Below are 72,089 nucleotides of genomic sequence, written 5' to 3'. Positions count from 1 at the left end.
AAGTGGTCGAATTGTCGCTCTTCCCACTTTCTCTCACCCGAACAGCGCCTGTAAATTGATATCATCATTAATATTTGATATTAAGACATGATCATACATTTTCGTTCTCACAAAATAAAACAAAATATTCCAATGTCCTTGTCATTCAAATGGAATACAGTTTCAACATACAATATATTAGACTGGTGGAAATTATTGAATGATCGTTCTTAAAATATTACAACTAACTCAAATCACTATTTTACCTTCAAAGGTATTTTCACACAGGAAATTTTGCTAATCGTTTTGAAATTTCCGTTAGTGTACATGCAGAGCAGAATGTGTAGGCTGTAATTTTTAGATAATATCAAATATGTGCTTAAAAATTGACATAGGCCTACTTGCAGCCTGTATACCAAATACGCCAGTTTGTAGGAACAAAAGTTGCAACGTACAGTGTTATATATAAGAGGTATGACCAAACTATTTAATAGCGAACACCTTTGTCAAATAGTTTTTTTTTAATTTTTTCAATTTTTGTAATGTGCAAAAGTCCTGATGAGTTTATACTAGTACTCGACGTAAATTCAATCAATGATTAACGTACTCTCCTGTGGCAAGTGGTATGTGGCATTGGTGACACGGCGGTGGGGCAATCCAGCAGTTTAGCGCATCTTGCACCGTGCCTCTCTTACCGTCATTTGTAGACCTGTACATGTTTTTAAAATATAGTTTTAGTTCTATAATACTTTAGATAAATTGTCAAATTATATTCCAGTATTTATTTTTCCTTTTTGCGTGGTGAAATAATCTACAAATGCAATCAATATGTTAATCGATCCCCCGGAAATGATTTCTTTAACATGAAGGCAGTGTTAAAAAAAAAATCTTCTATTGTTATCATTATTATTTGTTGTTGTTGAGGGGGGTGAAATAATGACGATTTACATTGTAAGTATTCATCACAAAATTCCTAGAATCATTATATAATGTTTTCATACAGTGTTTGTTCTTTCTCTAATGGAGAAATTTTGTGATATCTTTATTATAATGATATTGATAATAGGAGAGTGGTGAGAACCGCTTGTGGTCATTATTTGGCGTGATCAAAATCCCTACCTGTTCATATATCAATTGTGTTACATACCAATCTTGAACTATTGGCTATAACGTTCTATTTATTCCAACTTCAATTTATTTATGCCAGGTACGTTGGTCTTACCCGAGTTCTATGGATATGCTTCTCCTTGTCACGACGGCTTGTCTGCATGTTGGGCTGGAGCACCTCGATGTCTGCGTGTTCGCCTGGAAAACGTCCAGATGTCGTACAAACATGTAGAATTCAGACCCATATGCGTCCCATGTCTGCGGTGTGTACATCTCGAGTTCAAACTGGCAAATTGTATGTAGCCACTCTAGTTTAGCCAGGGTCCACTCTTTCGCGACGCATAGGTCAGCAATATGCAAGATTCTTCTGCTCTTGATGTCAGAACTCTGCATTAGTGTTTCTCGTAGCACGCTTTGCTGCTGGTTAACTTTGGCGAGTATGACCATGATGTTGTCTATTGTACACGTGTTTGCTAGTGTGACATCTTTTCCTTTGTACTGGATTCTCCCTCCCCACCTTGGATAATCTCCGCTCCGCCGCTCTCTTTCTGCTTTACGGCATTTCTTCTCTTTTGCTTTTTTCGCTTTACCTTCCTTTCTGTTAACCTTATTGTCGTCGTGACGCTTCCTTTTGTTCCATTCTTCTTCAGGGTTCGGAATATCTTCTTTTCGTGAAGTTCTAGCACGTTTCGAGGACTTCCTGTTTTTGACGATGGGGATGTCTGCGTTTTCTTTGTGAGGGGGACACTTTTTCTTTTTCTTTGGCTGCAGAATGTCTTCATCACGAGGTGAACGGAAGTACTTTCCCTGCCTTCTAGGAGTGGAAGTATTTCTGCCTTCCGCTTCCACATCGACCTTTCCTTTGCTAGGTCGCAACTGTGTCTCCGCAACTCGACCCCGTACGTTGCAGTACGCAAATCTTATGAACTTTCCAGGAGTCAGCCTGGTCCTTCCCCCGGGAACGGCGTCCTTTTTCACAACACCAAACCAGTTCTCCACAAGAGAGTTTGTATCTCTATTGGGAACGGGTGGGTCGAACAGGATCAACTTTTTTGCTGGAACATATCGGGTCAAGTCGCCGAAAGTGACAGCACTCCACAATGGATACACGTGCATAAACCCATCCAGCAGCATTGCAGTTAACCCAGGTGTGAAGTATTCGTTCCCAACAGCTTCTGATGACTCATGTCGTACTGCATGCTCCTTCTCCTCCTTGAAGGCTCTCCACCAAGGTGAACTCTCGCGTATCGCCTTAAAGCGATTAACGACCGTCTTATCTTTGCATGAAGTTGCCTCTGTACTGGTGCCCTGAAGATCATCGATATCACTAGCGCCCTTGCGTGATATTTTCCTCTTCAGGATAGCCAATGATTCGGCCACTGCCGATGTCGCGAACTTGCTGTCCAGAACTTGACAGAAGTGACGGAATGTCTCCCTTGCCTTGCTGACATCGTGCTCTGTCTGAAGTAGCGCAAACACATGTAGGCAGAACTGCTTTACACCGTGGTCTTTGGTGTGCTCCTTCAGTCGCCTGCTCACATCTTTCAACATGTGGGCCGCACATATATGGGGGTATGTGAAACTTGTTACCTTTCCTTCTGACAGTTCGCCTTGCACAAGCTTCCAGGTTCGGATGAGGTACGTCTTCGTTTCTTCGCTATTGAAGGCATGGAGAACAGATTGAATCAAGGCCCATGAAAAATCAACCTCGACCCTTCTTGGCAAACCAGCCTTCAATTTCTTTCCTTTGGATATTGTATTGACGAACCTGGATAGAAAATGCTTTATTTCAGACGCATGCTGATCGTTGGTAAGCATTTCCGCGACGGGGATGCCAGACCTTCCAGGTATAGGATTTTTCATAACTAGTGCATAGTACAGCACTGCTTTCTTTTGTCCAGGGATCTTTTTTATGATGGACCCTGTAGCATCCAGGTAGAGGACTGGTTGCTGCTTCTTGGCATGTCGGATGTACAAGTCTAGCTGGTCATCGAGATGGAGGTGTACCTTGAATGGGTAGATGCTAAAGTACTGAACGAATCCGCCATCGGTGTATTGACCATTTGGGTGAATATCCTTGTACACCTCCTGCAAGAGTTTTACCTCCTGCAAGATGTCATCGTGGATTTTGTCCTTGTTCCTTCTATCTGCCAATATTCGCCGAAGTACTTCATGGGTAGCGCATGCACTTAAATTACCTGCCTCCTTTTCCTCCTTTGTCATTGATGCTACTGTCCGGTAGTACCACTTCGTGACCCCATCTTTCTCAAGCTCTGTTGCAACTTCCCCTCTTCTCTTTCCTTTGATGTGCCTCTTTTCTCCCGTTTCTTCACCGTGGTCTACGTTGCCCAATCTGTTCACGTCGACCCTTATCTTTTTCTGGCTTGTCGTCGGCTTCTTTCCTATAATGAACTTGTATTTGCAACATGTTTTGAATTTACAAAGACATATTGCCTTCGCATATGGCATATTATGCTTCCGGCTTCTTGGCAGCTTTACATGATTGTATTTGAAGACCGGGACACAACCTCTGTTAACATCTTGAAACTTCCTCGAATACAGTTCCGCCCACTGTCCCTGAAGATTGGACTTTTTCCCCGTGGGCTTGATGCTCTTCCACTCTTCTTGATTTAGACTGAAATGCCATTCATTGTCAGTACTATCGTCATTTTCGTTGTCAGATGTTTGTTTTCGGGGATACGGAAGAGTTGCATCCACACTGGATGCTCCGGGTGAATACTGCAAAGAATCCTCTTCTTGAGTGTCATACAGCTTTTCGCTGTTGGTCATCGAACAGGGTGGTGATGGGATAGGTGAAGGAGGGTGAACGATTTCATGTGCGTCCCTATCGTGTGGTGAATTAGCTCTGAAACATGCATCATTTCTGTCGGATCGTTGACCTTTATTTCCACTTTGTTTGGTATTAGTTGATTGGGTATTTAAGGTTACAGGGCACTCCGTGGTGCGGTCTTGGTTTTCTATACGATGCTCTTCCTGGATGTTTGTAACCTTGTCCCGCAGATTATTGGTGTTGAACCGCCATTGGTTGTAGAGCCACTTTCTGTTTATGAGGGTGTTCTTTATCTTCATTGCTTTTGCAATATGCGACCATATTCCAGTCACTATTCTATACCCTTCTTCGTGAAGACGATGGAAGTTTGGCCACGAAGCTAGAACGTTAGCTAGAAGATCATGGTTGATGCGACCAGGAACTTTCATCTTGAGCTTGGGATAGAACCTTTAAATAGACAAACAAAAGTATATCGAAAATACCGAAAATTGTGGCAATTGTCATTTAAATAATTTGTTATGTTTCATCAATAGATCATTGGGTGTATTAATATGTTTTTAAAGAATATCAGTTCGAAGTAACAAAAAAATACATGATAATAATGTAAATGGTAATGTCATTTAATTGCTCCATTAACTTTATCAGGATCAGCCGAAAGCAATTGAAGCTTTCACATACCCTTTTTATTTTATTTTGGCTTAAGGTAACAGAAGTATAAAACTTTTCATGAATTTGTTCTAATTTCTCCCAAATGATGGAGATATTTGTGATTGTATTGAATGACGCTTCTCAACGCTTTTCGATTAATTAAAACTTAAAGGGCACAAGGAGATATAATTTACAATCAATTTCACTTTCGAAATTAGATAATTCGTGTTTTTTATTATGAAACTTCTTATACATTTAATCTTATAGTGAAAATTGGTATAACAGTTGAAGTTTCAAATGTCACATTGGATAAACCGTATCAATTAAGTGATCACTGTAATAATAATAATAATGATAAATGGAAAACATGACAACGAAAATTGACAACATTTACATTTAAATCATCGTTATGAACTTATGATAACATTACTTCTTTGGAAAAAGGTTGTTGCGATCAAGAAATGGCTGGATTTAACAATTAAGGTAGACATGGTTTAAAAAAAAAAGAATAAAAGATTATTTCCCAATAATTTGGAGGATTCCTCTCCATTACAAGAATCCGCTACGATATTGTTAAGTGACATTTGTTTCTAACCTATCAGTTCAGAATGTTCATATACTATACAGTGCGTCCCAGAAAAAAAACGAAACCGAGAATTATCGATGTTTTATCATAACTTAATCACAATTATAATTAATAAATGACACAAAGTTGTAAAGCTTAGATCCTCCTTTTTCATTTGATGTAACCCATATGCTGCATATTTCACGCATGAGTGATTAAAAACAATCATTTGAAGAGAGGAAACCAAAAAGTCATTTGGCGGGCGGTATCTGAATTTCAAAGAGAAAATCACGTTTCTATAAAGTTCATTTTCTGTCCTTTCATATGACACCTCAATCAGGAAAAATGAGCCAGGAATAACAAATTTCTTTTTGTTTAAAGTAATGATTGCATTTCCATAATATGATTAAACGAGTTCAATTACTGGCTGCCTGCCGTAGCAACAAACAGAGTTGACAAAAGACTTAACTCCGTTTCGCTGACGATCAGCCATGCATCAAGTCTTAAGTCTTCTTAGTGCCGCCCGCCAAATGACTTTTTGGTTTCCTCTCTTCCAATTATTTTTAATCCCTCATGCTTGAAATATGCATCATATGAGTAGCACCAAATGGAAGAAGAGGTTCTAAGCTTTACAAATATGTGCCATTTATTAATTATTATTGTGATTAAGTTATGATAAAACATCGATAATTCTCGGTTTCGTTTTTTCTGGGACGCACTGTATATACGATTGAGTAGACCTAAGATTGAATAATTTTCATTAAAGGGGTAGTACAGTTTGGGTAAAACTGAATTTTAGTAGCCAAAACCTGCACCATAACCTATACAAACTAATATTTATAACTCCACCATGCTTGAAAGGTATAACACATTATTAACGACTAAGTCAAAAGCCTGTAATCATTCAAAACGAGATGTTGAAACGCAAGAGGGCGCTTTGTAAAGACGCATTGGTTTCAACCATTTTTTATTTTAAAAAATGTGCATGAGATGTTCTGTTAAAATAAAGATTAAATAGGATGATTATCGACAGCTATTTAAATGCCACTTTTGAAAAATTGTTAAAAGTGTAAGCATTTTCTAATCATTTTTCAACGGCTGGTTAAAAATTATGTAATTATATTGGGCCCCATTATAATTAAAAATGGTTGTATTTCAGCCGTTTCTGAACCGGTTGTGATCAAACAAAGTTGATTATGTCATTGAAATTATCGTCAATTATTTCATAAATTACTTATTCCCATGGGCCCTAACATACCTACTAAGTTAACCTTTGTTAGAAACTACAATAATATCATATTGCGTACTTAGTGCTATATTAGACTTATAAAGGAACGAACTCAGTTGTTTTTTGATGGACCACGGTTCAGAGGACGCTCTTTAATATTTATTTATAAAAGAAGTAGAGGACAATTAAGTTCAAACTAGCGAAAAAGCACGAGTTGTCTTTCAAATTGCATATGACAATATATCTATTTAATGTACCACCACCCATAAATAATGTTTTTTTTATAAATGAGAGGTAACATTTTTTGTAGTCCATTCCACCAACAAGCTCAGAAAAATATGTTTCTCAAAAAATGATATGAGTGGAAAACGCATCACCATACTAAAGCATGTATGTCAGGGACGGATCCAGCCGGCGGCAGGGGAAGGGGCCAAGAGGGGGGCCCAATTCGTGAGAAAACATTTAACGGCAAAACAGCAAGCCGGTAAATAAACGGGGGGGGGGGGGGGAGCACTAATTTTGTTTTGCCCCCGAAAATTTGAAAATCGCGCCGGCCGATAATTCGTTCGATAATTCGTATCCCTATCTTTTACAGGACTCCACGCCAATGTATGCTCTACTCAATCGTTAATACTCCACTTTGAAAAAACCTTACGCGGGGCTGCAAGTAAAGAGTAGTCGTGATGCAGATCCTGCCCCCCCCCACACACGTTTTTGCTCATTATGCCACTGTCCCTGAAAGGTGAGCCCCCAGGGGGTGTTTCATAAAGATGTTCGTAAAGTTACAAATGACTTTACAAACGACTTGAATATGAAGTGCCAGATAGGATGCCCAAAAATTTTCCTGATGTTTTCACAAAGTGTGACTATATTTCCAATAACCTCAATTAAATTATGGCAAAAAATATACTTTGTATTAAAAACATTTGTTATAATAAGAAGAATGTTAATCTACATCTGCACAGTTCAACTTTAGTTGATGCAGTTAAAAAAAGATTGAGCATCCCATTTGGCTTTTTATATAGGCTATAACTAAGTCATTCGCAAAGTCATGCGTAACTTTACGAACAGCTTTAAATAAGAAACACCCCCTGGAATTAATGTTTGCCCCCAAATCCCAAACTGCTTCCGGCGCGCATGAGAGGTGGTAATCAATAAGTATTGTTTATGAATTACACAACCCTTTGTAAAGTGCTGGTCATCTATTTGATATCACAGAACAGTACCAGAACTTAAGATTGTGTGTTATTATTCTTGCCTGGTGGTTAGAGAAGAAAACCAAGTTAAAATGTTTGGGCCTCGGGGATAAAAACTTTAGGTGTTTTAACAGCGTCCTTCCGCGTTATTGGTTGTTATTTGGATGAAAACAGGATCCCAATTCAGGCATTAAAATCTTTTTATCGTATAATGATAAGTGTTGGTTTCCAAAGATTACATCAAAATTTAGCCACTAAAATTAATTAAACATGACACAAACTTCTACATTTTAACTTGGCACTGCAAAATACATTTTATTGTCATAAATAATTACCTTCTTACAAGAGATGCGTATTGAAATGTCTTTCCCGACGGCTGAAAGCATCACAAGACGATGACCTGTAGAGTGTAAATTTAAGATAAATGTCATATGTACGATATAATCTGCTGATTCACATAGGTTTTGATTGGTTGCAAGGGTGAGACATTATTTTAGCATTCTATTTGATCATTGTTCAACGTGTACCAGTTGCTAAATTGCACTTAATCACAAGTAACGGTTAGGTGTCATTGACCTATCTTTACTTATTTACAAAAGGGTTTTTATTGTTTAAAAAATGTTATCTCATTCCCCAGTAACACTTTCCTGCTAATCATCAAACCATTTCTTAACAATGACTCCTTATTAGGCAGTTGTACTCTTCTTTCATCACGCCGAACATAAACACATAGTGGTTTGTTTATTAGTCACGTGGCCTAGCGTCACATTTCTCGGTTAACGTTACCTGCCGGATATATACAGGGCTTCCTTATGATCTAGCTACTGGACGATATTAGGGTAGGAGTCCCCGGCAAATATTTAATTTAAGTGAATGGGGCTTGGGGCGCAGTACCGGAACCCTACATTAAATATAACGCAGAATCACTTGGATTCGTTTGAATACAAGCACCATTTTGACACGGGGCTTCATCAGGACATACTGAACGACATGAGTGTATATAGGAGCCTCCTGCACAATTTATATAAACATGTACGTGTGTGGCCGTGGGGCGTGGTGAGGTACTAGTTAGAGCCCCCACTTTCAATATAAGGTGAAATCATATTGATCCGTTTTTATAAAAGCAACACTTTGTGCACAGATGTAGCCCCGATAAGTGTTTGTGAGGGGGGGGGGGCAATTACATATGAGGTAAAATCACATTAATCATGTTATTTGTGGTACATAGTTTCCCTGAGACCAACTAAACAACAGCCCCAAGAAAAAATAAAGTATGTGGGGATAAACAAGGTAATATAACATTGATTTGTTGTTAATATAAAGGAGTCACTTTAGGTATACAGGGTTTCCTTGTGACCACCAACTGATCCATAGAAGAATAGGAGCCCCCGTTAAAAAAAAAATCATATCATGTGAAGGGGTGGTGCATGGCGTCGCGCAGGAGCCCCAAATTAGATTGGTCCATTTGGAATTGCTGCCAATTGCAACATTACTCATGACTAACCCGCCATTAGATTGTTTCATGTAAAAACAAAGTCATTTGGGTTGCTAAATTCAGTTTTGTTTTCACTCAAAGGAGACAAGTAGTAAATATTATGTTCAATATTTTGACAAGTTCCTTTACATACAATTACCCTAAAACTAAGAAAAGTTATTAAAACCAAAAGCCATTCGCAAATGACGATGGCAATTACTAATAACATACACAATTCTCAACAAATTTCAAACTTTCTTGACGTACTAGCCTATATAAGCTTAGATATTCGCTCATGATTCCATTTACCCTTATTATTTTGTAGCATTTAATTTATATTAATTATATATAAAGAAAGAATGTATAAAATTAAAACTTACCATATTTCTTGTTAGGGCCAGACCTTCTTCAGTTGTGCTGCATAAACGACAGATCCTTTCTTGTCGAGCTCTTAACTTTATAGCGAATTGGTATGAGAAGCTTAGCTTTTAATAACTGCACTTGCATCAAAGATCAAATTATAACACTCCTCAAATAGTTGAATTCATCACATCAGTGATTCCCAGAATTCTAGGCCATGAGTTATTTTGTTTGGAAAAAATGATGATAAACAGAGGACCGTCTACTTGGAACATTTACTGAGTCTGATTAAAGGGATAGTTGAGGTTTGGAAAGATGGTACAGTTTTGGTCAAACTGAAATTTTGGAACCAAAACCTGCACCATTTACATTACAAACTTATAACTCCACCATGCTCGAAAGGTATAAAATGATGATTAAATAGAGAGATCATCAACAACTATTTAAAAACCTCTTTAGTAAATTTTTGAAAAAGTGTAAGCATTTAAAAAATCTTAAATCAATATAAATATATTCGATCGAATAAACCTTGGGTCCCAAGTTTATTCAGATCGAATATATTTATTGATATTTCAGTTGTTGCTGAACCCATTTTGATCAAATAAAGTTTATTCTGTCATTTAATATGCTCTTTCAAATTTGACACCAATTTTATCATAACGTCGCAAAACAAATATATATTAAAGCGCCCTCTTTACCAATACTCAACTATCCTAGTTCTCTGGTAATCTATACCATACGTTTGTATATTAAGGGATCTATTAAAATTGTACAATTAACGGACGCCCCAGCCCCCATTCACGACACTCAACGAGTGGTCTCGCCCTAAAAATCTATGATATTCTAGACTATCTTGATCTAAAACAGAACCCGATTATCCCTAGACAGTACCCTATTATTCCTAGACACTGACCCCATTATGTTGTAATTATAAACATTGTCCGTGAATGACCACCCGACTTCAAGGAAACACATTCCAAGAACTATAACTCATAGCCCGAACCCCTGTCACGTGCACTGTGCATCACCACACCCCCTTATACCAGAACAATCCTGACAGACAGTTAACTATTGACCAATCAAAGCATGTTTAGATTCGTGCGCGGATCCAGGATTTCTTAGGGAGGGGGGGGGGGGGGGGGGCCAAATTTGAAATTATGCGAGCCAAAATATTGGTACGTAATGATGACCAGCATTGACGTAATGGGGAGTACAGGGAGAGGCGATTTCCCCTCCCTCCCCCGCAAAACGCCGATGTTTTGATGTTTCATTAAATCATTAGAGAAAGAAGACGATTCGTTGTACCGTTCTCGACTCTTAATCCTTGTCTAAATTCAGTTTCCTCACCTCCTGCGCGAAGCGCGGAAAGCTTTGAAATTTAATTTAATCATGAGAGAAACAAGGCGATTCGTTGTACCGTTCTCGAAAATAATCCTCGTCTGAATTCAGTTTATGCCCTCCCGCGTGAAGCGCAGAAGCTTTACGTTTCATTAATTCATTAGAGAAAGAAGCCGATTCGTCGTACCGTTCTCGACTCTTAATCCTTGTCTGAATTCAGCTCCCCCCCCCCTCTTGCGCGAAGCGCGGAAGCTTTGACGTTTCATTTAATTATTAGAGCAAGAAGACGATTCGTAGTACCATTCTCGACTCTTAATCCTTGTCTACATTCTGCCCCCCCCCTCTTACGCGAAGCGCGGAAACTTTGACGTTTCATTAAATTATTAGAGAAAGAAGACGATTCGTATTACCATTCTCAACCCTTAATCCTTGTCTAAATTCAGTTTCCCCACCTCCTGCGCAAAGCGCGGAAGCTTTGACATTTCATTTAATTATGAGAGAAACAAGACGATTCGTTGTACCGTTCTCGAAAATAATCCTCGTCTGAAGAGGAATATCCCGCGCGAAGCGCAGAAGCTTTACGTTTCATTAATTCATTAGAGAAAGAAGACGATTCGTTGTACTGTTTCTCGACTCTTAATCCTCGTCTTAATTCAGTTCCCCCACCTCCTGCGCAAAGCGCGGAAGCTTTGACATTTCATTTAATTATTAGAGAAACAAGACGATTCGTTGTACCGTTCTCGACTCTTAATCCTTGCCTGAATTCAGCCCCCCCCCCCTCCTGCGCGAAGCGCGTAAGCTTTGACGTTTCATTAAATTATAATTAAAGAAAGAAGACGATTCGTTGTACCATTCTCGACTCTTAATCCTTGTTTGAATTCAGTTCCCCCGCCCCCTCCCGCGCGGAGCGCGAAAGCTTCGACGTTTCATTAAAATTATTAAAGAAAGAAGACGATTCGATGTTCCATTCGACTCTTAATCCTTGTCTCAATTCAGTCCCCCCCCCCTCCTGCGCAGGGGCGTCGCTAGACCTTTTTCAGTGGGGGGGGGGGGGTGTAAAGGCCAACGATTACCGACAAAACTAGCCACCAATTACCGACAAAATTAAATGTCCAATATCTACAAATTCAAACCTATAAACCTGGGGCCGAAGGCTAAATTGTTTTTTCCTATGGACTACCTATAGTACTTGCATATGCGCAAAATTGTCATTTTCCTCGACGACATAAATATACGAATTATTTCTTCAGTTTAGTCAGCATCATAGCTATATATTTTAATGCAGGCGCGGAGCTAGGATCTAATTTGAGGGAGGGGCGGTAGTGAGCAAGAGAATCACTTAAAAGCGCGCTCATTAGGGGGTGTGGGTGATGGGCCTCCCGCGCAAAGCGCGGAAGCTTAGACGTTTCCTTAAATTATTAGGACAAGAAGACGATTAAATGTACCGTTTTCGACTGGTAATCCTTGGCTGAATGATGTTTCCCCCCCCCTCCCGCACGAAGCGCGATAGCTTTGACGTTTCATTGAATTATTATAAAAAAGAAGACGATTTGCTGTACCGTTCTCGACTGTTTATCCTTTTCTGAATTCAGTTCCCTCGGTTTCCCCCTCTCGCGCGAAGCGCGGAAGCTTTGACGTTTCCTTAAATTATTAGAGAAAGAACACGATTCGTTGTACCGTTTTCGACTCGAAATAAGCCCTATTAATTTTGTCTGAATTCAGTTTTCCCCTCTCGCGCGAAGCGTGGAAGCTTTGACGTTTCCTTAAATTATTAGAGAAAGAAGACGATTCGTCGTACCGTTTTCGACTCGTCTAAATGAAGTTTTCCCCGTCCGCGCGAAGCGCTGAATTTTTGGCGTTTCATCACAATATAGAGAAAGGAAGACGATTCCTCGTACCGTTTTCGAAACTTATTAAGCCCTTTTTGTCTGAATTCAGTTTCCCACTCTCGCGCGAAAGCTTAGACGTTTCCTTAAATTATTAGAGAAAGAAGACGATTCGTTGTACCTTTCTCGACTCGTCTAAATAAAGTCTCCCCTTCCGCGCAAAGCGCGGAATTTTTGGCGTTTCATTACAATATAAAGAAAGGAAGACGATTCGTCGTACCGTTGTTGACTCTTAAACCTTGTTTGAATTTAGTTTCCCCGAAAATTCTCTGATTTCTTTAGCTGATATTATAGGAAAGTGAAACTTCGAGAAAATACAAGTATTGTAGTTGTAGTCACTCTCGAAGTCGTCAAAGCGGATAAGAAGTCACAGTTCGTAGGGAAATAAACTTGTCGGCCGACCGTCAATATACATCTCACCGACTTCAAACTTCTGCATTGATAAAGTACACGAGGATCGAGCAATAATACCGACACAGCTGACCCGACACAGCAACATATTTACCCGTGTCTTTCTCGACGAGACAACTCCACCCAACAACCCCTTTCTCTCTTTTACTCCCACTCCTCCTCTCTCAGACTCTTACCTCCCCCCTCTCTCTCCTCTTTCACCCCCGTATCTTTTGTTTCCCTTTCACTCTTTTTTCTTCTTTTTTCCTTTTCTTTCTTTTCTTTCTTTTCCTTTCTTTCCTCTCCTCCCTCTTTTTTTTCTCTTTCTTTCTTCTCTTTTCTTTCTTTTCTTTCCCTTTCCCTCTCTTCTTTTCCCTCTCTTTTTTCCCCTCCCCCTTTTCTCTTTTTCCCGACGGCAGCGCAATTTTACCGACAATATCCTAACAGGTGGGGGGGGGGGGGGGTGTCGCACCACCCCACACCCCCCCCCCCTTTGGCGACGCCCCTGCTCCTGCGCTTGTCTTAATTTCAAAAATGTTTTTGTCTGCTCCTTTTTCTTCCTAAGTCCTCTTCCTTTTCTCTTCTCTCTTTTTTTGGGCCAGCGTTTTTTTTTGGGGGGGGGCGCCCCCACCGCCCCCTGGCTACGCGCCTGCGGTCAGATGAACATATTTTGATACTTTGTCCGCCCCCGGAAACTCAGGAGTTAAAGGCAATAAATTACAATCAGATAAGCATTCAGAGGCCCGCCTTAGGGCCCTTGGTGGGGTCGAGGGTGCGGAAACCCCAGAAGCTCAGGGCTTTTAGGCATTAAATTACGGTCAGATGAACATATTTTTATACCTTATTAATGACACTGGCAGGACACTGATTGGCGTGAGGTCCGGCGGGCGGAGCCCCCAGAAGCTCAAGGGTTTTAGGCACTAAATTACGGTCAGATGGGTATCAAGGGGCCCGCCTTAGGGCCCTTGGTTGGTTCCAGGGCGCAGAGCCCCCGGACGCTCAGGGGTTTTAGGCGTTTAATTATGGTCAGATGAGCATTTTTTTATACCTTATTTTGTTGTGACACTGGCAGTTAACTATTTTGTCTTTCTTGCTCTCTTTCTTTCTATTTCTCTTTCATATACTTTTTCATAAAAAGTGTGTGTGTGGGGGGAGGGGGGGGGGGGGACATGGAGGCCCCCGATCCCCGCCGTTGCGCGGACCCTGACATGTAGGCATCTCAAGAAGCATATTTCTTGCCTGGCTGTAAATTTAGGAATTTGTCATCTTACAACAAACTCATTAAAAAGTACAATTTATTAAAAAATGAGGAAAAATCTCAGAAATTAATGTCATTTCAGCATCATTATTATGTAATCCTCCGTTATGGAATTAGAAATAAACCACGTTTGAATTTTATTTCCCCAGAGCCCCCTGCCCGATCAGTAAGCCAGTGCCCCGCCCCCCCCCGATCTACACTTTGTTGGCGGAAAAATCGCAACTGATCTCCACTACCTTTCTTCTTTCTCTTTTTATTCTTTCCCTTTCTCTCCTCTTTCCCTTTCCCTTCCCTTCCTTCTCTCTCTTTTAGGTTTGCTGGGGGGAGGGGGGAGGCAAGGTTCTTTCGGCCTCACCCTTCTCCACACGTTGTTGGCGGGATTAACCGCAAATGATCTATTTCCCCTTCTTTTCACCTTTTTTTTCCTTCTTCTTCCTCTTTTCCGGTCCTTTTTAGCTCTCCTTTTTGTCTTCATTTTCCTTCCTTCTCTCTCTTTTTCTTTTAAAGGGGGCGGGGGAGGCAAGGGCCTTTTGCCCACCCCCACCCCGATCCACAACTTGTTGGCGGGAAAGTTGCAACTGATACCCCCTTCTTTTCTTCTTCCTCATGCAATTTTTTGAGGGGGAGGGGGTGATGGGAGTGTAGCATCGTTACCATCAAGGGGACCGTAAGGCATTATGCGAACGATGGCGTCCCCTGTATAAAGACTTTTTAAAGGTATATTTTACTTTATACCTTTGAGAATTATATATAGAGACATCTTGCCAAAGGACATATAGCCTTAGCCATATCCAGGCACCCAGAAGCTCTTCAATTTCAGCCAATGAAGAGTTTCAATATTTTAATTTTCCATGAATTATCATCCCTCAGGATACTAGTAATCAAAATTAATAAACCTAACTTGATTTATCCACAATCTTGATTTCATGAAACTTTCCTAACACCGAAAACAAACTAATTGCAAACTCAGTCCTTAAATAACTTTGATAATGGGCCTGCTTGGTCTACTTAGTATCTCAGTGGCTTAGACTGGATGAGATCAGTCGTGGACAGGGTGGTGGGGCAAGATTTCCAACAAGGGGGACAAATTACGATGGCATTATGTTTTACTTCCTTTTTTCCGTCACCACAGGAGCGGGGGAAATCTATATATAATTATCAAAGATGAAAGGAAAAATAAACCTACTTAAAAAAGACAAATATTCAGGGCCATGTGTCGCCACCCGCCTCCCCACAGCTATGCCAAAGCCGTGAGGTGTCCTCCATCCAATATTTCCCTTTGTTATGCGACTTATCCCCTTTTGACCGGGATAAAAGTCATATAAAAATGTTTGTTGTATTCATATCTATCAGACAACAAATGATGTTCCCGGTCAATAGGGGATGGGTACCTTAAAAAGGGCCCCTATATCCGATATATGCATGTGTATGGAATAATTATATATTAAAGAGAGACATGTATCTTTTTTGATAAGATGTGACTTATCCCCTTTTGACCGGGATAAAAGTCATATAAAAAGTTTTGTTGTTTTCATATCTATCAGAAAACAGATGATGGTCCCGGTCAATAGGGGATGGGTATCTAAAAAAAGGCCCATATATCTGATATATGCATGTGTATAGAATTATTATATTTTAAAGAGAGACCGGTATCTTAATTGGATAATGTGACTTATCTCCTTTTGACCGGGATAAAAGTCATATAAAAATGTTTGTTGCACTCATATCTATCAGAAAACAGATGATGGTCCCGGTCAATAGGGGATGGGTACCTAAAAAAAGGCCCATATATCCGATATATGCATGTTAATGGAATATTTAAAGAGAGTCATGTATCTTTTTTGATAAGATATGTGACTTATCCCCTTTTGACCGGGATAAAAGTCATATCAAAATGTTTGTTTATTCATATCTATCAGACAACAGATGCTGGTCCCGGTCAATAGGAGATGGGTATCTAAAACAAGGCCTCTATATGCATGTGTATGGAATAATTATATTTGACAGATAGACATGTATCTTTTTTGCCAAGATATGTAACTTATCCCCTTTTGACCGGGATAAAAGTCATATCAAAATGTATGTTGTATTCATATCTATCAGGAAACAAATGATGGTTCCGGTCAATTGGGGATGGGTACCTAAAAAAGGCCCATATACCGATTTATGCATGTGTATGGAATACTTATATTTTAAAAACAGACCGGTATATTTTTTGATAAGATGTGACTTATCCCCTTTTGACCGGGATAAAAGTCATATAAATATGTTTGTTGTATTCATATCTATCAGAAAACAAATGATGTTACCAGTCAATAGGGGATGGGTACCTTAAAAAGGGTCCCTATATCCGATATATGCATGTGTATGGAATACTTATATTTTAAAAGGGAGACATGTATCTTAATTGGATAAGATATGTGACTTATCCCCTTTTGACCGGGATAAGTTCATATCAAAATGTTTGTTGCATTCATATCTATCAGACAACAGATGATGGTCCCGGTCAATAGGGGATGGGTATCTAAAAAAGGCCCATATATCCGATATATGCATCTGTATGGAATAATTATATTTTAAAAGAGAGACATGTACCTTTATAAATAAGATATGTGACTTATCCCCTTTTGACCGGGATGAAAGTCATATCAAAATGTTTGTCCATTCATATCTATCAGACAACAGATGATGGTCCCGGTCAATAGGGGATGGGTATCTAAAAAAGGCCCATATATCCGATATATGCATGTGACTGTATGAAATTATGATGTGCTACAGATACCTGTATCTTAATTGGATAAGATATGTGACTTATCCCCTTTTGACCGGGATAAGATCATATCAAAATGTTTGTTGCATTCATATCTATCAGACAACAGATGATGGTCCCGGTCAATAGGGGATGGGTATCTAAAAAAGGCCCATATATCCGATATATGCATGTGTATAGAATTATGATGTGCTACAGATACCTGTATCTTAATTGAAAAAGATATGTAACTTATCCCCTTTTGACCGGGATAAAAGTTATATAACAATGTTTGTTGTATTCATATCTATCAAAAAACAAATGATGGTCCCGGTCAATAGGGGATGGGTACCTAAAAAAGGCCCATATATCCGATATATGCATGTGTATGGAATATTTAAAGAGAGTCATGTATCTTTTTTTGATAATATATGTGATTTATCCCCTTTTGACCGGGATAAAAGTCATATCAAAATGTTTGTTGCATTCATATCTATCAGACAACAGATGATGGTCCCGGTCAATAGGGGATGGGTATCTAAAAAAGGCCCATATATCCGATATATGCATGTGACTGTATGGAATTATGATGTGCTACAGATACCTGTATCTTAATTGGATAAGATATGTAACTTATCCCCTTTTGACCGGGATAAGATCATATCAAAATGTTTGTTGCATTCATATCTATCAGACAACAGATGGTGGTCCCGGTCAATAGGGGATGGGTATCTAAAAAAGGCCCATATATCCGATATATGCATGTGACTGTATGGAATTATGATGTGCTACAGATACCTGTATCTTAATTGAAAAGGATATGTGACTTATCCCCTTTTGACCGGGATAAAAGTAATATAAAAATGTTTGTTGTATTCATATCTATCAAAAAACAAATGATGGTCCCGGTCAATAGGGGATGGTTATCTAAAAAAGGCCCATATATCCGATATATGCATCTGTATGGAATAATTATATTTTAAAAGAGAGACATGTATCTTTTTAGATAAGATATGTGACTTATCCCCTTTTGACCGGGATAAAAGTCATATCAAAATGTTTGTTGCATTCATATCTATCAGACAACAGATGATGGTCCCGGTCAATAGGGGATGGGTATCTAAAAAAAGGCCCATATATCCGATATATGCATGTGTATAGAATTATGATGTGCTACAGATACCTGTATCTTAATTGAATAAGATATGTGACTTATCCCCTTTTGACCGGGATAAAAGTTATATAAAAATGTTTGTTGTATTCATATCTATCAGAAAACTAATGATGGTCCCGGTCAATAGGGGATGGGTACCTAAAAAAGGCCCATATATCCGATATATGCATGTGTATGGAATATTTAAAGAGAGTCATGTATCTTTTTTGATAAGATATGTGACTTATCCCCTTTTGACCGGGATAAAAGTCATATCAAAATGTTTGTTGCATTCATATCTATCAGACAACAGATGATGGTCCCGGTCAATAGGGGATGGGTATCTAAAAAGGCCCATATATCCGATATATGCATATGTATGGAATTATGATGTGCTACAGATACCTGTATCTTAATTGAATAAGATATGTGACTTAACCCCTTTTGACCGGGATAAAAGTCATATAAAAATGTTTGTTGTATTCATATCTATCAGAAAACAAATGATGGTCCCGGTCAATAGGGGATGGGTATCTAAAAAAGGCCCATATATCCGATATATGCATGTGTATGGAATTATGATGTGCTACAGATACCTGTATCTTAATTGGATAAGATATGTGACTTATCCCCTTTTGACCGGGATAAAAGTCATATCAAAATGTTTGTTGCATTGATATCTATCAGACAACAGATGATGGTCCCGGTCAATAGGGGATGGGTATCTAAAAAAGGCCCATATATCCGATATATGCATCTGTATGGAATAAATATATTTTAAAAGAGAGACATGTACCTTTATAAATAAGATATGTGACTTATCCCCTTTTGACCGGGATAAAAGTCATATCAAAATGTTTGTTGCATTCATATCTATCAGACAACAGATGATGGTCCCGGTCAATAGGGGATGGGTATCTAAAAAAGGCCCATATATCCGATATATGCATGTGTATGGAATTATGATGTGCTACAGATACCTGTATCTTAATTGGATAAGATATGTGACTTATCTCCTTTTGACCGGGATAAAAGTCATATCAAAATGTTTGTTGCATGCATATCTATCAGACAACAGATGATGGTCCCGGTCAATAGGGGATGGGTATCTAAAAAAGGCCCATATATCCGATATATGCATGTGTATGGAATTATGATGTGCTACAGATACCTGTATCTTTAATTGGATAAGATATGTGACTTATCCCCTTTTGACCGGGATGAAAGTCATATCAAAATGTTTGTTGCATTCATATCTATCAGACAACAGATGATGGTCCCGGTCAATAGGGGATGGGTACCTAAAATAGGCCCATATATCCGATATATGCATCTGTATGGAACAATTATATTTTAAAAGAGAGACATGTATCTTTTTAGATAAGATATGTGACTTATCCCCTTTTGACCGGGATAAAAGTTATATCAAAATGTTTGTTGCATTCATATCTATCAGACAACAGATGATGGTCCCGGTCAATAGGGGATGGGTACCTAAAAAAGGCCCATATATCCGATATATGCATGTGTATGGAATATTTAAAGAGAGTCATGTATCTTTTTTGATAAGATATGTGACTTATCCCCTTTTGACCGGGATAAAAGTCATATCAAAATGTTTGTTGCATTCATATCTATCAGACAACAGATGATGGTCCCGGTCAATAGGGGATGGGTATCTAAAAAAGGCCCATATATCCGATATATGCATATGTATGGAATTATGATGTGCTACAGATACCTGTATCTTAATTGAATAAGATATGTGACTTAACCCCTTTTGACCGGGATAAAAGTCATATAAAAATGTTTGTTGTATTCATATCTATCAGAAAACAAATGATGGTCCCGGTCAATAGGGGATGGGTATCTAAAAAAGGCCCATATATCCGATATATGCATGTGTATGGAATTATGATGTGCTACAGATACCTGTATCTTAATTGGATAAGATATGTGACTTATCCCCTTTTGACCGGGATAAAAGTCATATCAAAATGTTTGTTGCATTGATATCTATCAGACAGCAGATGATGGTCCCGGTCAATAGGGGATGGGTATCTAAAAAAAGGCCCATATATCCGATATATGCATCTGTATGGAATAAATATATTTTAAAAGAGAGACATGTACCTTTATAAATAAGATATGTGACTTATCCCCTTTTGACCGGGATAAAAGTCATATCAAAATGTTTGTTGCATTCATATCTATCAGACAACAGATGATGGTCCCGGTCAATAGGGGATGGGTATCTAAAAAAGGCCCATATATCCGATATATGCATGTGTATGGAATTATGATGTGCTACAGATACCTGTATCTTAATTGGATAAGATATGTGACTTATCTCCTTTTGACCGGGATAAAAGTCATATCAAAATGTTTGTTGCATTCATATCTATCAGACAACAGATGATGGTCCCGGTCAATAGGGGATGGGTATCTAAAAAAGGCCCATATATCCGATATATGCATGTGTATGGAATTATGATGTGCTACAGATACCTGTATCTTTAATTGGATAAGATATGTGACTTATCCCCTTTTGACCGGGATGAAAGTCATATCAAAATGTTTGTTGCATTCATATCTATCAGACAACAGATGATGGTCCCGGTCAATAGGGGATGGGTACCTAAAATAGGCCCATATATCCGATATATGCATCTGTATGGAATAATTATATTTTAAAAGAGAGACATGTATCTTTTTAGATAAGATATGTGACTTATCCCCTTTTGACCGGGATAAAAGTTATATCAAAATGTTTGTTGCATTCATATCTATCAGACAACAGATGATGGTCCCGGTCAATAGGGGATGGGTATCTAAAAAAAAGGCCCATATATCCGATATATGCATGTGTATAGAATTATGATGTGCTACAGATACCTGTATCTTAATTGAATAAGATATGTGACTTATCCCCTTTTGACCGGGATAAAAGTTATATAAAAATGTTTGTTGTATTCATATCTATCAGAAAACTAATGATGGTCCCGGTCAATAGGGGATGGGTACCTAAAAAAGGCCCATATATCCGATATATGCATGTGTATGGAATATTTAAAGAGAGTCATGTATCTTTTTTGATAAGATATGTGACTTATCCCCTTTTGACCGGGATAAAAGTCATATCAAAATGTTTGTTGCATTCATATCTATCAGACAACAGATGATGGTCCCGGTCAATAGGGGATGGGTATCTAAAAAAGGCCCATATATCCGATATATGCATGTGTATGGAATATTTAAAGAGAGTCATGTATCTTTTTTTGATAATATATGTGATTTATCCCCTTTTGACCGGGATAAAAGTCATATCAAAATGTTTGTTGCATTCATATCTATCAGACAACAGATGATGGTCCCGGTCAATAGGGGATGGGTATCTAAAAAAGGCCCATATATCCGATATATGCATATGTATGGAATTATGATGTGCTACAGATACCTGTATCTTAATTGAATAAGATATGTGACTTAACCCCTTTTGACCGGGATAAAAGTCATATAAAAATGTTTGTTGTATTCATATCTATCAGAAAACAAATGATGGTCCCGGTCAATAGGGGATGGGTATCTAAAAAAGGCCCATATATCCGATATATGCATGTGTATGGAATTATGATGTGCTACAGATACCTGTATCTTAATTGGATAAGATATGTGACTTATCCCCTTTTGACCGGGATAAAAGTCATATCAAAATGTTTGTTGCATTGATATCTATCAGACAGCAGATGATGGTCCCGGTCAATAGGGGATGGGTATCTAAAAAAGGCCCATATATCCGATATATGCATATGTATGGAATTATGATGTGCTACAGATACCTGTATCTTAATTGAATAAGATATGTGACTTAACCCGTTTTGACCGGGATAAAAGTCATATAAAAATGTTTGTTGTATTCATATCTATCAGAAAACAAATGATGGTCCCGGTCAATAGGGGATGGGTATCTAAAAAAGGCCCATATATCCGATATATGCATGTGTATGGAATTATGATGTGCTACAGATACCTGTATCTTAATTGGATAAGATATGTGACTTATCCCCTTTTGACCGGGATAAAAGTCATATCAAAATGTTTGTTGCATTAATATCTATCAGACAGCAGATGATGGTCCCGGTCAATAGGGGATGGGTATCTACAAAAGGCCCATATATCCGATATATGCATGTGTATGGAATTATGATGTGCTACAGATACCTGTATCTTAATTGGATAAGATATGTGACTTATCTCCTTTTGACCGGGATAAAAGTCATATCAAGATGTTTGTTGCATTCATATCTATCAGACAACAGATGATGGTCCCGGTCAATAGGGGATGGGTATCTAAAAAAGGCCCATATATCCGATATATGCATGAGTATGGAATTATGATGTGCTACAGATACCTGTATCTTAATTGGATAAGATATGTGACTTATCCCCTTTTGACCGGGATAAAAATCATATCAAAATGTTTGTTGCATTCATATCTATCAGACAACAGATGATGGTCCCGGTCAATAGGGAATGGGTATCTAAAAAAGGCCCATATATCCGATATATGCATCTGTATGGAATAATTATATTTTAAAAGAGAGACATGTATCTTTTTAAATAAGATATGTGACTTATCCCCTTTTGACCGGGATAAAAGTCATATCAAAATGTTTGTTTATTCATATCTATCAGACAACAGATGCTGGTCCCGGTCAATAGGGGATGGGTATCTAAAACAAGGCCTCGATATATCCGATATAATTATGCATGTGTATGGAATAATAATATTTTACGTAAGACATGTATCTTTTTTGCCAAGATATGTGACTTATCCCCTTTTGACCGGGATAAAACTCATATAAAAATGTATGTTGTTTTCATATCTATCAGACAACAGATGATGGTCCCGGTCAATAGGGGTTGGGTACCTAAAACAAGCTTATATCAGATATGTTTATGTGCATTGAAATGTTATTTTTTGAATATCCGAAAATCCGAATATCAAACTGGCTTGATATTCGCACTTTGAATATCGAATATCGAATATCGAATATCTTTCTAACTTCACAAATAGGATTTTGTCTTAAGTGGCCGAAAACCGGGTACTTTACTCTAGGAGAAAATGTAAATTATTGTTCAATTGAATATTGAATATGAATCGTTATGATGCTTCAAAATCATACTGCAGTTTAAATAACCTTAAACAATCAGTTCTCTTATTTAATTTCATCTGATTCACACTCACAGCTCAAAATCGCGTTGAAAACCTGAAGAAACTGCCCCTTGAAAGCTTGATTTTATTCCATTGCACTTTGTTTCACTAGCGTTTGCGCATCGATAGACTTTATGATAGACTCTGTCTAGATCAACAGAAAATTCAACGAAATTTTGGGCAAACCTTGATGATACTGCGGCTATTTGTGCTGCTCACTATCCTCATTTGGCATGTTTGGCGCTATATAGCCAATGTACTATGTAGGTATTTCATTTAAAATAATTATTTTAAAGTCAAGATGACTATATTGTCTACAAATTCGTGGCATGCTTGTGAAATATTCCAACACTCATTCAAGGACTCTGCACAGTATAGCCTAACGGTTCATTGTGCGCAATGCTTGCACGTGTCTGTAGATTATATAGGCCTACACGATAAAAAACAACAACAATGGTTTATTCATAAAATCAGTAGGGGTGCTAGTACGAGAATGAGCAACGTCCGCATATATAAACGACAATACCCTCGTAAACGCAGACCATTCGCATCCAGAAAAATAAGGATCATCCGCATTTTCGTGAAGGATCCGGATTCCCGATCCCTTGCGTTGGTGATGCGAAAAACGAATTCCGCGATGATGCTCCATAATGCATTTTACACTTATGCAGAGACTTTCACGTTATGAACAATAAATCCTAGGGAAGACGGACTACCCATAGAAAGTAGACGGTGAACTGGGGGTATTTTATTACGCGGAATCCGTTTTTCGCATTAATTGCCAGCACGCGGATCAGGAACCCTGTACCCGCAGAGCAACGAAGAAGAAAAAATGTCTGTGAAAATTGCAGACTATCCTTATTTTTTTAGGTCGAGACTTGTCCGCGTTTACCAGGATATTCTCGTTTATGCGGACAATCTTCATTCTCAGACCAGTGCCCCTACTGAAAATGGCAATATTCCTCACATCAATTCCACTCTTAGAGAAATAACTTGGCACAAAGTACCCTGCAGGAAGTCAAGCTAGGGCCATGCAAGGACAAGTAAAAGAGCCACATCCATTGTAATTTGCAATTTTTTTTTTCTTCATAAAGATAGAGAATATAGGAAAAATTCATTGTTAGAAATACACATCACATATGATTTGAAAAAAAAAAAAAAACATTATCTATTTTTCTATTTGGGACCATTAAATGGCAAAATGGAATGATGATGCATTTTGGAGCAGGCAGCATGTTCTTGGCCATTAACACATAATAACCGGGATTTTCCACTCAATATCTTTTAGATGGAATATATTAATTGTTCTTTATGTTATAATTTCATTATATTTTAATCAATCAGATTTTATATGTTTTCATTGAAATGAGTTATCAATGTAATTTTTTTTGGGTAAAATTGTTTCTTACATGTAGGATCATACACTGGCCCAACTTCATTTTTGAAGAAAAAAATGTTATTGTTTTGGTAATTACTGTTGTAATCTAACAATACGAACAAGCAAAGGGCATATACAGTAGTACACAATAAGCACTGACTTGAACAATTCAGGGAAAGCTATTTATAGTCGGAGGGAGGGGGGGGGGGGGTAATGATCCTATGCACCTAATTCTGCTTGGGTGGGGGGTAAGTTTTCAGAGGGGGGGGGGGGTGGGTAAAATGTCCTTTTGTTAACAATTGTTATAGGGTTCTATAGACTATTACCCCCCCGGACAATCACCCCTGACAATTACCGCAAAAGGACATATTACCCCCCCCCCCCCTGAAAACTTAGCCCCCCCCAAGCCTCAATTGAAGCTGTTATTCAACCCTTACACTGATACAAGCCTCTCACTGGCAGCAGTGATCAAGGTTGACCTCTCAGTCATGAATATAATCCATAAGGGGGGGGGGGGGGGGTTATACTTTGCACCATACAAGTAGGGTGATCCTATACATCCAATTCTGCATCCAGTGGTTCCCATCATTTGTGATTTTTCCAAACATTATTTAAGTCAATTTTATAAATTCGCTTGCATCTTCAAATTGGAGTGATCGAATGCCGTTTTAGCAATATTTTAATTTTATTTTCATATTGCATCTATTTAATACAAACAGAAAACCAAACATGCTTGAAGATGTAGAAGATCCTCGCTATCCATCCACCTTCATGGCTGATTTTGCCTCACAATTACATCTGTCACAAGTCCTAAAACCATGCCTGATTTTGGTGTAGATGACAGCACTGCATGGGGACACTTCGCCTCAATTGAAGCTGTTATTCAACCCTTATAGACACAAGCGATTTGCCTGCTAATTACCTGCTATGAAAGAAATTACATATTGTGGTAAGTTCATTGAAGCAGTGCAATGGGAAAGTGGGGCTGTCACTGACAGCAGTGATCAAGGTACCTCTCCTAATGATAAGTGCCCCCATTGAAAAAATAAGAGCGCCTTCCCCTTCTCATAAGTGCCCCTTTTCACCTATGAAAAGTGCCCTTTTCTTTTATGGTAAATAACCCTGTTCAGGTTTGAGAAGTTTCTTCTTTTAACTTCAGATTAGTGCCCCCTTCATCTCCGATAATATCTCTTTTCATCTCTGATGAGTGATGAGTGCCCCTTTTCACCTTTAATAACTGCCCCTTTTATTTTGACACGTGCCCCTTTTCCTTTTTAATAAATACCCCTTTTCATCTCTGATAAGTGTCCCGTTTATTTTGACATGTGACTATTTTTCTTTTTAATATAAGCTACTTCCCCCTTCTCATAAAAGCGCCCTTACACGATAAATACCTTTATTAAAATCTAATCGAGGTCCCTTTTCGTTACAAAAGAGTGCCCTTTTTCATATCTGGTCAGTGCCCCTATCAAAATCTGATGGGTGCGCCATTTCCCATTCTCATAAATGGCCCCTTTCATCCATGGTGAGTACCTCTTTCCAAGCGTAAGAAGTGCCTCATTTTTACCTTTGATAATTAGCCTTTGTACTTTGACACGTGCTCCTTTTCTTTTCTAATAAGTGTTCGATAAATGTCCCCTTCTCCTCGCATCATTAATAGTGCCCCTAATTTAAAGCGACTAAGAGGCACTTTCCCCCAAAGCTAGCTCGCTACGCTCGCTCGCATTTACTAATGATATAATTATGTTACTTATCATGGTCATTTCAGTTTTCCGGTATGAGAATGTGCTTATAACCCCGCCAGGATTGTGTTTTTTCCTCTTTATAAGATATAATTTTTCGCACTGCGACCTCACAAATCTTAATTTTTTTCCTCACTCACCTCGCTCGCTCGCAAATGAATTTTCAGACATCACACCCAACTGCAAAGTACAATGCTTAAGCAATTTATTGTATGATGTATAAAGAGAAACAGACATTGAAATCATCCCTAATAATGTTATCACAATGTAGGGGTATATACCAATGTCTACCAAATTGGATAATTTCGCTTTCTTCCAGAAAGCAGGCACGGATCTACGGGGGGGGGGGGGGGGGGGGGGGGGGGTTTTAACCCCCCCCCAATGGTCTCCATTGTGTTAATAGATGCCAGGAAAACATCACTTACGGGGTTCAAATAAACACCCCAAAAAAAATCGGCTCGCCGCTTCGCGGCTCGTGGACGATGCTCCGCATCGTCATTATTTTGGTAAACCCCCCCCTTAGCAAAAAGCTAGATCCGCCCCTGGAAAGTGCCCCTTTTTGTTGGTGCCCCCCCCCCACTTTGGAAGTCGCTCGGCCGCCCCTGGGGCGATGTGTTATGTTATGTTATGTAACGACATGGATCATAAGGTTTTCCAGAGTCTTTATTCTCTGTGGCCCGAATTCACAAAGGAGGTTTGTCGACAAACCGAGGTTTATGTGCGTCATATGACGCGTTTCGACGCGTTTTTACAAACCTTGGTTTGTAAATAACAAAAGGAGGTTTGTCGACAAACCTAGGTTTGTTTACAAATCTCCTTTGTGAATTCGGGCCATTGAGTTTTCCCTCTGGTATGTTGGCTAGTGATATGTTGGCTAGTGATATATTTTATACGTCATCCTGGGAGGTGTATCGATTCAACGAACAACAAACTCGCATTTTGTTTATATTTTTTATTTTAATGTATAACTTTAATAGTGGTATTTTGTTTTTGTTCCTTTGAATGTATGGCTTTTTAAGCTAGATTTGAAGCAGGATTGTAATGTTAAGAAAGTTTCCATGTGGGTTGTGTAGAAAGTCTGTAAAATCAAACCAAAGGGGCCTTTTATGTACACAATGTAAAAGTTGGATCCATATATCATGTGCTAGGATACCTGTACAATTATATAATGATGACACGGAAGTGTTCTTGGATTGGGAATGTCCACAGTGTATGATGCAGCATTTACCTTTTTATGGAGAAAGTGTCAATTTGATCAATGTGCAATATAATTCAAAGAAAAAATTAGATGAACATATAGTTAATCAGCCCGGGTTGAAATACAATCAATTATCACTGAATGGATTAAAATGTCTACAGCTTAACGTTGTGAGTCTTTTAAAGCATTTTGATGAAATAAAATCAATTTTGTGCAGTAATGACATACATCTATTCGCACTAAATGAAACCAGATTAGACGATAGTGTGTATGACACAGAAATCTCCATACCCCAATACTCTGTTATTCGAAATGACCGCAATAGAAAAGGTGAAGGAGTAGCTATATATGTGCATAATAGTTTGAATTTTCATCAATTGACATTTGATTCCACCCTACATTTAGAAGCTGTATCATTACTGATTGATTTGAAAAAAGATAAACCTTTCATATTTGTTACATGGTATCGACCTCCAAGCTCCAAATGTGATATTCTCAATTATTATGAAACTATGTTAACATTTCTTGAGGGATTTAACAAAACCAATCATTCTTATGGGAGACATCAATTTTGATATTTTAAAACGACCTCAAACAAGTGGATGTAAACGATATAACCAATTAAATGCTATTTATGGTTTGAAACATGTAAATAAGTCAGAATATACAAGAATTACTAAGGAATCTTCAACACTTGTTGATCATATTATTACAAACTGTAATGAGAATGTTAATTCTTTTGGTGTTATTCATAATGGTCTCAGTGATCACTCCATGACCTTTTTGATCTGGAACACTCGTCAATATGATAAGTGTTCTGATCCAAATTTCGTCACATTTCGTAAATCAAAAGGTGTAGATTTGAATGCTTTTAAAAGAGAAATCAATGAGCTTGATTGGTCTGATGTTAAAGAAATGAAGAGTATAGATGACGCCGTAGATGGATGGCAAGAGCTTTTGTTGGGTGTAGTTAATAGGTACATGCCACTCAAAACTAAAAATATACAAAGATGTATATTGGAAAGAATATAGACAATTAAAAATTAAAGTTAAATTTGAAAATAGAAAACTTAAAAGGAAATACTTTATCGAAAAATTAACTGAAACTATAGACAGAAATCAAACATGGTCGACTCTTAAATCTCTCCTACCCAACAAGAGCTCTAAATCACCTATTCCTGTGTCACATGATACTTTCGAAACTGCAAATTATTTCAATAATCATTTTGCCAATGTTGCTAATGTCTTACATTAGGTATCACAGCTAAAGTTTGAAAGTATCTACATTTCATTTCCCCTGCCAATTTCATTTTAGAGCACATGGAAAGAGGAGTTTTGATACCTCATTTGTCAAATTTGAATAAGTACTTTTGAAAATACGGCCACTTACATAAGAGACGAAATGGTCAAATTTTGCGTAATTAGGCTATAACTGACAATTAGCCATTTTCAAGGTGACATAATTTTGTAATTAATTGATGAATCACCTTTCTTTTCAAGAAATCTGTTCTCTGTATGGATTTCTACATGCCTTTTTTTTTTCAGGTTCTTTAGACAAATATTTTTTTTTGTGGAATTTTTCAAATAATTATATGAAGCCCATTTTGATGTGTGTGACAAAATGGCTATTTTTGCGTCGCCGGAACAAGTTTTCATGGGTTTTGAAATATGGCTAGATTTAAGAGTGTCTATCAAGAGGGGCTGAATTTCGGCATATCTGGGGTATATATATAGCTTAATTATTTCAGCAAGGTTGGACCATCAAATCCATTTAAATTAATTTTAAATGGAATTTGAAAATGGCTCTAAACTCTTAAAACTTCATATTTTAAAGCACCCTTAAAGTTGATACTCTAAGCAAATAAATGTCCCTTAATTTGTTACCTACGGCAAGTATATGTTATTTTTAAGTTTTTCAATTACTTAGTATATCACAAAAAAATTCTGTCTACTCGAAATCCTCAATTGAAATGTCTAAAATATCCGCCTCTCTTTGCATAGAAAATCAGTCACGGCGCTGGTCTACTATTTATGACCTCACGTCCGGGAGAGAGTATATTCACGTACCCGGATGTTCCATAGCAAACATGTGCAGAGTGATACGATTTTCTGCATATTTTTGTTTCAAAGGCTGAAAAGTCTAATAAATCATAATTCTATGTACAATTCTTTACCTTCCCCTAGTACTTCATAGTATTAATATCAATTCCCCTTTTAAAAATTATGACATATACATGCCAACGATGTGCTATTAGTCGATATTTTCACCATGTAATTTTTGTTTTGGTGTTGAAATCGGCCCAGGCACGGAGTGAACAGTAGCTGTCTACCCATGCACAGTTCATTACCATACACTATACAGCGATCTCCCGATGGTTTCTTCTTCCTTTTTCCCATGTCTTTCGCCTTCCTTGGCCCTGAACATCCTTCATCTACCAATTCTGACACCGGTAGTCAGGAGCAAGTCTTTGTTAGTTGTTTTTCTTAGCTGGCAACGTCGCTTTCATTCTCTTGCAATTGCCGATAAACATATAACTAGCGCACGTACGTTCCATCACAAGCAAGCAGCGCCTAGAGCAGCGGCTTGGTCTTACCTCCCGATTCTGCTCGCTTCACGAACGTTCATGCAAGATCGAGCCGCATCACTCGCCAAAATATTATAGAGGAAGCGCGCTTGCATGATCTCGTTCAAGTTTGATATTTTACAACATAAAATGCTTAACTGGTACTGTATCCTTTTTTGAGGCAGTCACACACATCTATGATAAGTACTATCATAGTTCTAGACCTATTCGTTTTACAAAACTGCTCATGTACATCTGATGACAATATAATGCATCCGCCTATTCATAAGTGCACGATTTAACTTTAATTCCTAAGCAGTAAACTCGTCTTAAATCTCTACCAAATAGGTGAATATGAGGATATAAAAAGAAATCAGCGACTGGAAAATGTTGCTTCGTTATAATTCATTCAAATGAAAACAGAAAATCCATCAAATATACTCCTTAACAACAACAAATCTAAGCTCTGACAGGATAGCATTTACGTAGGGATATCACTGCCATTCACTCTCACTGAGCCCATGACTCCCGTTCGTGACGTCACGGATAGAGGCCCGACTCTACGTGCACTTCCGGGTTTCAGACTTAGATATTTTGGTAGAGTTTACTCGAATAAATTCATTATTCTAAACTTGTTTTGTCGGGTGGACACCATTTGGTGTTATTATGGGGGTTAAAAGCTTTCTATTTATGTAATTATCTCAGTATTTGGGATTGTCTTAGAGTATCAACTTTAAGCTTTTTTTTGTGTTTTCAAGTCTGCCTAAATTGAAAACCGTTAATGGTAGGGGAATGAATTTTGGCACATCAATACAAAGTATGGCAGTGGCGGATCCAGGGGGGGGGGGGTACAGGGGGCACGTGCCCCCCCCCCCCGGCCAAAAAAAAAATAAAAAATATGGCAATGGCTGACCTCAAAAGGTGACCTTACCCCCCCCCCAACGTAGCAAATCTAAAAATTTAAAAATTTCTTGACCCCCCCCCCCCCAAAAAAAAGTGCCCTCTTAACCCCCCCCCCTCCCGGTTATTCAGCGGTGGGCTGAGTCGTTACGATTTTTTTTAGACCAACCTAACTTATTTACTATATAAACAAAAATAATAACAAATCCCTTTTAATTGAAATTCATTATTGAATCCACGATCTTAAATTTAAAAACCGAGCTATCACCGAGTGTGTGTGTGTGTCATTGGGTTTTCATACAGACGTGCATCAATCCGATATGATTACTGAAAAGACACTGCCTGAATTTAATTGGAATTTAATAATTATTTTCCAAAGATCAGAAAAGCCGTCATTACAGTTATTTGATTTAGATTGAAACACACAAAATATTTTTTTTCTGACGAAATTTGATTAAATTTTCACTCTATAAATTGACAAAGATTACACAAGTTTGTTCTTGAATTTCTTAAAAAGTCACTTTGAAATTCAAAGTTCACTCGCATGACGTGCGAGAAAAATTACGAGTGGAAAAACACAAACATGTATTATTGGTCTTGTGATCGCTTTAAAATCTGTTTAGGTTACGTTAGCATAATAATTCCGTCGAAATATATATGTATTTACTAATTTGTTCGCCAAATGCTGCAAATCCTGCCTCAGTTTCGATATTTAAAGCCTCAGATTCATGCTCCGTTTCGGATCTTGATGGGACGGCAAGCGGCAGGTGCGGTGAGGCGACACGTGGCGCCACGTGGGCCGTCGCGTCGGTTCCCCGTGCGAAGTTGGGGGCCTGCTCGCTGTATTCGCTCCCGCTCAGTGCGTATTACTCAGGGTACAAGCTGTACTCATCGGATTCGCGCTCTAGCGCCATTTCGCGGTCATTCTTAATATTTACATGATCGTATTCTCCAGTAAATTCTCTTTCTTCTCGTATCAAAATTGAATTAAAAGTATGTTTTTCTGATATAGAAAAATTGTTTCAAACTTTTCACTCTGATTTTTCACGATCTTTTTTAAACATACCCCCATCAGTTTTCATATGAAAATAAAGCTCAAGATGTGCTCTTCCCAACCAATGGATTTTTAAAACTCAAAGACAAATGGCGTTCAAGCGAATTGAGCTAAAACTAGGGATACAAATCGGCCGTCAAAAAAAAATGGCGACAAACGAAGTGAGACGGTACAAATTAGAGGGTAAATCTCAAGCAACTGTGTCGTAAGTAATTGATGGATTTTGATGAAAATGACATGACATGAAAGACAGAATCCTGAGCTTTCGAGAGACATATAATTTTATAATATTTTTTTTCTTCCATGATATGAAAATCTTCCTTCACAAAGAGAGAATTTGCGTGGTTGAGTTCTGTGTGTCCCCACTCAACGCAGCTCTTCTGTGATACCTACTTACATGCATGTAATGGTGTTAATGTCTCGCATGTATGTAACGAGGCAGGTCTGGATAATAATATGCAAACCCCACTATTTGAGCTTTCTTTAGTTTCTGAAGCAGATGTGTTAAAAGAAATATACAGCCTAAAGAATAAGAAATCGGTTGGTTTGGATGGGATCAGTTCTTACATATTGAATACTTGTGCAACAGAAATCTTTAGAATTATAGCATACCTTATTAATAAGTCAATAACTGATGGGGTAGTTCCTTGCCAGTGGAAGATTGCAAAAATTATACCATTGCACAAAAAAGGTGACAAATGTCAGCCAGATAATTACAGGCCAATATAATTACTGCCCTGTGTTTCGAAACTTTTAGAGAGGGTTGTTCAAAAACAATTACTTAAAGATAAACTTGAGTTCTGGTAAAAAAAGAAAATGAATTCTCACAGAATCTAACGAAACCTACACTGAATGTTCAAGATTACAAATAAATGTCATGTGCCAAACAATTTTGGAAGAAAATGTATACTGGCTGAGTAATGAGCATAAAAAGATAAGGAAATCAGGGTAGTAATAGCCCCAACACCATGTGTGTTGTCCCATATACATCTTTCTGTGTAAGTGATTGTTACTTTACCAAGACTCTGCCAAATTTATGATGATTTTGATGACTCCAGAACCTTGCATTACACACCATTACTTACATGCTATATGATCAACTTTTCTGATCCATTCCACACCTTTTCTTTCACTATGCAATCGCATTACCAGAACTCAAGTTTATCTTTAATTACTTGAATGACTTAGAGGCTGTTCACACCGCAATGAGATAGCGCGGTCTATCGTAGCACCCCCTTTTTTTCAGCGCGCGCTAGACCGCGCTATCTCTCGTGGACCACCCTCAAGAGGTGCTCCAGTGGCACGCCGTTTTGGCTCGCCGTGGCTCGCTGTTGGGCGGACCAAAACGACGTTGTACCTCCCACACCGCAGAGATAGCGCGGTCTAGCGAGCGCTCTCTCTGGCGGTGTGAACAGCCTCTTAGAGGCTGTTCACACCGGCAGAGATAGCGCGCGCTAGACCGCGCTATCTCTGCGGTTTGGAAGGTACAACGTCGTTTCGGTCCGCCCAACAGCGAGCCACGGCGAGCCAAAACGGCGTGCCACTGGAGCACCTCTTGAGGGTGGTCCACGAGAGATAGCGCGGTCTAGCGCGCGCTGAAAAAAAGGGGTGCTACGATAGACCGCGCTATCTCATTGCGGTGTGAACAGCCTCTTAGAGGCTGTTGCGGTGTGAACAGCCTCTTAGAGGCTGTTCACACCGCAATGAGATAGCGCGGTCTATCGGCACCCCCTTTTTTCTAGCGCGCGCTAGAAAAAAGGGGTGCTACGATAGACCGCGCTATCTCATTGCGGTGTGAACAGCCTCAATGATGTATTAGTGAAGGAGCAATCGGGCTTTAGATCGAAACATTCCACAACTACTGCAGTTATTAAAGTAACTGATGAATGGCTTGAAGCAGTTGATCAAGGGAAATATATTGGGTGTGTCTTTGTCGATTTACATAAGGCATTCGATACTGTCAATCACCAAATTCTAATTAAAAAACTTTCTGATATTGGAGTACAAGGTACCTCATTAATATGGTTTCAGAATTATCTAATGAAAAGACGTATTAGACTACTTCCATAGGACAAACATTGTCGGTAACCCGACACATGCTCCGCCGACGATTGCTCCGCCGACATTTACTCCGCAAAACGCGACAATTGCTCCGCGACATTTGCTCCGCGACATTTGCTCCGACGTCAAATGCTCCGCCGACAGTTGCTCCGCCGACAGTTGCTCCGCCGACAATTGCTCCGCCGACAGATGCTCCGCCGACAATTGCTCCGCCGACAATTGCTCCGCCGACATTTGCTCCGCCGACATTTGCTCCGCCGACAATTGCTCCGCCGACAATTGCTCCGCCTGAAGCGACAATTGCTCCGCCGACATTTGCTCCGCCGACAATTGCTCCGCCTGAAGCGACAATTGCTCCGGTGACATTTGCTCCGACGACATTTGCTCCGCCCAAAAAGTGTTCCAAACTACAAATGCTACTAGTACTACGACAAATGCTTCGCCGACAATATTTTTTTTACACGGGTTATTTTCCTTTTTTTTTTCTTCTTCATTTTCTGAATGCATTTCATGAAATAATGTAGATGAAATGAAATGAATGAATGTGGGAGGAAAAAGCAGTTACCTAAAAGTTATTTCGAATATACTGAAATAACTTTCCATCTATCACTGTACGTCCGATATAATGTACACTAAACACTCATTACATGTCGTGGGAAGTTTTAAAAAAAAAGTAGAGCAGCAAGCCACATTCCTCAATACGCGCATACCTCCTAGTTAATTTCAAACAGCTCATCAATATGTAAGAGCTGAAATAACCTCAATGCAAGCAAGCACATGCATCTTACTAGGTAAACCATCTGCAAGTAAAGCATTATACAATGTACTAGTTCATCATGGAAGTTCTAGAAAACAACAGGGGAGGGATAAAAATCAGCTTTGAAGGACACAAATTAGATGGCAGTGCGAGAGACAACGATCCGAAGCATGCAGTGGGGCAATAACAACGAATGGCCCCCCTCAATATGGGGGAGTTATGGCGGCGACGCCCCATAACCACGAACCTGATCAGGATAGAACAAGGGTCATAGCAGCGCGGGCAGGCCTAAAGAGAACCGCGAGGGATGTCAACAGTGGCCCGACAACCGAAACAGTTGCTAACGCCCTCATGGTAGCGCACCCGGAGATTCGAGGGCAGTTGGGACAGCTGTCAGCCCTTAGGAGGGACGTCCAAAGACAGAGGTATGAATAAAATAATTTTATCTGCTGCATCTAAACTCCCCACCCCTACCATTTGGGGCGATGGATAACCACACACCGTCCTTTAAAAACTCTTTAAAATCTCCTTCAATGAAAAGTTGTTTTTAATATTATTAAAGCAATCACAAATGTTGACACTTTATGGAGAATTATCATTATTTACAATACAAAATCACATTATAAGCCGAATTAATATGTTAGTTTTATATATCAATTTAATTTGACGGATTCATCTTGGGAGGGATACCCCACCCACCCCGTTCAGGTCCCACCAGCAGGACTATTTATCAGGGATCCTACGTATAATGTAGTTTCGTGCCTGTTCTGTTTTGGCAAACATCATGAGTGTCAGGGGCGGGGCTACAGAGGTGTTTAGATACTTAATATACTGTACTAGGTTATGATATTTGAATTGAACTTTTTTATATAGCCGCGCTATGATGGATGTCCTTTCTCTCAAAACAATGTTAATCTCCCCTTCTCTCATTTTGATATACAGCTAGACTTAGAAACACCAAGCGAAATGACAGAAATTTTGATTGTTTATCTGTTGATCTTTTACTTTTTTTCCAGACGAGCTGCATACCCGGCAGAACCCGAATCAAAAGAAACCTTGGAGATTCCTGACGAATGGACACTGACCGGTGACGTAGAAGGACAGCGTTTTCTCCTCTACGATTCCGGGCCGGGGCAAGACAGGCTGATATTGTTTGCCACTGATTCCCAACTACGACGTCTCGCCGTTGCTAGCACGTGGTACATGGATGGCACCTTTTCCAGAGCACCCGCTATTTTCACACAGGTATGCATGCATGTAGTAAAGAAGCAAAGACATGACTCTTTCTATACCCCCCCCTCAAAAAAATTGTCGGTGCCCTATCCTCTCTAACCAGGGGCGTCGCTAAAAGGAGAGGGGTATGAGGGGGTGTGACACCCCCCCCCTGTCAGGACATTGTCGGTGAAATTGCGCTGCTGTCGGGGAAAATGAGAAAAGGGGAGGGGGAAATGAGAGGGAAAGGGAAAGAAAAGAAAGGAAAGAGAAGAGAAGAAAGAAAGGAAAGAGAAATGAAGAAAGAAAGAGAAAAAAAGAAAAAGAGGAACGAAAGGAAAGAAAGGAAAAGAAAGAAAAGAAAGAAGAAAAAAAAGAGAAAAGGGAAACAAAGGAAACAAAAGAAACGGGGGTGGGAGTAAGAAAGAGAGGGGATGTTGGGTGAAGTCGCCGCGTCGGCGTAGGGAGCAAGAAAGATACGCATAGAAAATTATGTTGCTGTGTCAGTATTGTTGCTCGATCCTCGTGTACTATACAAATGCAGAAAATTGAAGTCGGTGATATGTAATATACCGGTCGGCCGGCTTTTCTTTCCCTAAGAACTGTGACTTTTTGTCGGACAACGAAACATTTTTGAAAATTCAGACAATGATTAAGAGTCGGTACAACGAATCGTCTTCTTTCTTTTAACAATTTAATGAAACGTCAAAGCTTCCGCTCCGCGCGGGAGGGGGAAACTGAATTCAGACAAGGAATAAGATTCGAAAACAGTACAACGAATTGTCTTCTTTCTCTAATGATTTAATGAAACGTCAAAACTTCCGCGCTACGCGTAGGAGGGGGGGGGGGGGGGGACTGAATTCAGACAAGGATTAAAAGTCGAGAACGGTACAATGAATCGTCTTCTTTCTCTAATAATTTTAATGAAATGTCAAAGTTTCGGCGCGAAAAATAGAGAAACTATTGTGACTAGACCGAAAGGGTCTACCTCGGCTGGGTGCAACTATTATTCTACAGTTTCTTTTTACTGATTCTAGTCGTATTTTGACTAGATCCCAGTCATTTCTGATTATAATTACGACTATTCACATTACTTGTATCCAGCTGACTCTTGGATCATCTTCTTTCATGTTGATGCCTCTCATTTGATACACTTCACACGAGAGTGAATAAAGACCAAATGAAGCAGGCTACTTAAAAGTCGTTCGGCCAACGATATCTCAATTTCATAGAGATCATCACGTTTCTCATGTTTCTAGAGAATTCATTTTCTGCCCTGTCATCAGTATTCGCATGACACCCTATTCGGAAAAAAATGAGCTAGGGATATTAAAAGTTCTGTTGGTGTAATGTGATGCTTGCATTTCCATGATTTATTAAACGAATCTGTCTATACTGGCATCCTGTCCGAGCAACAAACAAGACCAGGGGCGGCAGAGCGTCTGTGTAGGGGCACCAAAATAGGGGCACTTTTTAACATGGGCACTTCCAAAGGGTGAAAACAAGGCGGAAAATACCACTTTGAGACATCATATCGCCGCATCTGATTAATCGGGGATCATTTTCGTCATCTCCACATGGTTCCAAATAAATATCTGCATGGTAATGATCTGATATTAATTTGCGAGCCAACCGAGCAAGCTTATTTTTTAAAGGTTTTCTAACACTGAAGGCTATGGTGTTATACAAAGATTTGCCTTATATATGATAAGATAATAGTATCTAGTAAATGCGAGCGAGCTTTGGAAAAACGTACCTATTTTTTTCTCCACACTCCTTTGATGATTTAGGGGCACTGTTAAATATGGTATAGCAGGGGCGGCGATCCCGGGGGACGGGGGGAGGGGAGTTACGACCCCCTCAATTTTTTTTAAATTTGAAAAAGTGCACACAAACAAATGTATAGCAAATACTGACTAGACTGCAACACACTTTTAGGCTCTGGAGGGCCCAAGAGTGCAGCGTTTAGACAAATAAAAATGCACAAATCTTCTTACTCGGTAGCTACGCTCCCTTGCATAATATCCTTCAAAATGTACAAGTAAATACAGAGAAAATTGAACTGTGAAAAAAGTTTATTGCTTGTTTTTATACTATAGTTTTGCTAAGGAATGTAATTTTTTAATACAACAAAACTTCAAAAACCTGTGAGGGGGTAGTCACTTCCGTCACCTTCACACCTCTCATTCACTATGCTCCCTCGCACTTGTCGCAGTTGTCCCCGAAATTAAATTATAACGTAGTTTATTTTTAATTCGATACCAGTGATTTACAAATGTTGTTGAAATGGCATGATTTTTCCCTGAGCTTTCGGGAGCTCTGCCCCCTGGACCCCACTAAGGGCCCTAAGGCGGCCCTGATCATAATTTAATGCCTAAAACCCCTGAGCTTCTGGGGGCTCCGCCCCATGGACCACACTCCAATAAGTGACCTCCATGCCAGTGTCACAAATAAGCTATTAAAATATGCTCATCTGACCTTAACAAATGCCTAAATCCGCTGAGCTTCTTGAGGTTCTGCCCCTTGACACCCAATGTACGCTCCACTTTGCTTTGTTTTGCTCTACCTGATCGTAAATACTTTAGCACCCCTCACCCCTCCCACTTGGAAAAACGTTCCCAGGGCCTGCGTAAAATGTAAGGGTGAAGGTGGTGCGGATTTTGTTCTTCTCACCCCAAACGTTTTTGCTCATTACGCCACTGTTCCCTCGTCCCTCGCATTTCGTTCTCCTGGTCATGAAAAGAAATTGCCGCCCCTGTGGTATAGTCTAGGGTATTGTGTCCTTTCTACTCAGGACTGCGCCCTGCTCCACTGCTGCACTTTGTGCTGATTCTAGTAGGGGAATCTGTTATCAAGCCTATCTAGTCATCTGGAGGTGGTCGCCTCCTTTGTTTACTCTAGAGCACAATTTGACATCGGGATATATAGGGAAAAAGGGGAAATTATCAAAAGGGAAAATAATATCAGAAAGGAAAAGGGTTCACAGATCATATTAGGGGGCACTTCGAAAGATGAACTATTCGGTGGTGAAAAGTGGCACTGTAAGAACGGAAAGTAATCAGACGAAATAGGGCTTTTATCTCAGCTTAAAAGGGGCACTTATCAGAAGGTGAAGAGGGCATTTGTGAGAAAGAGGAAGATGCACTATACGAAGAAAATATTAACACAAGATTAATACAGATTAATTACCACATGTCATTCAAAAGTTGATATTCCATGACGGACACACAAGTGGGGAGACGGGCGGGGGGGGGGGAGGGTTCAAAGACAGAAGGGGAGAATGGGGGAAATGAAAAAAGGGAGAAAAACTCTTCAAATGTTTTTCTTTATTCCTTGCTATATTCATACCCCTCCTACGTTTTAGTATTGTAATCTGTTATGTGGAGTGTTAATAGGTCTACTTTGCCTCGTGAAGCTACTTTCCTTTTTTGTATTTATTTAAAGAAAATTCTAGACCTTGCACTTATAACATATAAAGATGGGAAAAAATATGCTTGTTCGGAGGGGGCTAGGGCTGTATGCTGGTAGTAATAATTTGTTGAGGTCCCCAGGAATGTTTGCCCCCCCCCCTACCCTCCAGCTATGACCATATTAACACGGCGCCTGTACACGTGTACATTATGAACACCAGTATAAATTCTTACAATCTGTGTCATGCTCACTAGTTTTCTCATAATTATTCCTCGACTCCATTTTCATGTATTGTTTATAAAATGAAGTCCATTTTCATTAAAATTGCAGGTATACTGCATCAGAGCAGAAGTTGACGAAGGCGCAGTATCTTGTGTTTATGCACTGATGTCAGGAAAGACTCGGGCTCTTTATATCAGGCTCTTCAATGCTCTGATGGAAGCCCTCATTGATAGAGGGCATGATGCACACGCACCTAGGACAATCGTGACCGATTTTGAAGAGGCCGCTAGGAGTGCGGTCCAGTTTTGTTTGGGAAATGCAGTTCAGCTACACGGATGTTTTTTCCATCTCACCCAACGAACTTGGAAGAGGGTAGCTGACAATGGCCTCAGAGGGTTATATTTGCAAGGTAAACATTCACGTTCACAGCAGACACGTTCACAAAGTTGCGATATTGTAATAGGGCAGCTTTTGGGAGGTGAAGCTTGACGTTTCTTGTCATGTTTCGGTTTGTTAATGTTCCTTGGCTGCTCCTTCTCTTCCAATGTGCTCTCACGTTTTTTTTTTTTTTTTTTTTTTTTGGGGGGGGGGGGGGGGGGGGGGCGCATGCATATAAAAACTTAACACAAAGTTCCCTCTTCGAAATTATGGGGAAAAGTAGGTCCTAGGCCTGTCAGTTACAATGTGTTATCAATGATGAAGTTTTAGTTCTGACTCTTGGGAAAAGAATCTTAAGATAAAGAATATATGTTTAGTGTACATGTATAACAACTGGGATCTGGCCATACTTTACATATCACAATTAAGAAACTAAATTGAGAGACCATTGTATATTATCATATTTTTGTTAAATGTCTGAACCTTTCAAGTATTACAACCTTTACCATTCCCTCCTCTCTTTTTCAACTTGAAGACAAATCAACTAGATGAGTAACAAAATATTGGATTGTCTTCTAAGTTCAAGTCACAAAGCAGTACTGTAATTTGCTTATAAATGAGAAATGTTTGTTCATATCTTGTCAACAGATGAGGGAGTCCGCACCTACCTTGGGATGATGGACGGTTTGGCCTTCCTACCTCCTCAAGACGTGGTGAGAGGAATGGAATTCCTAAGGCGCATCATGCCCACCCCTGCCCTTCAGCCTGTGGTAGATTACTTCGACAGGACATATGTCACCGGGACGTTAAGAGCGGACGGACACTTAACACCGCCACGATTCCCCCCCCCCCCCAAGACTGGAACGTCCACCAAATCACTATCCATGATGGGGATAGGACTAACAATGTGTGCGAAGGGTGGAACAATGCCTTCCGTAATCTCATCGGTATGTAGCTTTTATTTCCCTAAATTAAAATTCTATGCAATGCACATTATAACGTGTCAATTAGATAAATATTCATGCACAAGGTATATCTCAAAACCTAGAAATTATTTCAAAACCAAATAGCACCAATGGATAGAGGAACGCAGAATTACCTCAGGACGCACGCAGAATTACCTCAGGACGCAATTTTATTTGAAAATGGGAAAGACATGAGCATGACCATGAGCATGAACATAAGCATGAAAGAAGATGTCATGAAACTTGTAATCAAAATCAAAGTATCAAATAATAAGGGAGTTTACAGATATCACATGGTACAAATGACCCCAAATATCCACAGATCGTTTACACATGGAGAAGTTCCACTTTGAGCATCTTAGAATAATAACTGCAAAGTCCTAGATGTGCTTCATGAATACCTTTTGTTTGACCTCTTGAAAAGAATACTTCCACCTGCGTATCATAGAATGTACCGTTGTTGCATAAATGAATAATATTACATAACTTTCTTGAGCGCATTTCCAGTATTCATCTCTGTGGGTTTTACCATTTTGGTACAAATGACCTTTATCTACCCATGCGCAGATTGTTTCTGTAAACTCCCTTATTCTATGGTATTTTGCCTTGATATTCATGCAGTTGCCCTCAGGGGCGTCGCTAGACCTTTTTCAGTGGGGGGGGGGGGGGGGTGTGTAGAGGCCAACGATTACCGACAAAACTAGCCACCAATTACCGACAAAATTAAATGTCCCAATATCTACAAATTTAGCGCTATAGACCCGGGGCCGAAGGCTAAATTGTTTTTCCTATGGATTATCTATAGTACTTGCATATGCGCAAATGGTCATTTTCCTCGACGACATAAATATACGAATGATTTTGTCAACTTAGTCAGCATCATAGCTATATATTTTAATGCAGGCGCGGAGCTAGGATCTTATTTTAGGGAGGGGCGCTGGTGAGTAAGCGAATCACCTTTGCGCGCTCATTAGGGGGTGTGGGTGGTAGGCCTCCCGCGCAAAGCGCGGAAGCTTAGACGTTACCTTAAATTATTAGGAAAAGAAGACGATTCGGTGTACTGTTCTCGACTCTTAATCCTTATCTGAATTCAGTTCTCCCGCGAAGCGCGGAAGTTTTGACGTTTCATTAAATTATTAGAGAAAGAAGACGATTCGTTGCACCGTTTTCGACTCTTTGTCAGGAAAGAAATTTATTTGTTTCGCTCTTTGGTCTGGAGTGTTCTTTGTTAAGGTCAGGTGAAGATGTTAAGGTCAGATGTTTTCTTTTCAGGCCAAGATGTATTGTTCCCTATGAATAGGCCTGGGGGAAGTCATTAATTCAGTGTACATGTTTTATCTGTTGTTTAGCACACATTTAGGAAGCCTCTTTTCAATACAAGTATTTTCCTTTGTAAGATCATTTCCTCTCCAAATATTTGTAGTCATGTTTTTAGAATTTACTTAGTAACCGTAGGGTATATCACTATGAACATGACAGACAATGAAAGCGGACAAATATACAGTTCCTCAGGTAGACAAAGGAACATCCCTTCACTGCTATTATGTAAAATGTGTAGAACAGGTGAATATGCATGTGACACCTGTTCTACACATTTTTACATAATAGCAGTGAAGGGATGTCCCTTTGTTTACCTGAGGAACTGTATATTTTGTCCGCTTTCATTGTCTGTCATGTTCATAGTGTATTAAGAGGTGGATTTTCTGCAATCGAGGAGAACCACCTAAGCTATAATAGACTTAACGTCATGTTAGAAGTCGGCAATTAAAGTCAATATCTGAGGGTAATTCCACGTCGGGACGAGAGGCTAGCTCAACTGCCACCCGGTTCTCCATAGCTTTCGTCGGGGGCTAGCTCTTGTCTGGGATCAGGACGCACACCATCGTATCTCAGTCTGCGGAGGTCAAGAATCCGGAGCGACTACCGGGGCCAAGTGGAGCAAAGACGCCGTCTGCGGAGGCCAGGGCCAAGTGGACGACACGAGCTGTGACCGGCGTCGATGTCAGACGGGAAACTACCCATCCAGAATTATTTTGTTAAAGATAAGTTTAATTACATACTGTATTATTATTGAAGCCAAAACAAAGTGTGTGAAACAGGAGAAATGATTAGAAATTAAACGTTACAATTTAACTTTAATTAACAAGCTCTATTTCCCTTTATTCTGAGTGTCCGTAGCAATAATAAAAAACAAAAAAAAGTCTCTCACGTGACACTCTTAATAAGCCCTATTTATCTGAATGAAGTTTCTCCCTCTTGCGCGAAGCGCGGAAGCTTTGACGTTTCCTTAAATTATCAGAGAAAGCAGATGATTCGTTGTACCGTTTTCGATTCGTCTAAATGAAGTTCCCCCCCCCCACCCCCGATCGAAGCGCGGAATTTTTGGCGTTTCATCAAAATATAGAGAAAGGAAGACGATTCTTCGTACCGTTGTTGACTCTTAATCCTTGTTTGAAATTAGTTTCCCCGAAAATTTTAAACCTCTGATTTCTTTAGCTGATATTATAGGAAAGTGAAACTTCGAGAAAATACAAGTATTGTAGTTGTAGTCCCTCTCGAAGTCGACACAGCGGATAAACAGTCAGAGTTCGAAGGGGAAAAAACTTGTCGGCCGACCGACAATATACATCTCACCGACTTCAAACTTCTGCATTGATATAGTAGGCCTACACGAGGATTGAGCAAGAATACCGACACAGCTGACCCGACACAGCAACATATTTACCCGTGTCTTTCTTGCTCCCTCGACGAGACGACTCAGACAACCCAACAACCCCCTCTCTCTTTTACACCCACTCCTCCTCTCTCAGGCTCTTACCTCCCTTCTCTCTCTTCTCTTTCACCCCCCGTTTCTTTTGTTTCCCTTTTCTCTCTTTTTTTTTTTTTTTTTTCGTTTTCTTTCTTTTCTTTCTTTCCTCTCCTCCCTCTTTTTCTTTTTCTTTTTCTTTTTCTTTCTTCTCTTTTCTTTCCTTTCTTTTCCTTTCTTTCCTTTCTTTCTTTTCTTTTCCTTTTCTTTTTTCTTTTCTTTCCCTTCCCTCTCTTTTTTTCCCTCTTACCTTTATTGGATCTCTATATTGAGATAAATTATTTGTAATTATAAGCTGATGTGCGCGAAGTTCGAACTCGTTCTAGAATACATTTGTTTTAGTTGTAGCGCGGTGCGTTACGACATCGAACTTTCCGATCGCAATATTGTCAATATGCTTTCTTTTTGCGCCCATTCATAGAAAAAGAAAAATTGTTTTCCTTTTGTTATCTATTAATCAGAATAATTTGTTGGTAGATATCATTTAGAAATAATGGATTAAACATTGCATTCGTTAGAAACTTAAATATGCGCAAAATATAATCACTACATCATGCAGGTATTGATCGGGATCAATAAGCATTCATAATATTATTTATTTACAAAGTGAGATCAGATGACACCAAGGGCATGACGAGTGCAGGCGCGTACGCAGGGGGGGGGGGGGGGGGGGGGGGGGGGTTGGGGGGTTTAACCCCCCCTTTGGTATTTTTATGTGTGTAAACCCCCCTAAACCCCCCCCAGAGGTTTAAAAAAAAATTACTCCCATGGCTGACCTAAAAAAGGTGACCTTACCCTCCCCCCCCCCAACGGAGCAAAATGTCAAATTTCGAGACCCAAAAAACCGATTTATTAATGTTAAACTCCCCACCCCCCCCCCCCCCTTGAAAAAATCCTGGGTACGCGCCTGGACGAGTGTAAAAGGTCGAGAGTGATTTCAGTACCCATGATATTGCCTATGGAAATGATCTCCAGATCAAGTTATATCATTTTAGTTTGCACATTTCAAAAGGTAGCTCAAAAATGCTGGTTTAAACCAAGTCTTCACGATCTTTTAATCAACTTTTATTTTTGTTCGGGTGTCCGTGAACTTTACGTTTTGCTTTGTTTATTCAGACTATATAATGCTTGGTATTTTTTCCTTTTTAAGGGCGTGTTCATCCTCCCTTTTGGTCCTTCCTCTCGGCCCTGCGAAAGGATTGGGCATTGACAGATACTCAACTACAACAATCTGCGCTGGGAATTCCAGTAAAAAGAAGGAAGAGGAGAAGCTATGTGGCACACCAGCACAGGCTGAAGGTTCTGTGCCAGCGATACGATGCGGATGGAGATATGGAAGTGTTCCTTAGAGCTATTGGGCCATCCATTAGGATAAATAAAGCTTGGCATCATGATGGGCAGGCACCATAGTTTGTACCCAACCAATGAATGTGACCTGCAAAAAAAAATCGCTCTTCATCTATACTGGAATTTCTTGTGGATGAAAGTGGAGTATATGGTCATGTTACTTTTCTGTTGTTGTTGTTGTTGTTTTGATATGCTCTGATGTGGCTCCAGAGCTACTTGATTTCAAAATTAATGCTTATTTTGCATCGTAAACATCCAGGTTGTTCATAATTTGGTAGTAAACAGTGGGGGAAGAGCTCGGTAAACAAGGATTCTGATGTTGAGTTTACATCCCGTGTATGTCCACTGGATATTTCTACTCTGAACATTCCTATACTCTCTTTGGATTAATTTTGTAAGAGAATATATGATATATTGTTTGCCGAAGTGTGCCGGATATTATTTAAGTTTTCTTAAGGTGCCTGAAAATGTCTGTTCTGGAGATGCCGTTCAGTAATGTTCTCCGGCTTACCAGTTGTTTAATACCTCCATAATATATAGCCATTTGCAATATCAGTATAATTGTACTTAGTAGTGTGGAGCTGTATAATCCCTTGATGTAGGTATGTTATACGCCAAGAATATGAAGAGTTTTCTTGCAAAAGGACCTAAATCCACTTTAGCTATTTGGGAGTAAATCGAGGTTTTTATTTTAGACATTTTCTTTGTTCTTTCACCATAAGTTTTTCTTATATCTTGAAGAGTTACCATAAGATGTAATCATATGACAGTTTGAATAATCTTGCGGTTATTCCCCCCCCCCCCCAAAAAGAAGATTATTTAAAGGGAAAACAAATTATAACCCTTTCAAAATGCAATCATTTTCTTCCTCAGGAATGTTATGAAACACCATACTTGTGAGGTCTTCATGTAAATCAGATCATTATCTAGAAGGTCAAGAGAAAGAAATTGTAGACATATCTCAGAACATTAAAGCAATGTACATATTCCCTCCGAGAGGATATATTACTTGAATGATGATTCACAGCATGATAGTCATAGCCAGGAAGCTGGAAATATGTGGGTAATAATCAAGAAAACAAATTACCCAAAACATGTTTTCATTTGTTTTTCTCATCCACCCCGTTTAACGGTGCCTATTAAATTTAAAAGCTTATTTTGCAATCTTTCTATTTTAGAGCAGTTCGACGAATGTACGTTTCCTGTTTGAGCTGTAATTTGTTAGATTGTTATTAAGGATATTTACCATCCAACAATTGATATGTAGGATTGTTTTTATGTTATAATGCTGCCTGTTGCATACCATTTGAGAGTGTTTTGGCAATTGTTCGGTTAACAGGAGTAAGAGAAATGTTTCTTATCCTTTTTGAACATATTTGCAATATCAGCATAGATTCTTTGATATGTTAATTGTATTAATTGTATGGTGCTCAATCCTCTTGTTTTCGAGTTTGGTTTTTAAAAGATTCTTTGATCAATATCTCGGATGTCTGTTCTTTTTGCGTGTTGCCTAGTTTTGGAGACAATTCGGAATGACGCATAAATAGGCCTACTTTGTACTTGCATAATAATGCATATCCAAAAAAAAACTGGTTAAAAACAACCTTAAGTTTTGGGAAAAGGATTTTTTTGTGTGTTTTCGCATTTTCCCCCCTTCTGAGTTAGGAAGAATGTCATAACTTTTTTTAAAGGTTCCCTGAAAGGGGGTTGCTCGTCAAAGGCCTTTATCATGTATATTTAGTAATGTCAAGAAATGGCTGGATTCGGGCTGAACATTCATGCCAGAACAAATTGAGTTTGGTCCCTTGTAGTACTACTCGTTTATGCATGCAGCGCAAGCGCCTGAGGCGGACTTTCGTGTGCAAAATTATCGATTCGATAATCCCTAAATATTGTTTATGTACACCTAATCTACTTTCATAATGCTTTGAAACGGTTTATTTCGAAATGTAATTGGATGACCAGAACTCCAATAAAAAATTGATTGGAATTGAGATAAGAAGAAGATAAACCGAGTAGAAAATGATGTGACGGTCATGAAAATTAGGCCTATACAGTTTGTAGAAGAATTAGGTTGAAACAATATGAAGATAATTTTGAAAAAAGTTCTTTCAGGAAATGATAGTAACTTATGATATAACATATCTGCATCATGAAATTGTTTGGTTGAATATGTGATGTAAGTTTTTGTAATTATTATTTGAAACGATAAGAATAAAGAAAATGAATAACACTGTTATTATCTTTATGGTTTAGTTCTTAGCCTTTCTGCTTATTCCCATTTATACAAATCATTCTATTGCAGTTTGATGTTAGTTCTTCATAATAAGCCAATTGCTCTTCTTCCGGTGGCTCCGTGAGTCCCTTAAAGTCAGTGAAAACAAAGTACTCGAATGAGACGGGGTGTTTTACACACTAATATATATATATATATATATATATATATATAATTATAGTAAAGCTACATACACTTAACTGAAGGAAAGAAACCTATAGAAAACGGACTGGATATTATTGAAAATACTATTCTAAACAAGAATGTACTACATTACGTTACAATTTCACGAGAGAAATAGAACTCGAGAGGGGGAGAAGAGAAGAAGTGATGAAATTTAAAAAAGACTAATAGCATGAGAGGAAAGAAAAGAGCCAAGAAGACAAGAAAAGGGTGTAAAAAGGAAAAGGAGGAGCAAGAGAGAAAGAGAGAGAGATAGCCTTGAGCTTTGGATCAGCTAATGAGTAATACATGAAACAGATTTTGGGCGGAGTAATTATCTTTCGCCGGAGAACTTGCATAATTTTTATAAAGGAGCTATAACTTGATTTTCTCTTTTTAATCAAACATGGGGAATAGCAAAAAACGGCTGAGCATTTATTGCACTAATTACCAGAGGAGCATTCATATCTTCCAAGAGGCCGCACTTTTGGATCGGAGAGCAATTTTATTGTTGGCGGAGCATTGTCTTTTAAGGGGTACTTTTGGGGAGGAGCAACAATTGTCGTAGTAGCCTTTGTATTTTACCGGGCAATTTTTGAGCGGAGCAAATGTCGGCGGAGCAATTGTCGGCGGAGCAATTATCGGCGGAGCAAATGTCACCGGAGCAATTGTCGATTCAGGCGAAGCAATTGTCGGCGGAGCAATTGTCGGCGGAGCAATTATCGGCGGAGCAAATGTCACCGGAGCAATTGTCGATTCAGGCGAAGCAATTGTCGGCGGAGCAAATGTCGGCGGAGCAAGTGTCGCTTCAGGCGGAGCAAATGTCGGCGGAGCAAATGTCACCGGAGCAATTGTCGCTTCAGGCGGAGCAATTGTCGGCGGAGCATTGTCGGCGGAGCAAATGTCGGCGGAGCAAATGTCGGCGGAGCAAGTGTCGCTTCAGGCGGAGCAAATGTCGGCGGAGCAAATGTCGGCGGAGCAATTGTCGCGTTTTGCGGAGCAAGTGACGGCGGAGCAATTGTCGGCGGAGCAATTGTCGGCGGAGCAATTGTCGGCGGAGCATCTGTCGGCGGAGCACCTGTCGGCGGAGCATTTGACGTCGGAGCAAATGTCGCGGAGCAAATGTCGCGGAGCAATTGTCGCGTTTTGCGGAGTAAATGTCGGCGGAGCAATCGTCGGCGGAGCATGTGTCATGGAACCACATTGTCAGAAGAATTATCCCTTGATTACGGCGTACCTCAGGGCTCAATACTGGGGCCACTGCTATTTTTAGTTTTTATAAACGATCTGCCTAGGTCTTTCACGAAATGCAATTTGCACTTTTATGCCGACGACACGGTTATGTATTATTCCCACAAAGATGTAGATGTGTAAACAAAGGTAGTTCTTGACAACATCAAATCTTGTCCAAGGCTTGCCCGACATAGCAACACGCAATGTATGCGACTGGATTCCAAGTAATTCAGTTCATTCATTAATAACAGGTTAATGAAATAACTCGTCACTAGGTCCACAGGAAAGAAACACCATGAATATGAATATGTTTGTAAAACCAAGGAGTTTTAAGAGCTGGAGTCATACATGTATCTAGCTCATTCCCTTTGTACCATCTTCGATGCCGCCAGGAGAAAATATGTCAGGAGTGTGCTTAACTGGATTTTCCTTGCAGATACGTAGGCAAAATTCCTGCCTAAATAGCTGCAAACTAACGGGCCACTTTCAAAGGTAAATATGCTTTTGTAATGATAATTACTTTTCGCTACTACTCGTCTGATAATACGAGCAGTACACAGTGCCCACACATAAAAAGTAAAACGTAAATTTCATTTAATTTGTACATGCACTTCAGGGAATCTAAGTAGGGTGAAATTGCATTACATTATTGATTTATGTCCTGTCATGTCATTACTCTCCTGAGATTCATATCTTTTTTCATTTCAAACCAAAATATCACATATACCAACTGAAGGAGAAATTGAGGCGGGCCGAAAAAAGGAAGGGCGGGCGAGAAACCACGTCTATGGAGAAACTAGGAAGTAGTTTTAATTGACCTCATCTTCAATAAGTCACTGCAAAATTAGGCTGGCAGAAGAAAACAAAAAGATTTTTGTGATTTTCGATACGCCATTGGAATGCAGAAGACAAAGCCTTTAAGAGCCTGAGGTAGACATAGCTGGAACGTGTGGGTGTTGTTTGACACCCCCTCAAAAAAAAATCCTGAAATCTTGTCAACTATTAGGGACTTTTAGATTTACACGACGAGAGCGTGGACTACCGCGTGTGACATTGTGTTAAGGATGTCACACGTGGCGGTCCACGTTCTCGTCGTGTAAATCTAAAAGTCCCTATTAATGTTCCTGCTACTACCGCTCTCATTCTCTCTCTCTCTATCTCTATCTCCCTCTGTATGTATCTCTCTCTCTCTCTCTCTGCATGTCTCTCTCATTCTCGCTCTCATTCTCTCTCTCTCTCTCCCTCTGTATGTATGTCTCTCTCTGTCTGTCTATGCATGTCTCTCTTATTCTCGCTCTCATTCTCTCTCTCTCTCTCTCTCCCTCTGTATGTATGTCTCGCTTTGTCTCTCTATGCATGTCTTTCTCATTCTCTCTCTCATTCTCTTTTTTTTTTCTCTCTCTCTCCCTCTGTATGTATGTCTGTCTCTGTCTCTGGCTCTCTCCCTCTTTGTCCCCCTCTCTCTCTTTCTCTCCAAATTGTCACCCCTATGTTATGGCCCATGTTACTTATTACCTTTTTTCCTTTTCTCCCTCTGTCTCGGTCAATAATCTTTCAACCCCTCTCTCTCTCTCTAATACCCATTTCTTACCCCTCCCCCTCAAATTTGCCTCATCAACAAGTGGGAAGCTCTAGAGTCTAGAGGGAACTAACTTGAAAGATTCTTTGGGGTCTGCGTCACAGGCACGTAGCCAAGGAGGGGGGGGGGGGGGGGGGGGGATTGGTTGAACTTTTTTAGACGCCTCCCCAGGACGTCGATCGATTACATGTATATGCCCCCCAAAACATCAAACTTTGGCTACGACCCTGCTGCGTCATGCGACAGAGAGAGAGAGCAAAAGAAAAGTTCCCTGCTAGTATCACTGTTGTAGTCTTATCACATACCCTGTTTCAGGTATACAAATAATCCATTTTTCATAATGTAATCAAATTAAATGCATACTTCATACCTAACCACAATTAATGTATGCAATTCGCATTATGACTATTGAAATACAATTATCTGTAACAGGTTAATAAAATAATATCGAATAATATGTAACGTGCATTAAATTTGATTACATTACGAAAATGGTCTATTTAAGCAGGGAGTTGTGAGTTTAAACTCACAACTCGATCCTGATTTATTGAAGCCCTTTGGTGCATCAAGACATCTTTACTTCTCATCTCATTCGCTCTAATCAGGGACCTACCAAGCATGCTCTATGGTGACAGGGCCTTATCTCAGTCTGTGCCCCCACTCTTTGGAACACTCTCCCCGCCCATATCCGGGAGTTACCCACCATTGACATTTTCAAAAAGAATCTAAAAACTCATCTATTCCAAAAACAACCCAAATAACTATACAATAAGTTCGAATTATATTACAATGCCTTCATTATGTCTTTTTTAATTATTGCTTTTATTGATATAATGATATAATATGTTAATTTCCAAGGAATTTACATGTTTTGTGAACTTCGTTAGTTATGTTAATAATATTTGATCTTCTTGGTAATTTAAGTAATGTTAATTTGTAAAGTAATATTAGTGATCTTCTTGGTAATTTAAAGATACTATGTCCCTTATGCAGCCAACATCGAATTATGTAGAACTTTGTAGGAATTATGAATGTGTCATGTTTGTCCTAGCAATAATGCAATACCTACCGATATACCTACCGATATAAAAATGTGCCCATCTGTTGCCTCATTTAAACGTAAATACAAGAACTATTTAATGAAGGAAGTCCTATCGTTTAATTTAATTAGCCTGTACTCATTTGTTTATTTATTTACTACCCATTGTTTCTTTTCTCTGTACTTTGTATTATTATCTGAGGACACTGGAGCCCAGCCTTTGAAAGGCCAATGGCCTCTGCTGGCTCCTCCATATTCTTTGTATTATTTATATTTATATATTTGCTTATATGTATAATGTATTGTTAAATGTATTTTTATACGAGAAATGGAAATAAAATGAACTTGTGAAATTTAAACGTTAGCAGTGTCCTACTATTCAAATTATGCAAGAAAACCCGTTTACTTGCTAGACATAACTGTCAGACACAATTTAGTGACTGGCCTGCTTTTTTCTTCTTTGGTAATAACATACATAAAATGAGGTACATGAGCATTTGTCTACATCAATAACCCACTTCTTGTAATGGCCAAAATTAATCTGATTGAAACTTTGCGCAGCATAAAACGTACAAAGGTCTGAAAATCAGACTATTACTTACTGGCTCTATAGCTCTTAAGTCGAAATCAACAACTAATAGTCGTTATTTTCCCACTCAAAGACATTTTCAAGCGCCCTTTTTTAGGGAAGTTCTAAATTAGTATTATCTTTCAAATGCTGTCGGAATTTAACCTTTGTTAAGTTGTGTTAGTAATATTTTGTTTTCATGGTAATTTGAGTAATGTTAATTCTATTAGAAATATTGATTTTCTCGAAGTAATTTTGATTTGTGTACAGCGCTTTGAAACGTTTATGTCACAAGCGCTAGATACATTTTTCCTGTTATTATTATTATTATTATTATGCTCTAATAAACCATTGGACAGTAATAAGGGAGTTTACAGATAGCACATGGTACAAATGACCCAAAATATCCACCGATCTTTTACACATGGAGAAGTTCCACTTTGAGCATCTTAGAATAACTGCCAAAGTCCTAGATGTGCTTCATGAATACCTTTTGTTTGCCCTCTTGAAAAGAATACTTCCACCTGCGTATCTTAGAATGTACCGTTGGTGCATAAATGAATAATGTTACATAAATTTCATGAGCACATATCCAGTATTCATCTCTGGTGGGTTTTACTTTTTTAGTACAAATGACCTTTATCTGCCCATGCGCAGATTGTATCTGTAAACTCCCTTATATCATGGACCTGGTATTTAGCCAATCCTTGAAGGTAGAGACTGCATGCATGAGCTACCTCTGTGCGGGCCTTCTCTTGTATGCCGCTGGATTCCGTACAAAATACAATAAGAAAGAGGTCCGGCAATCTCCAAACTCCACACACATAAATCGTCTGACAAGGTCTTCGCTCAGGCGGAGAGGTAAAGCTCTTCAACACACTGTGCACATCGACTTCGAATTTCATTCAGGAAGTACGGAGCTGAACAAACTGAGTCCACCTTTTTCTGACTGTGCGGGTAAGTGTGTTGTAACATTTCACATTCTCTGTAAGTCGCCCGTGTACTGGTGTCTATTTTGTGAACAGATATTTAAACTAGTTGAGTAACCATTTCATGATTTCTTATATTTCATGCGTTCTTTGTAGCTGTAGATGTTATTTTCAGGCAGTTACATTTTGTTTTGTCGGAGACCATGTAGCCAACGCCCAAATCGTTCTCGCCCGCGCCCGTTTATTATTGATCTGGATCTGGATGTGTACGATGCAGGGCCCTACTGGGCACAAACGCATCGGTAGAGAGAGAGAGGGCGCGGGGGTACATAGAAGGCTCTGTCAATGGCCTTCCTGAGTGTGCTGGTTGATGTGGAGTTTATGGTGGTTTCGTCTAAATGGTTCCATTCAATGATGGTAGATGGGAAGAATGATGCTTTATTCGTGTTATTTGCAGGGATTGAATGTCTCTGGTATTTGTGTATAAACGTGCAACTTGTTAGCCCTAAAAAAAACCCGGGCTATTTGAGGTCTTGGTACGGCCGGACCGGGGGGGGGGGGGCATTATGGCCCCCTTTAGATCTCGGCTGTGAAACGGCCGATCTCCGCGAAAATTTGCACGCATGTCAAGTGAAGTGTATAGAATACTATGATTATTTCAATTTTTTTGAAAAAATCACTGATTTGCATATTTATGGTAATTTATGCAAATAAGGTCATACAATTTTTACATTCTTACCCATAAATCATATATTATTCATATTTAAGCATTCTTTTTCACTACATATATTCATTAGACCATTTGGAATAATAATAGGACAAAACATTTGGAAGAGCCAGCTTATTTCTCATGTTATCTCTTGTTTTGATAATTTCTTATGTATTTCACTGTTTTTTTAACTTTATGTATTTTTTTGTTTTTATTGTTTTTGTTGTTTTATTTCATTTCTAACTACAAATCAACTATTTTGACTCTCAAAACAACCACCTAAACTTTAAACAAGACCCGATAACCAATGTTTGATCTATTTTTTTATAGGAAATATGACATTTCAATATGTTTTGTACACAAATCAAGAAAATTATCAATTTTCGGGCTGACATGCAAAGACAACAGGTCACGTGACCTTGTAACTCTAGGTCCGATTTTCAAAACAATTATTTTAAAAGATGCGCAAGACTCTAAAGAAAAAAGTCAGCGGGCGGCGGGGCGCCATCCATATGCGAACAATCAGAAAAATCGTGGAGTAGGGGGGCCATAATGGCCCCCGGCCTTATTAGGGTTAAGAGACCCTTTCATTATAATGATAGGTTTTCACGGAGGATAGATAATGCTAAATTGCTTAGCTGAAATCTTAACAAGCTTGACGAGCTGAAAATTATTAACACTGAACAGAACTTGTTATCAGTGCAGATTAGTAATAATCTCGGAGCAATCTCGGTTTGATTTGTGTAATATTCTGAGCGTCAACCCGTCCGTAGTGAAAAAAAGGAGAAAAAGAAATGCAACACTGTGCGTCAGGCTGGAGAAGCTTGGGCGTGACACACCCACTGTATTCCTGCCAGTGACACAAATGCGGCATCAAAATATTTGTGCTTCTCTGACCGTAATTAAATGCCTAAAACCCCTGAGCTTCCTTTGGCTCCGCCCCCTGAATCCCCACACCAATTTACGCTCGCTACCCTCTACATGATCATAAATACTTTAGCCCCCCCCCCCCGCACTTTGATAAACGTTCCGCGGGGCCTGTGTATATACGCATACAACACTGATCTTTATGATGTCTTTAACTTGACAAATCTTCTTCTCCCTTGCAAACGAGAAAGAAAACAAGGTCATTAAAAAGGATTAAGCGACAAATAATCATTGTGATTCAAATTGATGCGAATATTTGTTTGAATAAGCACTGCTATTCACCAGAATCTTCTTTGTAAAAACAACTTTTACAAATCTCAGCCATGCTTACTGAGTTGAGACGTTCCATTTAATTTAAATACTCATCAAAGAATATACTTCTCCTAATCTGAAAGTGATCTTACAACACAGTGGCAGAATTGCATGGCTGAGATTAGTAAAAGTCGTTTTTACAAAGAAGAGTCTGGTGAAAAGCATTGCTTATTCAACAAAATCCTTGCATTAATTTGAATCACAATTATCATTTTGTCGCATGATCCTTTTAATAAATAACCTTGTCTTCTTTTTGTATTTGCAGGGGGAGAAGGAGCTGTGTCACGTTAAGAAATCATAAAGATCAGTTGTATATAAATTCGTATATATATATGATAACAGGACAAAATGTTGATTATCAGAATGTCATTTTGGAACACTTCTATACAAATACCCGATCTTACTGTGCCGATACCACATTGTCTTTAGCCCGTATCAGTATAAGTATGAGCCAATATAAAGTTATTATTCTTTATTCAGTTCAGTATAATGCTTTTCTTCCAAAATAGTTTCGCTATTTTTTAAGGGTTGAGACGCTAAGAAATGGTTTCAAATGTACATTACAAAAACCCTGAACCATTGCATAATGATGGTGGTTCTCTCTCTCTCTCTCTCTATTTATTTTAATCATGCATTATCAACTACATATAAAGCAGCAACAAAAAACTTAGGGTTATCTGGGATAGGTAAAAGTGAGAGTTAAAAAGAAAGTCATGCTAAAACGGCGCTTCACCCCCCCCCCCCCTCGAAAAAAGAAGAAGAAATTAGTGGTCCTCCTCTCCAGCATCCCCCGCTTTAATATTCACCGGCCGGCTAAGTCGGCACAAAAAAAGTTCCCAAAAAACTGCTCCTATCCACCCCTCCCCACCCCCGCTCATTCGACGATCGCCGGCTGGCTGATTCGCCGCTTAATATTTTCTCAAGATTTGCGCCCCCCCCCCCTCTTGCCGCCGGCTGGATCCGCCCCTGCCACACACTGTATGCAAAATCGAGTAATTTTTGATATTTCAGGAAATTTTGCCCCATTTCCTTTCGCTTGCCTCCTGTAAAGGTATGCACTGTGTCCTGCTCGTATTATCAGACGAGTGGTAGCGAAAAGTAAACACATTACAAAAGCATATTTCCCTTTGAAAGTGGCCCGTTCGTTTGCAGCTAGGCAGGAATCTTTTTTCTACGCATCTGCAAGGAAAATCCAATTAAGCACATGCCCGACATATTTTCTCATGGCGGCATCGAAGATGGTACAAAGGGAATGAGGTCGATATGACTCCCATTTCTTAAAACTCCTTGACTGTACTAAATTGAAGAATCCTAGTAGGGATTGCTTTTCGAATGCCCTTTAATTCGAATAAGGGAGTTTAAAGATACAATCTGCGCATGGGCAGATAAAGGTCATTTGTATCAAAAAGGTAAAACCCACCAGAGATGAATACTGGATATGCGCTCATGAAAGTAAATGTAACATTATTCATTTATGCACTAATGGTACATTCTAAGATACGCAGGTGGAAGTATTCTTTTCAAGAGGGCAAACAAAAGGTATTCATGAAGCACATCTAGGAATTTGGCAGTTATTATTCTTAGATGCTCAAAGTGGAACTTCTCCATGTGTAAAAGATCTGTGGATATTTGGGGTCATTTGTACCATGTGCTATCTGTAAACTCCCTTATTGTGACGAGATATAGGTGAATAAGTTTAATTGAACCAAACTCTTTGGTAAGTAGCTTATGTTCATTTATGTGTGCAATGCAAGTGATATTCAACAAGAGTGCACGAGTCAATTTCTTTTTCCTCTTGATCACGCCAAAACCTCACGTTATCATCAATTCCTATGAACTACCATGAGAACATGATCAACCTTTCCAAATCCATTGCTTCCAGAGTTTCCTTGGAATGTATTTGCATGACCTGAACCAAGTTTTATCTTTAAATGTGACGTCATTACTAAAGTACATAATGAGTTAATCATTGTTGACAAAAAGTCTTCTTTGTAGTCCAGTGTCGTGTGTGTGTGTGTGTGTATGTGTGTATGTGCATATATATTTCCCGTATCAGTGTATTGCCGATGTATTACTATGAACCGTATATGGACGTCATTTTGCAAATTAATAATAAAAACATTACTTCCTCCTTTCTGCTTCTATGCTATTATTGGGTATGCCGATTTATGAGAGTGGCTCTCGTCACTACATACCCGTATACATTTGATATCTTCTATTCGATATGGCCAACCTTAAAGATAAAGTTGGATTCTGATCATGCGATTGCATCGTGAAATCTGGAAACTAATTGGAAAATGTTGACAAATAAATGGCGCATAATAATTTACGCTGTGAAGTTTTGGAAAAAATGAAAAAATGATAAAGAAATGGACGTAGTATTGTTGAAAGTCAGATGAACTTACTGTACACAAAAAATGTACAAATAAGACTACACAAACAAACACGCAGCATTTACATACAAGTTTGGCCCAAACGCCAATTCTTGTCATAATGCGAATACAATAGCATTTGAATAGCAATCATTTCAGTAGATTTCTTTTCTAGGATATGACTCCCACACTAACGTAAAGAATAAAAAAGCTCACAAATTATTTCCGCTCTCACACACCTCACTTACTCTTTAAAGGTACTATGTCCCTTTTGCAGCCAACCTCAAATTCTGTAGAACTTTGCAGAAATTATGAATATGTCATGTATATCCTATCTGTGAAATTTAAACGTTAGCAGTGTCCTAATATTTAAATTATGCAAGGAAACCCGTTTACTTGCTACACTTCACTGTCAGACACTATTGAGTGACTGACTGGCTTTTTCTTTTTCTTTGGTAATAACATACATAAAATGAGCTGTAAAAGGGTACATGAGCATTTGTCTAAATCAATAACCCACTTCTTGTGATGGCCAAAATTAAAATGATAGAAACTTTGCGCAGCATAAAACGTATGACCATACGGTACAATGGTCTGAAAATCAAGACTATTAATTATTGGCTCTATAGCTCTTAAGTCGATTTGACAACTAATAGTCGTTAATTTCCCACTTGAAGACATTTTCATGCCCCACCTTTTTTGGGAAGTTCTAAATTAGTTTTATCTTTCAAATGTCGTTGGAATTTAACCTTTTCATTTTTTTGGCCTGCAAATGGGACATAGTACCTTTAAGGCTTATCTTGAGCTCTAGTATGGGAATTGTATGTTGAGAGAACATGGCGTGAAGTCATTCTGGATTTTTTTCTTCTTCCTGCAGTAGATTGATTATTTGAACCAGAAAAATAAAAACAAACTCACAAAAACTTGCTGGAAATCTTTTTTCAATAAAAACAACAACTCTCATTTGCTCACAAGTGGGACGTCGATCCTAGCTTGAGCACAGCCGGTGAATAAGCAGATGGGTAGTGTGAGCGCTAGGTAAACAAAATAAATAAATAAAAACAATATGGGTGGTCCCCTTCTTTTCTGTCAAAACAAGACATTTTATGATCCCCCCCCTAGGAAAAATCATTGGGGTTCGTCTCCCCCCTCCCCGATTGACGCCCTTGCAAGTGACCTGTGTTAAAGATAAACATGAGTTCTGGTAAAAAAAAAAGAAAATGAATTCTCACAGAATCTAACGAAACTTACACTGAATGTACAAGATTGCAAATAAATGTCATGTGCCAAACAATTTTGGAAGAAAATGTATACTGGCTGAGTAATGAGCATATACAGATAAGGAAATCAAGGTAGTACTAGCCCCGACACCATTTGTTTTGTCCCATATACATCTTTCTGTGTACAGTGATTGTTACTTTACCAAGACTTGGCCAAATTTAGGATGATTTTGATGACTCCAGAAACTTGCAGTACACACCAATACTTACATGCTATATGATCAACTTTTTCTGATCCAATCCACACCTTTTCTTTCACAATTCTCTATTCTTTTACAGCATTACGAACATTCGGAATTAATAATGAGTCCTATACTACTTTCGGAATTATGAAGCTTATTGGGATTTATTTCATTCAATATAAAAGAAATACAAATAATTCTTCAAAATAATGCTTTTTCATCATCATAACATAATTACATCAATTCGATATACACGTGCAATTCATTAATTACGATTGAAGAAAAACTGATTGATATCAGCTATGAATAATATAAAACAAATTATAACCCCTTCCCATACTAACCAAACCCCAAACAAAACCAACTACAATATGCAACTCACTCATCCTCACACGCACACACACACACACGCACACACACGCACATACTCACGTACAGGCACTTTCTTTTCTTCAACCCTTTCTCTTTTTCCTCTGTTCATCTAATTTTCCTTCCTCCTAATAGGTTTCCACTTATATAAAGACCCAATGTGTGGTGATTAAAAAAAAAAAGTCTTGTGTCAATGTAAACTTAAGTTGAGTTTAAGGCAGGCGCGTACGCAGGGGGGGGGGGGGTGTTTTGGGGGTTAACCCCCCCCCCCTTTGGCATTTTTTATGTGTGTATTTTAAAGAAAAACCCCCTAAAACCCCCCTTTGTTTTGTTTAAACCCCCCCTTAAAAAAATCCTGCGTACGCCCCTGGTTTAAGGTATCATTTAACAATGTTAACTCTGAGATGCACGGCGCTACGTGTTATCAGTGTCTGTGATGTGGTGTAATATTGAGGCCCTAATAAAGAAATTGCGCTCCAAAATGATCAAGAAGTGCCTCATAAAAGTAAACAACGTTGAGTGACCGGTTTTTCCATACTCGTTTCCCCCAATGGACTGTAGTGTTATGAAAACCGTTAGGAAAACGCAAAATTTGATTTCGATTTCCAATCATAAATATCTTGCTAATGTAACAGCAGGCACAAATGACACACGACAAAGTCATTCAGAGTTTCATGTGGTATTATTTTGAGGATGGATCAACCCCCTCTTGAGCTCTCGAGGAGAAACTGAGACACCGAGACTAGAATTAGACCCAACTAGCTAGAACCATCTCCAACCAAATGCCATCTCCAACCAAATGATGAAGTAAGACCTCATAGATGCTGCAGAAATACTTTTAAGTATGAAGTTCTACTCAGAGTTAGCTTCTCTGGCAAATCAAACCGCCTAAGTCATGAGTAGATGCATATTGCATGGTCTATGCTCATCCCACTCAACCTGTGATGTGGCAAAAAATCCTTTCTCTCTATATTACCCTATAGCCTCTCTGACTCAAGGTCAAAGTGGACTTCTCCTTTTAGGGATCCCCTCAGAAGTACACTAAAGGGATCTCCTTATTCAGAGACATAGATCCCAACATTCAGAGACCTCCTCAAAAAATAGAATTAAGAAACATTTCGACTTGTCACACTAATCAGATGGGCGATCGGCTTGTAAAAGTCACGGGGTTCCTGACTGACCTAAAGGTTTATAATTATCATTGCAGCATGAGCTAAATCCAGGATTTTGTTTCAGAATCTGAGACAAAGTTACACTATCCAATATTATATTAGTACCTAAAACTCAAATATAATGAGTCAGGATGGTTGCGTTTGTCTTTTCTTCAATAAACCAAACTGAGAATAAAAATCAATCTTCTTTGTGGTACAGATAACTTCTAAAACAACTAGCAAACATGCAGACGGCGAAGAAGTATGACTGGCAGGATTCGAACCTCGCACTCTTTGGTTCGGATACTGAGAAGAAAATGAAGAAGGATAGTGCACAATCTGAACCAGCCTGGGAGGGGGCAGGACAGGAAGTCGGCCTCCAGATTTGGCGGATCGTCAAGTTCAAGGTACTAGGTCCAGACTAAATTTTGAAAATAGTATTTACTTTATTATTAATCATTAAGATACTACTCTACTTCAAACACCACCTCAACAACTACGACCATTGTTACTAGGCCTAATATAATACTACTACAACTACTACAAGCACATCCAGGACTTAAACTACTCAATCAAAAGTACTCAAAACATACTACAACTACACCAACAAAATACTATACTACTAACTATCCTGACTACTATATACTACGACTACTATAACTACCACTACTACTATACTACTACTACTACTACTACTACTACTACTACTACTACTACTACTACTACAACTTTTACTACTAATACTACTTCTACTACTTATACTAATACAAAATAATTAAAACAAATAATGAGGAGGATGATGTCCATGTGCCTACTTATGATGACGATGATTATGTTGATGAAAGTAGTCTACATGTATTTGATGATAATAATAGTCATGATATGAATAGAAGTCTAAGAGGTCAGATAAAGGGCCAATATGAATAACATGAAAGAAATAATAATCTTTAATTCTCTTGGCTATCACTATGAACAGGTTACCAATTGGGAGAAGGACCAATATGGAGAGTTCTTCAATGGCGATTCTTACATCATCCTCAATACCTATGTAAGTTTACAATTAAGGCCCATTCACACCTGACGTGCATGTTTAACCCCTTTTTTATTGTGTAAATGACCCCTCAGTCTACTTATAATGTCACTTATATTTTGATCTGTTCGAATCAAGACATCATTTTATTTTAATTAAGACCAACCTGTTTATTTCTGGAGTGTAAGAGTTTACAAGTTTCCCTCATCGTTCTGCTTTTTATTTAAACCAACTTGATATCAGGGTGCATGGACTTCCTCTTTAAAGAAAAACAGAGATTATTAAGCAGTCCAATTAAAGCACACACAGCGCCGGCAGTCATGAATTTGACTGTCTGTCATATCACACTAAGGAAATGATAATCTTAATTTTGAAACGTAGTCATTTTGTCGTTAAAGCGTGCTCATTAAAGCATGACTTGATAGATACCTCTGATTTTCAAACAATTGTAAATCACAGGTACAGTCCCTTCTATTAAAGTAACTTTGTACAAAACTTTGTGGTTATGAAAATTGGGAACAGTTGCTCTGGAAGAACTTACGTTTTAGTTTTGTTTTAGTGAACAGATTTGGGAATCATTCAAGTCAAGAAACAAACAAAATGAATGATAGTTTCAAAATATGTCATTCATTAAAGGTGATCCCTCCAACCTGATAATGCAAACTAAGGTCCTGAAAAAGTGAATTGTTTTATACTAGATCTAGAAGTATATGCATCACAGTAACTTGTGAGGTTTTTTCCCTCCTGAGATAAATGTCTAGATAAGCCACTGGAGATTATGGGAATAGGATTGATGAGACATAATGTTGTGTGAAAGGGATGGATAAAGCTGACCTTAACGATGAATAACTATGAGTTCCAATTATCCATCGCTTTTTTTTTTTCACTTTTCTTTTTATAGAAAGATCCAGAGGGTGATGCGCTGAAGTATGACGTCCACTTCTGGATTGGAAAATATTCCACGCAGGTTGGTTAAATCTGTAAAATGGCAGTTTCTTTTGTCCTAATGCAGAGGCAGCACTGTTGTACTCCATTCCCTTATTCCCTGATGTGCAATTCTAATTGATATTTTTAGGGTTCATATCCTTACTCATGTGTATATTGTGAGACAAGGCAGTTTATTTACAGTTGTCTTTCTCCACCCAAGTGTAGTTTACTGGTACATGATGTACAAACCATGATCTTAGGGTGTTATGAATGCTGCATTCAAACAATTTCTTTGCAAGAAAACGTTGTTATTCAAAATATATTTAAGTACTGTATTACTATTTTCATCACCAAGAACAAACCAATATGATCTATGTGCAGTGTCATATGATTCTGAGTAAGATTAGGTCTATTTGTTATGAATGTTGAAACCAACACCTCACAGAACTTTCTGAGTATACTTAATCAACTTTTCTGAACAACCTGACAGTTTCTTTCACATGCAGTCGCATGACCAGTTCTCAACGATCTTCAAATAGAAAACCATAAACATATGATGTATTACGTAATCTGAACATCATTTCTGTGGGATGTACAAGTTATAGGGTATTGAACTGCCCTTGGGTTCATTTTTCCCCTTTTACCTTTTCCTTTAAAATCCACCTTCTCTGTAAATGTGTAGGATGAGTATGGTACAGCAGCATACAAGACCGTTGAGCTGGATACACTTTTGGATGATAAACCCATTCAGCATAGAGAGGTTCAAGGGCACGAAAGTGCGCTCTTCAAGTCCTATTTCGCATCCCTCATGTAAGATTTTATTTGTTTCTTCCTAATGATTACTAGTGATGATAATATTGATGATAATCATGACTATGATGATGATAAAAATTGTTATAATGCGAAGATACTTCTACTACTACTACTACTTATATAATGAGAACTTTGGAAATCTACTGGCAGCTAGAGCAGATGAAAAAAACATTTCAAAATATCAAGATTGCCGCTACCATATTTTTGTAATAAAATAGCTAACATCAGAGAAAATGGAAAGAGAGAGGGGAAATAAAGCGAGGACAGAGAGAGCCTAGAGAAAAAGAGAGAGAGAGAAAGAGGAGGGGGGATGAGCAAGGAAAATGTACCCATAGGGACCACCTTATACAGTGCGTCCCAGAAAACGGATGTTTATCATAACTTAATCACAATAATAATTAATCAATGACACATATTTGGAAAGCTTAGATCCTCCTCTTTCATTTGGTGCAACTCATACGATGCACATTTCACGCATTAGTGATTAAAAGCAATTTGAAGAGAGGAAACCGAAAAGTCATTTTGCATTTTCATAATTTAATCAAACGAGTTCGTTTTTACTGGCTTATTGCCGTTGCAACGAACAGAGTTGACAGAAGACTTAACTCCGTTTCGTTGACGATCAGCCATGCACAAAAAAGACGAAAGACCTGATGCATGGCTGATCTTCAACGAAACAGAGTTTAGTCTTTTGTCAACTCTGTTTATTGCTACGGCAGGCAGCCAGTGAAAACGAACTCGTTTAATCAAATTATGGAAATGCAAGCATTTTTGTAAACAAACAGAACTTTGTTATTCTGGGCTCATTTTTCCTGATTGAGGTGTCAGGCCATTCTTTCAGGCCATAGCTCTACTCGAGAGAGATACTTACCCGGTAGGTTACCTTCTTTCAGGCCATAGCTATACTTGAGAGAGATACTTACCTGGTAGGTTAACTTCTTTCAGGCCATAGCTATACTTGAGAGAGATACTTACCCGGTAGGTTACCTTCTTTCAGGCCATAGCTCTACTTGAGAGAGATACTTACCTGGTAGGTTACTTTCTTTCAGGCCATAGCTATACTTGAGAGAGATACTTACCCGGTAGGTTACTTTCTTTCAGGCCATAGCTATATACTTGAGAGAGATACTTACCCGGTAGCTTCCCTTCTTTCAGGCCATAGCTCTACTTGAGAGAGATACTTACCGGTAGGTTACCTTCTTTCAGGCCATAGCTCTACTTGAGAGAGATACTTACCCGGTAGATTACCTTCTTTCAGACCATAGCTATACTTGAGAGAGATACTCAACCGGTAGGTTACCTTCTTTCAGGCCATAGCTCTACTTGAGAGAGAAACTTACCCGGTAGGTTACCTTCTTTCAGGCCATAGCTATACTTGAGAGAGATACTTACCCGGTAGGTTACCTTCTTTCAGGCCATAGCTATACTTGAGAGAGATACTTACCTGGTAGGTTAACTTCTTTCAGGCCATAGCTATACTTGAGAGAGATACTTACCCGGTAGGTTACCTTCTTTCAGGCCATAGCTATACTTGAGAGAGATACTTACCTGGTAGGTTAACTTCTTTCAGGCCATAGCTATACTTGAGAGAGATACTTACCTGGTAGGTTAACTTCTTTCAGGCCATAGCTATACTTGAGAGAGATACTTACCTGGTAGGTTAACTTCTTTCAGGCCATAGCTATACTTGAGAGAGATACTTACCTGGTAGGTTACCTTCTTTCAGGCCATAGCTATACTTGAGAGAGATACTTACCCGGTAGGTTACCTTCTTTCAGGCCATAGCTATACTTGAGAGAGATACTTACCTGGTAGGTTACCTTCTTTCAGGCCATAGCTATACTTGAGAGAGATACTTACCTGGTAGGTTACCTTCTTTCAGGCCATAGCTATACTTGAGAGAGATACTTACCCGGTAGGTTACCTTCTTTCAGGCCATAGCTATACTTGAGAGAGATACTTACCCGGTAGGTTACCTTCTTTCAGGCCATAGCTATACTTGAGAGAGATACTTACCCGGTAGGTTACTTTCTTTCAGGCCATAGCTATACTTGAGAGAGATACTTACCCGGTAGGTTACCTTCTTTCAGGCCATAGCTATACTTGAGAGAGATACTTATACCTGGTAGGTATACCGGAAGTTGTTTCTGATTGGTCCGTCATTTCATAAAGCTCCAAATAGTTCCCTCTCATAGAGATTGTAAGTGAAAGAGCAACATGATTAAACCTACGACCCCTCTTGCGAACGTGAAGATGCGCATGTCACAACTATCTCTTTTAATACGCTATGGTTTAGTCTATCCTCAACCTCCTGGGATCTCTCATATGCTCCAGTACATGAAAATTTACGGCGTCGAAAGGCCCCAAAACCTTGTACTATTATCATACATGTAAAATATATGTGATAATAATAAAATAATGATAATGATAAGAATAATAATACTGTTATTTGACTACCAATTGCTACTACTACGACTGCTAATATTAATAATTGTGTAATCTGTATCACATCAATAGATAACTTTATTATGATAAAGATATTGATTGTATTAGCTACTATAGTCTCCTAAATTGTTTTCCTATTTATTTGTTGTTTTCTGTCAATTGTGCAGGCTTCTAAAGGGTGGTGCTGACACTGGTTTTAGACGTGTACTACCAGAGCAATACGAACCGCGTCTTTTCCATGTGAAGAAAGGGTCCGACAAGAAAATCACAAGTACTCAGGTGAATAAAATATCATTTTAGTTGAATTCATACCAATAACGGGATTTTGTTTGGGTTTGATATGGCCTATATACTCCCATCAGCGAATTTTCTGATCGTAAGATGCTAGTAGAATGATACTAAATTTTGAATAGAAAATGAAATCTAAACTTCAAATTGGAATCGGTATAAACATTTTAATTGAATTAGAACTCAAAGTTCAAATTGAAATAAAGTTAAAAATTAAGCCATTGTCATCTCTTACCGCTTCCCCTGTCAAATTTTGATTCAATTTTTGTTTGTATTTACGTGGAGGTGTTGTGGTCTAGTGGATACGTCACCGCGGTGACGTACTGTGGATCACATGGTTCGCGGTTAAAAATATTTTATTTCAACAATATTAGTTAGATGTAATAAAGTATAAAATTAAATGCATCATTGTGTTTTAGTTTCAATATCGAGGGTAGAAAAGAGTAGGAGCCAGTGTTACGGACACTACAGATCTGTGTTGCAGACAGAAGGCAGGGGCGGATCTAGCTTTTTGCTAAGGGGGGGGTTTGACCAAAATAATGACGATGCGGAGCATCGTCCACGAGCCGCGAAGCGGCGAGCCGATTTTTTTTGGGGTGTTTATTTGAACCCCGTAAGTGATGTTTTCCTGGCATCTATTAACACAATGGAGACCATAAAAAGCAGTGCATGATAACGTCTTTTTAAATCAAGTAACAGTTTAATACACAGTTATATCCAGAGTTATCATGTGTTTGGTTAAGTTACCAGATGAGTTGAATATCTTCTCACAATATTTGCACTTGAAAGGGTTTCTCTCCAGCGTGCGTTCTTTTTTCTTTCTTTTTTTCTTTTTTTTTTTCTTTTTTTTCCCCTTTTTTTTTTTTTTTTTTTTTGACCGCCCAAGGGGGGGGGGGTTTAAACCCCCTAAACCCCCCCGTAGATCCGCGCCTGGAAGGAGTAATATCAAGGCCTGCAAGTCAAACTGTACCTCCTTTCCTGGATAATAGTGTTCTAACAAAAAAAATAACGACACTAATGTCCTTTAGCTATACATTCATCTACGATAGTGCCACACTCCACCCAGGTGAAGTAAAATGGTACCTGGCAGGAATTCCTTGGAATGATTTCGTGCCCTATTATGGTAGCCATGTTTAAGCCGGGTAGTAACTGCATGTGGAGCGCCAGGGAGTGTCAAATCTGACAGACATGAGCGCTATACAAGAACCCACTATTATTATTATTATTATTTTGTCCATTATTCAGGTCTCTCTGAAGAAAGGTAATCTAAAGTCTGGTGATGTCTTTATCTTGGATCTTGGAGCGATGATTTACCAGTGGAACGGTTCCAGCTGCAGTCATGATGAAAAATTTAAGGTAATAATTTGAGATTTTATATCGACCTTCTTCCCGGCCAAGCTCATAAGGGTGATTCGATCTGTCTTTAAAAATAAAATGTTGACAAGATTTGATAGCGTATTGAGAGAGAGACATAGGGTCTAGTTGTAACACACAATGCACATGTATAGGGTAGCTAGTTATAGGGTCTAGTTGTAACATGTAGAGGGTAGCTAGTTATAGGTTAAATCATGAAGCTTCACATTGTTCCCTAGCTCCATAATACAATCTGCAGGAAACCACTTAGGGCTGGGTGAAATTAGTTACCAGTCAGAACCAACTTCCGATGATGTAACTTTCTCTCATCTAGCTACGGCTAACATGTACTGGATATCACCGTCTACCATAGTCTTGGGTTAGATCATGGACTTTCCGATTGTTCCTTAATTCTCATGTAATCTCTATCATCTATGGGAGAGAAATCTTTGATAGATCATGATGGACTTTCCGATTGTTCCTTCTCATGTACAATCTCTATGGGAGAGAAATGTTTGACTCTCCATGAAATGACTGACCAACATGGAATGAACTCTGGTGTCGTAACTATCAGTCTCAACTAGCTATGCCATTCATGCTCCTATTATTTTTGTGTTTCAGGCTGCTCAGGAGGCAGCTAAGATCAAGGGATCACGAGGCAAGTGCCGTGTTGAAACCCTCGAAGAGAGCAGCACCTCCGAGGATCATCCTTGCTTCGCACCCCTTAAAGACGGCGAGAGTAAGGCTAAGACAAGTGCAGTGCAGGGGGAGAGGAAAATGTTCAGGTAAGATCGATGGCTGGGCATTAATTGTTTCACAAAAACGTCATCAAGCACAAGTTTGCTGGTATCCAAGTGAAATGCGTGATAATTTAAATAGCATTTCAATGGGATGTCAGGGAATCACTTAAAACGGTTTCATGAAACACACCCATGATATTGGTTTTGAAGGGGTTGTGTTAAATGTTGGTGGTTGTTGTGATAGTATTGTTGGGGCTTATTTTGTTCCATCGGATCTTCGCATCTAATTCTGCTCACACAAACTTTTGTAAATAATTTAAAGCTCGAAGGGTCGGGTGTAACGTTTGTTAAATACATCCCTCTTATCACCAAAGTGTTGGGTCCAGTTTACCCAACACTTTCTGAAGAACCTACAGGAAATTTACAAAAAACTCGACATGACACTTTTTAATACCAAGATGAGAGTCCAAAAAAAGGCAACAATCGACACTCCGTCATTGTCTGATTGTATGGGGATATTTTCACAAATGTACATGTAAGCAGATTAACCTTATCCAAAGACCATCCTTGAAAATTATTGGATTAAGTTTACCCGACCTTTCTTGAACACTTTGTTCTGATCACCCTGATTCACATTTTGTTACAGGATCAGTGATGCTGACGGCAGTTTGGACATGGAAGCAATGGACGGTGAAATCAGCAAGGATAAATTGACATCCGATGTAAGTAAACAACACAGCTGCTCATGAAAAAAATGTCAAGATGTCGTCAATGTTTTCTTATTTTTTATTGAAGCGGGAGGCTTTGGGCATGCATTTATCTGTATGCATGGTAAGATGATGTAAGACTTGATGATTGACCCTGCAGGAGTTGATGTCAGAGATCCACTATTAAAACCTGTCTTATGGTATGGGTACATGCATTTATGCCCCAAAACTGCATGTAACTCCTGTTGCATATTATCCGAGGCGGCTTTCAGTTGCTTAAAAAAAAACATTAACAAAAATATATAGAAAATAAATAAAATTATGATTATGAATAATTTAGTTCTTACTGTAAGTTCCTAACATATGCCATTGCACATTGTTTCAAACAATCTTGACTACTACAGGATGTCTATGTGATTAACACTGGAGAACACGTCTACTGTTGGGTCGGCAAAGGAGCCACCATTGACGAAAGGAAGAATGCTCTATCCTACGCAAGCGTAAGTTACCATCTTGTATAGGGTGGATCCAGGATTTTAAGGGAGTACAATTCGGAAAATATATCTGAAAATCAAAAAAGAAACAAACAAACAAAGAAAAAAAATGAACAAAAACAAAAGGAGGAAAAGAAGAATTACAAAATTAAAGAAGAGTATTAAAAACAAATGAAAAGGGGCCCTCATTTTTAAAGAAAAAGGGGACACAGGTCTGCTGTTAATTCAAGATGTGCGAGCTTCTAGCTGTTATCTCTAATTATTCACAATAAACCTTATCAATTTAATTTATTTCAATTCAACTTTTGTGTATGACATGTATCATCATGCCATCATTTCTTATATTTTCTCTCAACAGAATTACCTGAACAAGACTGAGACACCTTGGTTGCCCATCTCTGTCGTTGCCGAGGTCAATGAATCAGCTGAATTCATCAAGGCCTTCTAAAGCTTTTAGCAACCAAGACGACCTTAGAGGAAACCTGATCACTAATTTGAGAAAAAAAAATCTTCTGCCTGTATCTACTACGGGTAGTTCATTTATACCCTACGCTGACTCGAGTCTAAATCATGTTTAAACAATTTATAAACTAGAGGCCGTGTTACAGTCTACTTAATTGGTAGGCCAAACTTGAATTCAGGTCTCATCACCAAAACAGTTTTTAATTTTGATGTTTATGATTCCGTCATAACATCCTGTACTATAAAATATTAATCAACTTTAAATATAGACTTCTAAGAAGAGAGTTCTTGCAAATCGTTATACAAAAATTGCACAATATATACAAAGACGTTGTGTGTCCGGACTGGTTGTGTATCCGGACAGTTAATTAAAACAGACCTTTGAAGAAGTTTATAAGCAGTATTTCATAAGAGAAGACTTTATGTTTGTTAAGTGTCTGGACATGCACCCACCCCCACCCCCCATCATGCTATTCAAAATTAATCAGCTTTAAGTATAGACTTCTAAAAAAGAGGCCTATTTCAAATTGTTATACCAAAATTTCACAATATACAATTTTCTGGTGTTTGGTCCCCTAGTGTTGTCACATGCACAATGAAAAAAAATGGTCAAGCTCCTTGAAGGCACGTACGTTTACACAACACCATGCAGATATTTAGAATGTCTCATGTAGTCTGTCCCTGGGCTGACAATTACTTAACATTATCCTTGCAATTTATAGAATACCCTGTATTATCATTTAGGACCATACAATCACGACTGTGGTCAAATCGAAACTAATAACTTGTCTTTGGTTTATTGAGACTAACAATGATATTTGAAAACTAAAATGTTTATCAAAATAACACTTTTTATGTCTTTATATGGATTTGCATACTATAACTTGTGGTGACGATTTATTATTTATTTCATTTTGTATTCTGTATAAGCCTAGAAGAGCATTCTTGTATGAAATGGTATCATGAGATTGTATATAAGAATTGCCTTCAATAATTGAAAAGTAAGGGCTTAATTGGCTATTTTGTCTTTTAAACTAATAATTTATGTATTGTTTCAAGAGTAATGATCCTTCTAGGTATGAAACTCTTTTTTCTTTCAACTTCATGAAAAGTACCTATTGTGCCTTCATGCACTTAAAAATCAGTCTTGCCTGACATGAACGACCAGTGTATTAATTGTTTTCTTAAACATGGGTATACTACTTGTTGCACCTACCTAGCGTATCTAGCGTATGAAGCCTCTTCGCGCATGCATGCACCGTTAATGCAATGCAATGTTTTAATACACTGTTAAATTCAAGGCTATAGTAGCACTATACAGTTTGCTATCACTTTTTGCTCGATGGCAGTGCTCCCTTATAAATCTCTTTCTTGGTAAGTTTTCATTTAAAAATGCATTTGCGAGGGCCGGTTGAAATGCAGAAATCTACCGCTCACTTGCTTTGCCACCTCTCTTGTAAATCTAAGGAGATATATTATATTAGTAGTTGGCTGGGCCGTGCCCAAATGCAGTGTTGCCCTGGCGTCATTATACCTAGATAATTATGGCTGTGGACGAATGCATTAGGTCTAATTACATTACGAAGTTGGCTAAAGATCCTTACCAGATTGAGAATTAATTGTCGGTCTTATTTGTTGGACATTAACTGGGATTAATTTTTTCTTCACAAATCTATGTAGAAGATACATTGAAAAAAGATTTGCCTATATATTGAATGCGTACTTCTATATAGTTTAACAGTAGAGAAATTAACTCAAAATGATAAGCCTTTCTCATACTCGAATGTGAAATTTTATTTTTCATTAATTTAAAATGACGTCTTTGTTGATAATTTACTATGATAAAGCATATTCAGCTTCCTAGAAATAAAGAATAAATGTGGCGGGAATTTCGATGTTCTTGTGCGATCATTTTCTTAGATAAAAGATACTGATCAAAGTAGTTAAGTATGCAAGGAGTGTCGGGGATGACGGAACGAGGGGGGGGGGGGGGATTCGAATGTTTAGGGAGAGGGGAGGGGAGTGGAGACAAGTAGGTAGTGAAAGGGAGAAAGAGAGAAAGAATGAGAGGGAAGAGAGACTCGAAAGTGAAAGAAAAAAAAAGAGAGAAGGGGGAAAAGTGGAGGACTTTTTCTTGACGTTTGAAAAATGGCGCACATTTCATACCGATTTTTGTTGATTTTTTAAGTTCTAAATATTGCAATGAACCATAATTCTAGTGCACTGAATTATTCTCAGTGCCGGATTCAGGAGGCACAGGGGACACGTGCATCCCCCCCCCCCCGGTAAAAAAAAAAGGGGGGAAGGGGAGAAAACGAGAAAAAAGAGGGAGGAGACAAAAGGGGAGAAAAGAAAAAAAGGGGAAGAGAGAGGAGAGAAAAGATGGAAAGACGGAGGAGAGAAAAGGGGGA

At 38.8% G+C, this 72,089-nt stretch overlaps 3 protein-coding genes across 4 annotated transcripts in view; 2 read left to right on the top strand and 1 right to left on the bottom strand.

Moving 5' to 3' along the window:
• The window catches only part of LOC105443451, a 4,536-nt gene extending 2,273 nt beyond the window's left edge, over positions 1 to 2,263 (bottom strand). The window contains exons 1-3 of the mRNA XM_011676603.2: positions 1,202 to 2,263; positions 587 to 688; positions 1 to 48 (exon numbers count right to left, since the gene is read on the bottom strand). The exon at positions 1 to 48 is cut by the window's left edge and continues 111 nt beyond it. Of these exons, the coding sequence (XP_011674905.2) occupies positions 1 to 48; positions 587 to 688; positions 1,202 to 2,220 (1,169 nt within the window). The 5' untranslated portion in view covers positions 2,221 to 2,263. The remainder of the gene's footprint in view (positions 49 to 586; positions 689 to 1,201) is intronic.
• A 32,647-nt stretch (positions 2,264 to 34,910) lies between these two features.
• On the top strand, positions 34,911 to 47,571 carry LOC115921544. 2 transcript variants are annotated; one of them, XM_030979039.1, is made up of 5 exons: positions 34,911 to 35,416; positions 36,008 to 36,236; positions 39,945 to 40,245; positions 40,863 to 41,161; positions 45,136 to 47,571. In XM_030979039.1, the coding sequence occupies exons 1-5, from the start codon at positions 35,211 to 35,213 to the stop codon at positions 45,193 to 45,195; spliced, it is 1,095 nt and encodes a 364-aa protein (XP_030834899.1). In that variant the 5' UTR covers positions 34,911 to 35,210; the 3' UTR covers positions 45,196 to 47,571. The 2 variants fall into 2 exon arrangements, with proteins under 2 accessions (XP_030834899.1, XP_030834898.1); XM_030979038.1 differs by lacking the exon at positions 45,136 to 47,571 and having other exon boundaries at positions 40,863 to 41,454.
• A 5,337-nt stretch (positions 47,572 to 52,908) lies between these two features.
• On the top strand, positions 52,909 to 71,571 carry LOC587480 (gelsolin-like protein 1). The gene is made up of 11 exons (XM_030979037.1): positions 52,909 to 53,145; positions 60,640 to 60,826; positions 61,396 to 61,467; positions 62,351 to 62,416; positions 63,059 to 63,186; positions 65,802 to 65,913; positions 67,168 to 67,278; positions 67,897 to 68,060; positions 68,662 to 68,737; positions 69,127 to 69,222; positions 69,575 to 71,571. Exons 2-11 carry the CDS (start codon positions 60,665 to 60,667, stop codon positions 69,662 to 69,664), a joined length of 1,077 nt encoding a protein of 358 aa, XP_030834897.1. The 5' UTR covers positions 52,909 to 53,145; positions 60,640 to 60,664; the 3' UTR covers positions 69,665 to 71,571.
• Positions 71,572 to 72,089: the final 518 nt, after the last annotated feature.

The sequence above is a fragment of the Strongylocentrotus purpuratus genome, unplaced genomic scaffold, assembly GCF_000002235.5.
Source record: "Strongylocentrotus purpuratus isolate Spur 01 unplaced genomic scaffold, Spur_5.0 spur5_scaffold_10, whole genome shotgun sequence".
NCBI classification, from domain to species: domain Eukaryota; kingdom Metazoa; phylum Echinodermata; class Echinoidea; order Camarodonta; family Strongylocentrotidae; genus Strongylocentrotus; species Strongylocentrotus purpuratus.
Note: the sequence above shows the minus strand (reverse complement) of the source record. Positions and strands in the feature narration are given on the sequence as shown.

Bases quoted from the DNA above. Each gene is read 5' to 3' on its own strand.
- LOC115921544 (XM_030979038.1), top strand. From the start codon at position 35,211: ATGGCGGCGACGCCCCATAACCACGAACCTGATCAGGATAGAACAAGG. The intron at 35,417-36,007 runs GTATGAATAAAA...CTTTTTTTCCAG, and splicing joins AGGGACGTCCAAAGACAGAG to ACGAGCTGCATACCCGGCAG. The intron at 40,246-40,862 runs GTAAACATTCAC...TCTTGTCAACAG, and splicing joins CAGAGGGTTATATTTGCAAG to ATGAGGGAGTCCGCACCTAC.
- LOC587480 (XM_030979037.1), top strand. From the start codon at position 60,665: ATGCAGACGGCGAAGAAGTATGACTGGCAGGATTCGAACCTCGCACTC. The intron at 65,914-67,167 runs GTGAATAAAATA...TCCATTATTCAG, and splicing joins AGAAAATCACAAGTACTCAG to GTCTCTCTGAAGAAAGGTAA. The intron at 69,223-69,574 runs GTAAGTTACCAT...TTCTCTCAACAG, and splicing joins ATGCTCTATCCTACGCAAGC to AATTACCTGAACAAGACTGA.